The 72,089-nt window shown below is 37.4% G+C and overlaps 4 protein-coding genes, 1 non-coding gene and 1 pseudogene across 5 annotated transcripts; 4 read left to right on the top strand and 2 right to left on the bottom strand.

The window, feature by feature from the left end:
• The first annotated feature begins 14,047 nt into the window (after window positions 1-14,047).
• LOC116121092 lies at window positions 14,048-15,102 on the top strand. The gene is made up of 2 exons (XM_031407037.1): window positions 14,048-14,395; window positions 14,554-15,102. The coding sequence occupies exons 1-2, from the start codon at window positions 14,048-14,050 to the stop codon at window positions 15,100-15,102; spliced, it is 897 nt and encodes a 298-aa protein (XP_031262897.1).
• An 8,614-nt stretch (window positions 15,103-23,716) lies between these two features.
• On the top strand, window positions 23,717-25,121 carry LOC116121094. The gene is made up of 3 exons (XM_031407040.1): window positions 23,717-23,809; window positions 24,643-24,733; window positions 24,900-25,121. Exons 1-3 carry the CDS (start codon window positions 23,759-23,761, stop codon window positions 25,088-25,090), a joined length of 333 nt encoding a protein of 110 aa, XP_031262900.1. The 5' UTR covers window positions 23,717-23,758; the 3' UTR covers window positions 25,091-25,121.
• Window positions 25,088-44,287, top strand: LOC116121093 (helicase-like transcription factor CHR28). The gene is made up of 10 exons (XM_031407038.1): window positions 25,088-25,265; window positions 25,355-26,703; window positions 27,710-27,781; window positions 28,021-28,098; window positions 28,180-29,137; window positions 29,872-30,002; window positions 30,124-30,345; window positions 31,539-32,162; window positions 32,290-32,499; window positions 43,669-44,287. The coding sequence occupies exons 1-10, from the start codon at window positions 25,241-25,243 to the stop codon at window positions 43,771-43,773; spliced, it is 3,774 nt and encodes a 1,257-aa protein (XP_031262898.1). The 5' UTR covers window positions 25,088-25,240; the 3' UTR covers window positions 43,774-44,287.
• Window positions 34,056-34,127, top strand: TRNAQ-CUG. The gene has a single exon. It is a non-coding gene; the product is annotated as a tRNA-Gln (tRNA).
• Window positions 44,288-45,047: 760 nt separating the features above from the next.
• LOC116121096 lies at window positions 45,048-46,124 on the bottom strand (annotated as a pseudogene).
• Window positions 46,125-46,375: 251 nt separating this feature from the next.
• Window positions 46,376-47,503, bottom strand: LOC116121095 (caffeoylshikimate esterase-like). The gene has a single exon (XM_031407041.1). The coding sequence runs from the start codon at window positions 47,360-47,362 to the stop codon at window positions 46,412-46,414; it is 951 nt and encodes a 316-aa protein (XP_031262901.1). The 5' UTR covers window positions 47,363-47,503; the 3' UTR covers window positions 46,376-46,411.
• Window positions 47,504-72,089: the final 24,586 nt, after the last annotated feature.

A 72,089-nucleotide genomic window follows, 5' to 3' on the forward strand; every position in this document is an offset into this window, starting at 1 on the left:
AGCTCAAACGATTGTCTGACCCAACATAAGCTCGTCGAGATATAGCTCAACCCAACATAAGCTAGTTGCGACCAATCTCGACAATTGTTCAACCAGCTCATAGATAACCTCAGATCCCAGTATCTCGGAAGGGATCAGATCGACAACAATCTTGGTGCAATCTCAACGAGAATATAGGAGTTGCATTTTAATCTTAATTGTAATCCCTTTATTTTTGCTCTTTCCTTTGTACAAAATATGTATATAAACCCCTCCAACAATGAGAAATGGGTTAGCAAATTATTCTAGAAACACTATTGTAAGCTCTCACAGCAAATACAAAGAGCTGTGGACGTAGGCTCAAGAACATAACTTGCCGAACCACTTTAAAACTCTCCTGTGTCACTTTTATTATTGCTTTTCACATACATTGCTGGTTATTTTTAATCATGCACATATCAGTTTTGATTCTGTCAAGGTCAATCAGATCACTCTAGTTGGTGCAAAATCTTGTATCAACATTTTGGCGCTAGAAGGAGGGCCTCCGCCAAATCCCATAATTTCCAGCAAACAATTTTAGTGATCCATTCACCTGAAAATCTCAATAGCCCGTACCAGATCAAAGACCAACACAGGAAACCACGACAACATGGAAACCACCAATCAGAAGGTTCATCAAACCTTGCCTTCAAGTCGACCACCAATTTTGCTAGTACAGCAGGCCGCGAACCAGCAGGGGGTAGGGATGTCGAATCCCTAGAATGGGAAACTGGTGGAAATGATCAAAACAATGGTTTAACAAGTGGTACAACAGAACGTGGCTCTGTTAAACAACTAGTCCCCTAAGACCTTAACCAGCCACACTTCACCGATGTCACCCCGACTAGTCAGAATTCGGTCGGTGACCAATCTGGTTTGTTGACACTAAGGAACATTCAATAACCTCGGCATTGCTAGGCACATTCTACTCTTGAACGAGAATCCCATAGGCAAACTAACCTCAGGAGATGACCAGGCAAACAACCCATGGGTGAGGATGAAGTTAATGGTTGCCACAGGGATACTCAACCTGCTCGAAGATATCCCCAAAGTCAGCATGCCAGTTTTAACCCACGCCAAAGGCAGGCTCAAACCTCACAAGCTCGCAAGATGAGCCATGTTCGCCAGTCTGGCAATGACCAACGTTTCGGTTTTAACCAACGTCGCGAGCAATGCACTGATGAGCATGATAGCACCAACCAACCAAGCCATCATGACTCAACCTCGCACATCAATGTGCACAATGGAGGGGGCTCACAAGCAATAAATTTGTGAACTCATCTACTCGAGGTAAGGTTGAATAGAGCCAGCCAGAGTAATCCCTATAACAAAGACTTAGATCGGGTGTAAAAAATGCTCAACAATCTAAGAGCCTGCCAAAACAATGCGGTAGAAGAGATAGTGAGCTCTCCATTCACAGAGGAAGTTCACCAAGCCCCACTTCCCTAAGGATTTAGGGCGCCAAAAAGCAAATTCAATGGAAAAGGAGATCCTAGAGACCACCTTGACTTTTTCAACGACTTGATGGAGTTACACCAGGTCTATGACTTGACAAAGTGTCGTTGTTTCGCGGTCATATTGGTAAGAGATGCCAAGAGTGGTACAAAAGGCTCAAAGAGAACTCGATTAAATCTTGGCAATAGTTCTCCCCACTGTATTTACAGCAATTCCAAGCGAGAACAAAGTTCGCAATGTCGCTTAGCTATCTGAGCAATATTCGTCAGGAAAGAGACAAAACATTGACCTAGTATTTAACGAGGTTCTAGAATGAACAATCAAAGGTCGTGGATGCACCATAAGAGTCGATCCAGACTTTACTGATAGTAGGAATCAGGTCGCAGACGGAGCTATGGAAAGAGCTCTAAAGTAAAGGCCACGTGAGCCTAGAAAAATTCTACAAAATGGCTACTAAACATCAACGAGTGGAAAGCTCACTAGCAACCCTAGCTAGAAGCTTGCCACAAAAAGTAGGCGACAAGATCACCCAACAGATAAACGAATGGGCCAAAACCATAGTGATAGGGACCAGAACAGGTTCCAAAAAAGGTAGAAAACAGAAAATCTCAGAGAAAGGCAACCTTTTTCGCGATATGCAGAGTATACCCCCTCACTCAAGACATTGCTCATATATATGAAGTCTCCCGTGAGGCTAAGAAATTGCTTGCTCCAGAAAGGATAGGGGGGTTCCAGGCAGAAGAGATCGTCAGAAATGTTGTCGATATCACCGAGACATCATACACAACACCAATGAGTGTCAGGCTCTAAAGAATGCCATCGAAGATCTGATATGAAGGGGCCACCTAAAAGAATTTTTCAAGGAAGTGCCAGCTCGCGAAAATATAGGCGAGCAAAATAATCAGATCCAGTATACCTAGGCCAACAACAAAGTCCTAGTAGGCATAATCAATGGGGGTCCCGACATTGCAGGGAGCTCAAGACACTTCAAGACACTCTCGCGAGCAATATGCACGAGAGGCCAGGAAAGACTCGGTCCCTCGAGTAATGAGTTATGAATAGAAGTCGCCAAAGCGGCCTAGGCAAGAGAGCGAGGTGATGGGATTCACCATGGATGAGTGTGAAGAATCTCCTCATCACAATCATGATACAGTCATAATTGCGGTAAGGATCGACAACGCCCGAGTGCTCAAGGTAATGGTCGACAATGGCAGTGCAACGAACATCATCTTCTTAAGAGCTTTTCGAGAAATGAGGTTCACAGAGCGAGATTTAAGAGCATGTCCATCGTCGCTCTATGGATTCATTGGGGATAGCCTAGTCCCCAAAGGAACAATCGACCTGCTCGTGACCCTGGGCGCAGAACCCAAGATCAGGATAGTGATGGCAGAGCTCTTGGTGGTGGATTGCCTAACCACTTACAATGTCATTGTTGGAAGACCAATCCTGGATGATCTGAGTGCAGTCACCTCGGTACGTTGTCAATCAATGAGGTTCTAACTCCAGGCGAGGTCGCAATAATTAGGAGTTGTAGGAAAGAATCTCAAGAATTCTATAACCGGGCCATTCATGCTGCACTAAAATGGCTGCTTCTGAGAACTATGGTTATCGCTGAGTTTGAGACAAATCCCAGACCTTTGGAAGACACCATAGATCCTCGTATCCACAAAAAAAAGCACACAGCAGGGCCAACAGAAGAGCTACAAGAAGTATTTGTCAGCGAGGAAGACTGAACTCATGTGCTAAAAATTGGCAGTAGTCTAAGAGACAAATTGGCAAACAGTCTTGTGGGGTTCCTAAAGAAAAACCTCAACATGTTCGCTTAAGTACATGCAGACATGGTGGGGATCAGCCTTGAGGTAATGTGCCATAAATTAAATGTTGACCCAATAGCTTGATCAATTAGATAGAAGAGAAGATCTATGGATGCAGAGCGGTCCCGAGCACTCAAAGATGAAGTTGACAAGCTCCTAAATATCAACTTTATCAGGGAAGTGAAATACCTAGAGTGGCTCGCCAACACGGTCTTGGTGAAAAAGTCAAATGACAAGTGGCAGACTTGCATCGACTTCACGGATTTGAACAAGGTATGTCCCAAAAACAAGCCGCTACCCCGGATAGATCAATTAGTAGACGCAACAATCGGGAATACACTACTAAGCTTCATGGATGCCTACTTGGGATACAACCAAATCTCGATGTATCAGCCCAATGAAGAACATACATCATTTATTACTGACTGAGATATTTACTATTATAGGGTAATGCCATTTGGCTGAAGAATGCTGGAGCAACCTATCAGTGTTTGGTGAATAAAATGTTCACCGAGCAAGTTAGCAAGACAATAGAGGTGTACATCGATGACATGCTCGTCAAGTCAAAGGTCATTGAAAGCCACATTGAGCATCTGAGGGAAATGTTCAATATCCTTAGAAAATACAAAATGAGACTCAATCCTTTGAAGTGGTCTTTCGAAGTAAGCTCGGGAAAGTTTTTGGGATTCCTTGTTAATCGGCGGGGTGTCAAAGCCGACCCAGACATTTTTCAAGCTCTTCTAAACATAAAGAGCCTATCCAACATAAAACAGGTTCAAAGCTTGACAAGGCATGTGACCACACTTAGCAGGTTTGTATCCTGAGCTACAGACTGGTGCCTACCTTTCTTTGAAACCTTGAAAGGAAACAAGGGTTTCAAATGGACAGAGGAGTGCGAGAAAGCATTCCAAGAATTGAAGAAGCACTTAGGGCAGCCCTCTTTGCTGTCAAAGCCCATCCAAGGTGAACCCCTGCTTCTATATTTATCGGTATCTAAGTCTGCGATCAGCGCAACATTGGTACGCAAAGATGGGGGAATGCAATTGCCAGTATATTATGTGAGCAAGAGGTTGCTTGACGCTGAGACAAGATACCTCGAGATGGATAAGCTCGCTTATGTATTAGTCATCACCGCTTAGAAGTTGTAACCCTATTTCCAACCGCACTCCATACATGTGCTGATAAACTTTCCACTGAGAAAGATAATGTAGAAGCCCGAGGCATCGGGTAGATTGATTCAGTGGATCATGGAGATGAGTCAACATGGTATCAAGTATGTCCCAAGGATAGCAATTAAGGGGCAAGCTTTGGTAGACTTTATTTCAGAGTTCTCCTATCAACCCGAGTGAGAAATAAGCCTGCTAGAAGCGAGCACCTTGGAAGCAAGTGAACCAAAGAAACCAAAGTTTTATAGTTTATGTTAGTGGACCTTATACGTAGATGGGTCCTCAAATGAGAAGGGAGCAAAAGCTGGGCTCTTGTTAAAAAGTTCTAAAGGGAACCCGATCCGAGCTGTAGTCATATTCGAGTTTGTTGCCTCAAACAACGAGATAGAGTATGAAGCGATGCTCACGGGGATCCGTCTCACCAAAGAAATGTAGGCAAAGTCCATAAAGATCTACAGGGACTCTCAGCTCATGGTCTACCAGATTCCGAGGAATATCAAGCAAATGAGGATAGAATGGCATCCTATCTCTGATAAGTAAAATTTGGGCTCAAGACTTTCAAGTCTTTCTCTGTTCTTCAGATCCCAAGATAGAAGAATTCGATGGCTAACGCTCTAGCTCACCTAGCTTTAGCAATGAGTCAAGAAACACGTCAAATTTCTCCCAAGTCTCAGCATCCTCGCTTCACCAGAGTTAATCTTAATAACAGGGCAAAGGTACAACTGGATGGATGCAATAACTGCTTACCTAAGAGATGGGACAGTGCCCAAGGTAGAAGTGAAGCCAAGACACTATGAGCAAAGTCAGCTCGATAAACACTTATCAATGACAAATTATATAAGTGTGGGTATAATTCACCGCTCCTGCGGTGAGTCAATCACAAGGACGTAGAATATGTCTTGAGAGAAATCCACAAAGGCATTTGTGGGAACCAAGCAAGGGAAAATCTCTAGCATACAAGGTGCTTCACACGGGTTATTATTGACCAATAGTCTTTGACGATGCAACAGACTATGTGCGCAGATACAACAAATGCCAGAGATTTGCAGATCTTCCGCGAGCTCCACCCTAGGAGTTAACTACTCTAACAAGCCCCTGGCCATTTGTGATATGGGGAATTGATCTGATAGGCCCTTGGCCTCAAGGAAAATGGGGTGTTAAGTTCACAGTGGTCGCAATGGATTACTTCACCAAGTAGGTAGAAACCAAGCCTTTGGCCATCACCACTACGAACAAGCTAAAGGGTTTCGTCTCTAAAAACATCATTTGTAGATTCGGAATTCCCCACACTATAATAACTGACAATGGAAAGCAGTTCAATTGCAAAGATTTCAAATCTTTTTGCGAAAGGCTCGGGATCAAGAAACGTTTTGCCACTGTTTATCAACCTCAAGCCAACGGCCAAGTAGAGGCTGTAAACAAAGTAATCAAGCACACCATCAAAAAGAGCCTCGATGCCCTTAAAGGAAGATAAGTGGAGGAATTGCCCGAGGCTTTATGGTCTTACAAAACAACAGCCAGAAGCTCGATAGGAGAAACCCCGTTCTCACTTTCATACAGGTGTGAAGCAAGAGACAGGTCTTTAATGAAGAAACCAACGAAGATTTTCTCTGCCTGAGGCTAGATCTAATCGAAGCACATCGAGCCAAGTCTTAGCTAAGGCTCGCCTCTTATCAACAGCAAGCCAGGCAATACTTCAACTCCAAGGTCAAAAATAAGGACTTCAGAGTGGGCGACCTGATCTTTAGAAAGGTCGTCTAGGGTACATCAAACCCAAACTTGGGGGCGTTTAGGCCCAAAGGGGAAGGTCCTTTCAGGATCTCTCGAATGCTTGCACTAGGAATTTTCCACCTAGAACACCTTAATGGTGAAGCTGTGTTACGAGCATGGAACGCCGAGCATTTATAAAGGTATTACCACTAAGCAGCTTGGGTTTCAGTTATGTTTTTTTTTTTTTTTTTAATCCAATGTAAAGGTCTTCTACAGCCAAATTTCATTCAATAACAAAGAGGTATTATTCATAAACTCTATTTTGCTCATTGAATTTTACTTATTGTTATTTTGTTCATCATTTATTGTCTATTGATTCAAAATCGTGACCTACATGATCACATCCAAAACTCATAGTCGAGAGTTCGAAAAAGGCAACTTAGCTTCATAAGCCATGCCAAAATTTAACTAAATAAGGGAGAAATTCCCCGAATTGACAAAGTCAAACTCGAAGAACTTGGGTAAAACATGTTGAAGGAAAATCGATCATAAGCCGACAACCAAAAATCGAGGCAGACAACTAGTCTAAACTCATGGTTGTCGCACATAAAATTTTCTAATATATTTGAAAAGTTCCTCAAGAAGCGATCCATGCATAACTTAGAACTATTTTGTTCTCAAGGAAGTGAGCTACGCATAACTTGGAGCAAATTCTCATTTTTTTGTTAAGTTCGATGAGACAATTGAGATGACTATGCAGAAATGAAAACATTGCTCGACAGAAATGGGCAAAATAAATTGTTCACTAATTGCATTTAGTTTAGTTACAAACTAAACTAAAGAAAAAAAGGGAGAAAAAATCTAAGTAGTAGGATAGGGGAGATCATCGCCAATGGGGCAGAAGGATCGTTGAGAGCAAGAGTCTTGGCAGCCTCTTCAAGGGCAGGAGCCGGCACATCCTTTGGAGGCTTGACTGGGGGAAGGTCGACAACAATAAGTGGGAGTGTAGCTAGAGGAGGCAGATCTTTGACTTTTTGCTTAACATCAGCATCCTCCTCTCCCTCCTCAATCTCTTCCCCATCTTCACCATCGGACTCAGAGTTGTCCAAATAGACGTACTCCATGCCTTGGGCCTCAGTCTTCATCATGTGGGACCTCTTTCTGATAAGCCCTTGGAAGGAACGAAAAGTCAAATGAGGGATGGACTTCCTACAGCTTCTACATGAGGAAGACTGAAGTGTCCCAAGCACGACTCATAATGGCCGAGTTCAACTCCTAGATGTTGAGCTTGAATCTCTTAACCTCGGCCTCCTTACAATCTTCTACCTCCTTGGTCAGCTCGCGTAAAGCTGTTTCATACTTGAACTCCCAGTCTGAGGCAGCCTTCTGAGCCGAGGTAAGCTTGGAGTTCAACTTGTTGTCGGCACCCCGCTGTTGTGCCAAATTCTTCTTAGCCTCAGTCAGCTTTGCCTCAGCTTTCGCTTGAGTGGCCTCACTCACCTTGATTTTGTCAAGGAACTCCCTTTCCTTGACCATGAATGCCTTGACCTCTTCCTTGAGCCACTCAAGCTTGGCCTACTTCAAGTCCTTCTCCTTCTCTGCCACCTCGGCCTTAGCTAAGGCATCTAATCTGCCTATTTGAATTGCATGACAAGGTTGAATGTCCCAGAATGTGCAGGTGTGTCAACTTCAAGCTTGATTACAACCTTTATGCAGCAAGTATCTCTCCAAACTCAAAACATGAAAGTTGTAGATCTTTTTCTTAGCGTTCCATTGAATTTTGAATCATCTCAATCGAAGCTTGGATGAGAGAGTTATGCCCAGATTATGAAACAATGTCGAAACTATCCGAATTCACTTAATTAGTTCCATTTCACAATTAACGCCTCCATTTGCATCCTAAATCAAAATAGAATAACAATGAGTATATTTAGGTAGCAAATAAGTATAAAAGACTAGACATTAAAGGGGGGGGGGGGTAAATATGACATTTTGCATTCTCATCAATATTCTAGTACAAGTTAATGACTTAGTTTTCCCTACTGATTTCTATGTGCTTGATATGGGAAATGGAGATGAATCTGCTTATATTTTGTTAGGAAGACCATTCTTAAAGAGATCCAAGACTGAGATAGATATTCATTGTGGCACACTTACCATGGAATTTTATGGTCAAATGGTTAAGTTTAATATTTATGATGCCATGAGATATCCTGATGATGATGATGATAATCCTGTTTATTCTATTGATGTGATTGATTCTTTAGCACAGGAAGTCTTTGAACTTGATGGAAAAGATGGAATGGGAGTTGTCATTAGCAAGCATCTTGAGGAAGAGAATGAGGAGTTAGCTTTAAGTACTAATTTCCAGGAAACTGTTGCAGCGTTAAATGATTCTCCAAAGTTACAGTAGCAGTCAAGTAACATTCCTTATATTGCATTACCAATTTCTAATGAGTGGCCTTTACCCTCTGTTTTGCAGGCCCCCATTCCAAATTTGAAGCCTCTCCCTAGTTACCTCAAAAACGTGTTCCTTGGAGACAGAGGAACGTTACCGGTGATCATCTCAAGTAAACTCAGTGCATCGCAAGAAGAAAAGCCTTGAGTCGAGCCAACGACAATAAACAAAGGCGCTGCTTGGGAGGCAACCCAAGGGGAGTTTGTTTTCTTATTCTCGCATTTTAAATTTTGGTTATTTTTGCCTTTTCTTTGCATTTCATCTTACATTGGGGACAATGTCAGTTTTAAGTGCGGGGGAGGGGATTTAGGTTGTGTTTTAATTTGTTAAAAAAAAAAAAAAAAAGTTTTTGTTTTTAGGAAGGTTTATGCTTTAAGTCATGTCTTTGAACGTCTAGTGATGCATGAAATAGTAACTTGACTTTGTTGTTGAGCATATTCCTTGACTTAGGATGTTAGCAATCTTTCATAAAATAGAGTTAATCAGATTTGAATCTTTGAAGTTTGAAACAATATGTCTTGAAAAGTTGTGCAAACTTAGTGACGAAGCATGATTGAGGAGTGTATAACAACCCTAAGAAAAAAAAAAAAATTTGTTTCTCTTAAGCTAGTCCTAAATTTGGGTTTAAGCAAATAGGAAAAAGAAAAGAAAGGCATGTGGTGAGTCGAGATGGAGCGTAAAACGCACTCACTCATAAACACAACCATGCAATGAGATGGAGCATAAAATGCACTCATTCTTTTTCAAAACAGAAAAATAAATAAATAAATAATATCCCTAGTTTGCTACCTAGTTTGTAGTAGTAAAGAGAAACAGTTGAGGAAAAAGTTGTCGGCAGTGCAGGTGTGTCAACTTCAAGCTTGATTACAACCTTGATGAAGCGAGTATCTCTCCAAACTCAAAACATAAAGTTGTAGATCTCTTTCTTAGAGTTCCACAACATTTGAATCATCTCAATCGGAGCTCGGATGACAGAGTTATGCCCAGATTATGAAACAATGTCGAAACTGTCCGAATTCACTTAATTAGTTTCGTTTCGCAATTAACGCCTCCATTTGCATCCTAAATCAAAATAGAATAATAATGAGTATCTTTAGGCAGCAAATAAGTATAAAAGACTAGACATTAAGTGGGAGTAAATATGACATTTTGCATTCTCATCAGCATCTTCCTTTAGCTTCTCTGCCTCTTGCCACCCCAGGTAAGTACCCTCCAATGTGGGGTAACTTTCATCGAGGAGGATCTTGGTCGCCACACAAGCCTGAAAAGAAAGAAAAGTCAACGGGGAATAAGGAGAAGCACATAAAAAAGGAAGTAGGGTGAACTGTTAATACCTTGGCCACGTAGCTGCATGCCCAAGCAAGCTGCTCATGAGGATACACATCTCTAAGACCTGTGAAAGTCCGTAAGGTGACGATCTCCTAACCGTTGAGGCCCCAACACTGTGCTTAGGGAGTCCATTGACCATTGCATCAAACACAGCTCGATTTACCTCATCTGCCTTTTTGCCTCCTTGTAGAGGCGAGCTCAATTTACTTCCCATGGAAATGACAACCTCACCCATGGGAAAAGACTTTTTCTTAGCCAAGTCCTTGGTGTAGCTTTCTTCAGGCCACTAACTTACCCTACAACCTCTTTGCCCGAGCCACCTTGCTGCTCGATGACTTTTTATTTTCCTGAGCCCTCGTATGGCTTAGTCGATTTCTTCTTGCCAGAGCTTTCCTACTGCTCTGGCTCTTTCTTCTTGCTGGAGCCATCCTACTGCTCGAACATTTTCTGCTTCCTTGAGCCTCTAGCTAACTCGAGGGTTTTCTTCGTTGAGCCCTTTGAAAGCTTAGGAGCAACTTTCTCTCCGACTGCCCTGGAGGCAATCGCGGGCTTCTTGGCACTTGGGTCTTCCCAAAGCTCGCCACAACTATGCTTGAGGACTGAGCACGAGGCACCCTTCCTGAGCATCCTAACATTATTAACGGGCTACTTCTTCACCAGAACGATCGGCGATTTCTTAGCAACCCCAGGCACTACTATTTTCTTCTTTAGGCCCTTGGGTTTTTTCACCCACATATCTGCAAAAGGAGAAGCAAACGGTTAGCGACCTAACAGAGCAAGGGCAAAAAACAATGAGCAATCAAGTACTTTACCTTTTTCAAAAATGGTATTGAACTTGGCTTCGCTGGCGCAAAAGCCATACTCTCTCAGCCAAGGAAGTATAATAAGCTCGATAACATTGCGCCTGTTGTCGGAGAGATTGCTGAAACGTTGAAGTCACTCTAAGCTCGCTTTAGGAAGGAAGTTTTGCTCAACGTTTACTGCAAAGCAAAGGAATTTGGTTAGTTCGACGGTCGAGCTTGGAAGCACTCTTTTCATGCATAATGGTCAAAATCTTACTAGCTTATGGGGCAAAAATACCGATCTCCCCAACCTCATAGAAAATATACTAAAAGTCCTAGTATGGAACTTTCTTTGGGACATCGACCAAACCATGAAAATGTACTTTTCTTGTCTTAGAGAGATAGTATGTTTTGTCCTAACTCTTTTTCAGCCTATACAAATGGATGAGCTCTTCTACAGATAGCTTGCCCAAGTCAGCTACTTGGTATGCTATATACATGCCTACAATGATTATGTACAAGCTCGTCGACAATTGAAAGGGAACGACACCGAACTGTTCCAAAACATTGGTAACAAAGAAATGAGGAGGAATGGACATTCAGATCGCCACACAACCGACCGGGGATTTTTCATGGAGAAGCCTCCCAGAGCCCTTAGGGAAAGTTGAGGCGCATAAACTTTAATTATGCACTTAATATCCTCAACCCCAATCGAGGAACGTGGTTCCTTTTGGGGCCTATGAGCTGGAGATTTTTTCGGCGAAGGAGTATTTGCGAAAGCGCGGTCATAAGTGCCTGTAACATCGAGGTCCGAGCTCTATGTAACAACGTCCTCGAAAACCTCAAGGATTATGTCCCCAAGAACTATTGGCTGCTTGATGAGGACATGGTGAAAGCTCACTTCTGGGTACTTGAAAGAGAAGCGAACAAATGTCAAAGCTAAAAAATTTGGTGATTTATCCACACTTTGCTTTCAGTTTAGGCACTCAAGGTAGCTCGCGTCAAACAACAAACACAAGTGAGCTACCAGGATTCCAGCGGCCACCTCTGTAAACCCTCATTAAACCCAAAATCAACGGAAACACTAAAAAAACCCTAAAAAGTTTAATGTGGCCACGGAAATGGCCACCCTCAACCACAAAAGGTGTAAAAATAAATAAAGAAGGAGAAAGAAGCCTTACCAAAGCATAAAAGTGGAAGAAGCTCACCACGAAAGCATTGTGAAATCAAAAGAGCAGCGGCGGAGTAAGAGCAAAGAAATCTGGAAACATTTGCAAAGTGTGTGGGATTCTAACGAAGTTGCCTGCTTTTATAGTGGTTGCATGAGAGACAAAAGGGCGGGATTCTACCATAACTGTAGATCTACGATGAATCTTAGCCTTTCATTCATCGAGCAATCCTAGTCGTTGGACGTGGCCACGTGTCAATCATCTACGAAGGTCGATCAACTGTAAAATTTTCACAATCATAACCGTCGCCGCACGTCGCCTCAAGTCATCAACCTGCGACGAAAAATAATTGAGGAAGGCTGCCGCATATAATGCAACAGGACCGCATGGAAGTTACACATATGCCCTTCATTTCAAATTCCAAGTTTGTCAAGAATATCACAGCAGAGGAAAGGTCAAGTGTTGATTAAGTTGACTAGAGATGAGTTCGACTAATGAAGCTCAACCAAATCTGCATTTAGCGCACAACCAACGAAGTCCAAGTTTGACATCAAATTGAGCAATAGTCTTCGAAGCTCGAAACGAGCACCAAACACTAAGGGGTAGATGTTGTGTGTGATTTTTCCATCAAGCTCAGAATAGTGCAAGGTTATAGCCCGATCCAGAGTCAGTTCGGCTCAAACGATTGTTTGACCTAGCATAAGCTCCTCAAGATGTAGCTCGATCCAACATAAGCTAGTCGCGACCAATCTCAACAATTGTTCAACCAGCTCATAGATAACCTCAGATCTCGAATATCTTGGAAGGAATCAAATTGACAGCAATCTTAGTGCTCAATCATGAGAATATCGGAGTTGCATTTTAATCTTAATTGTAATCCCTTTATTTTTCACTCTTTCCTTTGTACAAAATCTGTAGATAAACCCCCTCCAACAATGAGAAAGGGGTTAGCAAATTATTCTAGGAACACTATTGTAAGCTCTCACAGCAAATACAAAGAATAGTGGATGTAGGCTTAAGAACTTAACTTGCCGAACCACTTTAAAACTCTCCTGTGTCACTTTTATTATTGCTTTTCACATACATTGCTAGTTATTTTTAATTACGTACACATTGGTTCCGATTTCGTCAAGGTCAATCGGATCACTCTGGTTGGTGCACAATCTTGTATCAGCACCGTACAAGAAAGAATGAGATAGCTATGATTGTCTTAGGAGTATGTTCACAGGATATGCAGTTCATATATGTTCTACCAGGATAGGAAGGGCTAACGCATGATGGTAGAGTTTTGATAAATGCATTAACTAGAAGAAATTGTCTTAGAGTAGCACAAGGTAACTATTATGAAGTATATACATTACATTAGGAATCTTAAAGTGAATTAGAATTTATATCTAAATAAAATTTAATTTTGTCATGATAGGATACTATTATTTGTGTGATGCTGGCTATACAAATTGTGAGGGTTTTCTTACTCGATATAGAGGTCAAAGATATCATCTTAATAAGTGGAGACAAGGAAGTCAGCCTGCAACTCCTCAAGAGTACTTTAACATGAAGCACTCTAGAGCTAGAAATGTAATTGAGAGGTGCTTTGGTGTATTAAAATTGAGGTGGACCATTTTGAGAGAACAATCGTGGTTTTCCGGTCAAGACAGTTGGCAGGATTGTATCTGCTTGTTGCATCCTTCATAATTTGATTAGACAAGAGATAAGTGTAGATCCAATCGATTCTATATATTTAGATGAAGACCATCCACAAGGGACTGCACTTCCGCATGAGTATATTAATTATGTTGAGTCCTCAAAGGAGTGGAATCAGTTTAGAGAAAACTTAGCAGTGCAAATGTTCAACAATTGGCAAAATAGTAGACTCAGGAATTAATTTTGCTATTTGGATACTTGAGATAACTTGGAATGTGCATGATTTAATGTACACACACACACACACACACACACACACACACACACACTATTATATATAGATTATTATATATATAGTATATATAGATATATATATATATATATATAAACTTGTTTACTTTTATCAGTTATTGATATATATTTTTATATGTTTAGTTTTCTCTTGTGGATTGTTTTAATTATTCATTTTTTTTCTTAAAGCATGTATATAGAAAATATTAGGATGGGCAAAAAGGAAGATGACACTAATTCACAAACTAGAAATTATAATGCAGGGGAACCTGAAGAAGATGCTCTTTTAGTTTGTGGGATGCTACATCTGGTAGATACTGGAAAGGTGGTAAATGGCACATTTAAAAATGGAGCTTTTCAAGATTTACACAAATACATGCAAGAAAGGTTACCTGAATTTTCCAAGAAGGCTAATCCTCATATTAAGTCAAGGCATAAATATGTTAAAAAACAATATCAAGCCATTTGTGAAATGCGAGGAGACAGTTGCTCAGGATTTGAATGGGATTCGAAACGATATTGTATCACTGCTGATGAAAGTGTTTTTGAAGAAGTTAAGGTAAACTCTCTTTATCTACACACACTCATTGCTTTCGATGTTTGAACTTTATATATATATATATATATATATATATAAAATCTTGGCTACATATTAATTATGAAGACAATTTTTATTGTCCTAATAATAATATTATATATATTTCTTTGATTGAACAGTTTCATCCTAATACCCATGGACTTATAAACAAGCCATTTCCCTATTTTGACCAACTTGCTCGAATATTTGGCAAAGATCAAGCAATTGGAGCGGCAGCGGATTCTCCTGCAAATGTTGTTGAAGAGCTTGAAAGAGAAGAACAAATGCAAGGATTACATTCTATGCATAATGTTTCCTCACACACCTTGTTAGATGATGAGAATGAGGAAATACAATCACAATTCATGACCAATGATTCACCAAATAACCATAAGGCAAGTCATGTTGCTTATTCTACATGCAACCAAAATGCAAACCAAGCTGGCCCATCTACTTGTCAACAACAACATGCCAAAAAGAAGCAAAAAACTTCTGATACCAAGATGCTCATGGAATCTTTTTCTTGTCAAATGTCTAAACTAAAAGGTGTCTTGAAGGGTGCAGGTGAGCATATCTCTAAACTTGCTGATTGTTTTCAACATAAACAAGATGCAGCTATGAGAAGGAAGAAGATATATGAGGAGCTGAAAAAGATTGATGACATTCTGAAATTCAAAGATTGGCTATGACAAGAAAGATAGTCAAATGCCCATTTGAAACTGATTTCTTCTTCAGCTGAGATGATGAAGTGTTCGAAGAAGACATATGTTTTGGCTTTTTTGATTCCAGATGCATGACTAGCAACTGATTATTTTGTAATGCTTAGTGCTTTATGACACTAATATGCTATGATGAAACTTGCTAATATTCCAGCAAGTTTCGTATGTTTTTGGACATGGTGCTAGTGCATTATATTGACACTAATTTTCTATATAGGTATGGTTAAGTTATATGTTTCAATATTAAATTATTCAACTATTGAAATTATCATGAATGAAGATAGTTGATAATATATTATATTAACTTGGAATTTTCTTTTTTTTTTTTTTTAACCAAATCACAAAAAATTATTTGTTATAATTGGACTTCTCTATCAAATATAACTTAACTTGTATTTAATTAGATGAAAGTTGAATTTTTGTTGGTTTTGGATATTTAGGGTAAAGTTGAAAATTATTTATCGAATCCATAGATTGTATTCATCTAACCAAACATGAGTGCATGGAAATTTGAATCAACAATCCATGGATTTTATATTTAAACCAAACAATGGAATTTATCAGATACATGGATTTTGAATCCATGGATTGTACAAAATCCATGGATTTTAAAATCCCTTAATCCAAACGAGGCCTTAAAGAATTCTTAACATTCCAATATTATTTTGCAACCACTGTTCCAAAATAAAAGAGAAACCGAGAGATTCGATTCAAAATCCTAGCCACTTTCACCATTTCTCCATCAAATCTAAACACCCAAACACTACATCTATCATTCCCAAACACTCCAACCATGAAATCAGTCCCCAAACACCATACAAATCACACCAAAAAATCAAAATCAAATCTTCCACGAACATTGGAATCTATTCACCTCTTCGGGTTTCCTCTTGTTGCCCTTTTTACATTTTTTGGGAGAATTTTCGTATTTTTACATTCATAAATCCTAGGTTAGAATAAATCTTTTTTATACTCAAAATTGAAGTCAAAAGACCAAATCTCGCAAACCTTGTAGATTTCCCATAAGCTATCAGATATGATCTTCGTTAGACCAAAACTTTGTTTTCCTTGAATTTTCTACATTTTCGAAATCTGATTTTTCTATCAAATTTTTTGGCTTCAATTTCATTATTCTGATCACTTGAAATGTTTCTTAAACATGCATGTTTTCACTAACAAGTTGGATGTTTAACTTTCTCACATTTTCTCCATAAAAGTTTCCCTTGGTCTTCTTTGTTTTGACTTGAGTCATGATAAGGCTTACAACGGGATGCTTTTTGAAGTGAGCTCTTGTAAGGAGGTGACGGGTTGGCCGAAGTCCAAGAAAAAGACCGTAGTGGTCCACCATTAGACCTAAGCCAATAGTGTATCTTTGTTATTCATTACCTATTTCGTTGTATGTGTTTCACTTTTTTGTTAACTTTTCAAAAATGCAAAAAGGCCACCAACACTAAATAACTAATCAAATGTAATAAATAACTAATAAAGGAAACTTTCTTATAAAATCTTACGACTTATAAAATCTTACGACTTATAATTCACTAGGTTTAACAGTCAATGTTTTCAAAGGAGAAGAGAGTTCTCTCATAGTCAACGTTTAAACACATTTCTAAATAACTAATAAAAAGTAATAAAATAAATATTTTTAAGTGGCTAATAAACCACCATGCTAAGTCCTTAGGGCAAATAATTAATTATATAAAAATACTATACTTTATGAATAAATAGTTGTATAAGCCAAAAATCGAATTAGAGCTTGCCATGCCCAATAACGAATAAAAACTACGTACAACCTAGTGCAATAGCCCAATTCTGATTAGGCCCATGCTTAAAACCATCTTGTTGAGAGACCATCTAACGGGATGACCCATTTTGTGAGAAGATCCATTCTATGGTTTGGCCTGTTCTACGAGCTTATCCACACCTCAAGTCAACCCTCTCCACTAGGCTACTCTACAAGGCCACCCTACAAACTGAACGAAATAGAGACAAAAAACAGGAACAAAATATAATAGTAAAACAAATCAAACAGTAAACAAAGAAAATAATACGCGCGATTTACCTTGATTCACCCAATGTGGGCTACGTCCAGCTGAGTCAATATTATTGCAATATGCCTCACCTCTCTCATTTACAATGAATAAATTGCTCTCTCACCGATAACAAGAGAAAAAATATGATTATATACTAGGTTTAAGAGACTAAACCTAGTTTTACATGGATTCCTATTCCTAAGCCCAACCCAATAAGAAATTAGTAACTTAAAAGAAATCCTACAGCGGGAGCCCCGAGTGTGTCTCCATTACCCATTAATGTTGAAGTAGTTGACAACTCCAACATTCTCCCACTTGGCGAATACTTCACACAATGAAGGCCTACCTCATCAACACACCATGTAAACTTTGCTAAGCTCACTGCCTTTGTAAGAAAATCTGCAGCATTAACAAGTGTATCAACTTTCTCTAACACCACCAATTTTTCCTCCACCTTTTGCCTGATGAAATGGTATTGTATGTCAATGTGTTTTGATCGCGAATGAAAGACAGGATTCTTGGCTAAGTAAATAGCCCCTTGATTGTCACACCCAATCTTCACAGCATCAAGCTTGAAACCAAGCTCTAAACTCAATCTTCGAAGCCATATAGCTTCCTTGCCAGCATGTGTCAATGCCATGTATTCTGCCTCAATCAATGACAAAGCCACAGTACTTTGCCTCTTACTCATCCAACAAACAATAGCACCAAATAAAGAGAATACATACCCACTTGTGGAACGCCTACTATCGAAATCACCTCCCCAATCAGCATCCACAAAGCCTATCACATCTAGCTCATCTCTAGTCGCCATGCCTTCGTAACATAATGATAAATCCGAGGTCCCACGAAGATATCTAAGAACCCTCTTTACAGCACTCCAATGCTCTTTACCAGGATTTAACATAAAGTGACTCAAAACTCCCACTGCTTGTGCAATATCGGGTCGCGTGCACACCATGGCATACATCAAACTACCTATAGCACTCGCATAAGGCACATGTGTCATTTCTTCAGCATCTCCCTCAGACTTAGGACATTGATCAGTAGACAATTTCACTCCCAAAGTCATAGGAGTCTTCACAGGTTTGCAATCTACCATGTTAAATTTCTTCAACACCTCTTCGATGTACTTTCTCTGCCCTAACCACAATTTACAACTCTGATGATCTCTAGTAATTTGCATACCCAAAATAAAATTTGCAGCCCTAAGATCCTTCATGTCAAATTGTGTAGCCAACAAACCTTTCACAGCATTTATCAACTCCTTGCTATTCCCTATCAGCAACATATCATCTACATATAAGGTTAAAATAACAAAGACATTTTCTAACCTTTTTAAATACACACAGTGATCCACGTTGCTGCGGCTAAAACCATGCTGAAGAACATAAGAGTCAAACTTTTGGTACCACATCCTTGGTGATTGTTTAAGCCCATACAGAGACTTCCTCAACCTACACACCAAGTCTTCCTTCCCTTTACATACAAACCCCTCAGGTTGCCTCATGTAAATTTCCTCCTCTAAATTCCATGTAAGAATGCCGTATTTACATCAAGTTGCTCAATTTCAAGATCATCCGCAGCAGCAATAGATAGAACATACCTAATGATGTTAACTTGGCCACAGGAGAGAAAATCTCACCATAATCAACACCCTCAATCTGCGAGAACCCTTTGCAACGAGTCTCGCCTTATACTTTGCAATTGTCCCATTGCCTGCAACTTTCTTTTGAACACCCACTTGCAACCAATTGCCTTTCTATCCTTAGGCAATTTACATAGGATCCATGTAATATTTGTCCAGTGACTGCATCTCATCATTCATCGCAAACTCCCACAGATTTGCATCTTCCATGGCTCTTGCTTCATGTACATTCCTAGGTTCATACCAATCACATTCAAAGCATGTAATCCACTCAAGGCACTAGAGAGAACGAACTAGTGCCTTTCTAACTCTTGTAGATCTCCTCAAAATTGATGGCGCCACAACTTCACATCAAAATCATCCTCAGAATCATCACAGAACCCTCATCGCCACACTATCAAGTTTATCTTCATGGTCAGATTCTGTAGACTCTAAATTTTCAATCTTGCAGCAACATTAGGAGTATTCCTCCTCTTGCTCTACTGTAGTCACATCAAACTGAATTTTCTTTGATGCTCAAGATCTTCAGGAGTTCCCACACGTTGTTTTAACTCTCTAAAGATACATCTCTGTGTGATAATGCTTCTACTCACAGGATTCCACAACTTGTATCCCTTGATGCCATCCTTGAACCCCACAACTTGCACTTCTCAGATTTACTATCAAGCTTTTCTTTCTCCTTTGGCACATGCACATATGCATCACAACCAAAAACTCGAATAAAAGATAGATTAGGTTTCTTACCATACAAGCTTCATATGGCGTCATGTCTTTAATAGAAGAAGTGGGAGACCGATTCTTCAAATAACAAGCCATCGCTGTAGCTTCAGCCAAAATTCAGACCCCAAATCTGTCGTATTCAGCATGCATCTAGTCTTCTCTAAAGTGACCGATTGAGACGTTCAGCCACTCCATTTTGCTGAGGTGTGTAAGGTGTAGTTTTCTACCTTGCAATTCCAGTGTTGCACAAAATTGCTCAAACTTACTAGAGCAAAACTCACCGCCATTATTAGTTCGCAAAGCTTTATCTTCTGTCAAACTGATTCTCAATAAGGCTTTAAATTCCCAAAATTTCCAAAGGCCTCAGACTTGTGCGCATGAAATAAAACCAACAGTATCTAGAAAAATCATCAATGAAAGATACATAATACCTGGATTTACCAACAGATTCCACTGAGGGGGCCAAAAACGTCACTATGAATTAACTCCAGTATTTTTGTTGCTCTCGTGCCTGTCGATTGAAAACTAACCGATTCTGCTTGCCTTGTAAACATTCCTCACAAAACCGAAAACTCATGGAACAGTTAGGAATACCTTTAGCCATTTTCTGAGTCACCAAAGTAGCAAAGCCGTCTCTCCAATGTGCCCTATTCGCTGATGCCACAATGTTGTAGAATCAATTTCTTTTTCAGCCTCCTTTTCCGAAACATAAACCACAAGGAGGAATTTCTTACAACTGATGCTTGCAGCTTGTATAGTATACAATGTCGAACTCCTCGTGCAATAACCATAGAGCCCCGAGTCATCTTACAGGATGTTCTGTCACAATTGAATACTATACCTGCGTCAGCCATTGTTCCAACAGAGAGCAGATTTCTACTCATACTAGGGATGTGCATCACTTCAGGGAGCGTCCTCACTTAACCATCATGCAACCTCGGCCTGATTTTTCCGGGCCAAATCTTCACAGCAGTATCATGTCCTAACAGAAGTTCCCATTGTATATCTCATACTCACAAAACCATCCTTGTTAGGTGTCATATGGAATGACGCACCAGTATCAACATACCAGACTGATGGTCTGATCCAGCCATACATGCAGCAGCCACAACATATCACCATTTGATTCCCGTTGTACGAAGTTTCAGCTTCCTTCCCCTTCACCGGTTTGTTTCTGCAGTCTTTCTTAAAATGTCAAATTCCTGACATCTCCAACACTTAATCTTACTTTTATCCTTGCTCTTAGATCTACCTCGCGACTTTCCCCTGTCGCCAGACATTATTAGAATTCCTATCAAGGTTTCGTCCCCTAGCAGTTAAAGCATCCCTAGACGAACCCTCTGAACCTCTTCGTTGCATATCAACAATGTAGAACATAAGATCCCACGACATCTGTGTCAATCCTCCACTACCAATCGCAACAATCAGGTTGTCCCACGTATCAGGCAGCGAGCATAACAGTTACCACTTTCTCGATTCGGTGAGTTGTACATCCACAGCCAGCAGTTGATTCACCAGAGTATTAAACTCATCCAGATGTGCAGCAAGAAAATCCCCATCATGCATATGGTGATTGTAGAGTTTCTTTCGACAGAACAGCACATTCACCAAGGACTTACTCAGAACATATTTTCCAGCTTCTGCCATAAACCATACCTAGCCGTATCCTGATCCTGATCCATCACATTCGTTAGAACAGAGTCCTCAAGACAGATGCGAATCAACTCTGGCTTTCCGATCCATCTTGTCCCATTCAGCAAGTGTGGCATGATCAATCGCTGATAATCTCCTTCAGCAGGTTTAGACCAAGCGTACATTGACAATGCAGTTCCAGAGTTTCACGTTGTAACAACAGCAGTCCCGACTGTCGGCCTATCATTCACAATTGCACCCCACAGGCCCTATCAATGAGTAGATCCTCTATCGCAGTTTCCAAAGCTCGAAGCGTTTGCCGTCGAACTTTCAATCTCAACCTTTGATCCCGTCATCTCTAAATCACGATCTAACAGAACCTTGCTCTGATACCAATTGAACGAAATAGAGACAAAAAACAGGAACAAAATATAATTGTAAAACAAATCAAACAGTAAACAAAGAAAATAATACGCACGATTTACCCTGGGTCACCCAATGTGGGCTACGTCAGCTGAGTCAATATTATTGCATATGCCTCACCTCTCCGTTTACAATGAATGAATGCTCTCTCACCCATAACAAGAGAAAAGTAGGCTTAGATACTAGGTTTAAGAGACTAAACCTAGTTTTACATGGATTCCTATTCCTAAGCCCAACCCAATAAGAAATTAGTAACTTAAAAGAAATCCTGCAGCGGTTATTTGTAAAATGGAAATTACGAGCAAGTCTCACTCATTTTATACCTAATTCCATGTTGACTAAAGTAATTTATAGAATTGTTTACTTTTAAATACAAAATATATATTATAAATTTCAGTTAAGATTTTTGCAAAATAATTTCTAATACTATCTTATAATATAGTTTCAAATGCAGAAAAGACTAAGATTAATAAAACTTTATTGCTATTTTGTATGTTAGATTATATATAAGTTACGTTTCTTGAAACAATAGATAAGAATTTTGAATTATTATAATCATATTCAAACCAAAAACTTACACATGATTTAATTTCTTATTTATTTATTTATTTGTTAGATAGGTCTCATTCTTATTTATTTATTTATTTGTTAGATAGGTCTCATACTATACGTTTAGAGTAATATGCGATATACATAACCATCAGAGCTTTTATCTGACTGGTAATTTTAAGATCCCAGAAGATTAGTTGAAGTTACGTGTAAGTTGATCGAAACACCATTGGTCATTAAAAAAAAAAAAAAAAAAAAAAAGTGATATATATTATTCCAAAAGTGAACTATTTATGAAGATATATATGTATTTTGTATGAGAGTTTTTATATTTATATACTTTTTAAATTATAAAATACTTTGAATTGATTAAAAGAGAGATATTATAAGTTTATTTTTTATATAACTGATTTCAAATCATTGAAAGTGTTTATTAAGAAAAAAATTTACAAAAGTTGGAAATTCCGTTATTTACGATAAAAAGGGATCCTAAGATTTTATAAAGAAGATAAAATTTAAATCCCATGTCCCAACTCCCAACACATGTTACATGCTAAGTCTTCAAATTAACGCTTCATAAAATAATTATATGAAACTGAAAAACCTTTTATAAACTCCGTTCACATGCGGTAATAGTCTCGAGCATAAGCATCGTCAACGACGTCGTGTGTAACTATGACTTTTAATCCCCCTTCCCTTCACTTGAGCAGCCTGGAAATTTCGGTGCAGGCCCAAGCGTTTCTCTTTCCCTTTCCAATCTCACTCGCACGGCATTTCGCGTGTATAACGCCCGCATAACAAAACAGAATTAGGCATCTAACCACTAATGAGACTAAAACAAGGAGCAGTGGTAGTAGCTTAAACCTTTTTTTAGAAGAATTGTCATCGCCCACGTCACGCTTCACGGGTCAGGCTTTCACATTATTTATTTATTATTATTTGAGGCGTTTATCTTACAAATTCTTTAATAATTAATATTTAGCATTTGAATTTATGGATAAGATTGTTCATTTAACGGTTTTTGGTAGTAGGTAATGTTATTTAGTATATATTTTATAATATTTTTTTAACAGAATCACAAAATAATACATATATTTTCTTTAATAAATCAAGCTTTTTATATACATAATTTATGATTTTATAAATTTATTTAAATTTTCACGTGAATCGATATAAGACATACGCGTTAAAATCGCGTGGAAATATTTACTGAAAAAACAAAAGAAAATCGTCCTTCTATTCACCTTCCCTCCCAGTTTATTTTAACAAAAAGAATCAGTCCTTAACCTGCGCATACCCGCTCCTTAACCAATCCCTATTTAAACGTGCGCCACCATTACAGCAAGAAAAAGTCCGCATCTCTTAAGGAGACATCCTTCTTCAAATTCTTTGAATTTGTTTTAGGATGCGATTCTGACTGTTTGGATCCGACTGCTAGATGATTCCAAACAGACAAGGTTTAAGAATCTGGAAGAAGGAAGGATTTTGGAGTAATTAGGGTTTCTTTCTTTAAAAGATTTTTTATTTTTATTTTTAAAATTTTGCGATGTTGATGGCGGAGAGCAGCATGTCGATTGACGATTACTTTGACAGTGACTTGGGTGAAGAATTGTCGATCGATATGGGGACTTTGTTAGATATTCTCGAAGAAAAGGAGCCTGATCGAGTGCAGGTAGGGTTTTTTCGATCGAAGATTTCGGATTTGGATCGGAACGATTCGTCTTGCGGTTTATAATCTGTAATTGAGTTTTTATATTTGTGTTGTTAGCTTCTTTTCTTAATCGAATTGTAGAAGACACCGAGTTTTTTAGTTGGCGTTAAACTTTAGTTAGCTGTTATTCTTTGTTTACCTGTGTACTTATTTTATTGGTCATCAATCTAGAGAAGAAAAGAAAAAGAGTTAGCAGGTTGCATAAGGAGTGATTAATAACCATTTTTTTTTTTTAATTACTTATGGTTATTGTTGCTATGAAGCAGTAAGAAGTATAAGAAGAAAAATTTAAAACTATTTATGAGTGGCTGTGATGTGGGTGAAGCTGAACTGGTCGCAGTTCTCGAAGAATGATTTTATTGGAATTTAGAATATAAAGATATAATCGGTCTGGTTTCCTGTTGACTTTGGCCTTAGATTTGTAGAACGTTCAGTGTGTACATAGCTCTTGAAACTCAGAGGTGAATTTTTGAAACTTGAGGTTATTGGAAGTTTTTTCCACTCCTGATACTGCCTCAGTTGAAGTAGTTCATGCTATTTTTTCAGTTGTGATGGATTTCTGGAATTATGTTTATCAATGGTAATTGATCTGGCCATGAGATATTGAAATAAAAAACTTGTAGTCAATGCTTATGTGGGATTTTAATCATTCTTAAATTAGTATGAATATCTCCTATCAGGCATGAGGGTTGAATGTTTTGTGTATCTCTACTGTTGTTACTTGAGTCAATTACTTTGCCAACTGTGTAAAGAGTATTCTTTCAGGATTCTGAACTTTAAGTATCAAATTGCAGAGTAGTCCAGAAGATTCATCACTAAAGAATTCATCACTAGAAGAGTCAGCCGTGGAGGACGGAAATCACAATAATTTGCAGCTTCAAAATGGTAAAAAGTTTATATGGGTGTTATTGTTTGTTTACTGCTTGTGACATATATCATAATATTCATTTGTTAGATGGTTAGTGAGATGTTGATGTGTATTTGAGATATTACAATAGATTGGGATGCAATATCTCATTTTAAATCCTCTTATTCTTGATTCATTGCTTAGGATACCAAGTTGATTTTATGGGTCCTGTTACATCTTACCCTTCATATAACTTGGAAGCTTCAGATGATCGAAAAGGGAGTTCAGGTGATTACCATAGCAAACTGCAACACACAGAACAAACCTGCTATCCTGTACAGACTTGCTCTGCTAGTCTTAATGACTGGTTCTCACCAACTTCAGGGACTTGCTGACCTGAAAGGGTTGGAATATCTCAATTTGAGACACCTGGTTGTAGTACGGCCTCTAGTTTCTCTGAAGGAGATGGAAACCATGTTTTTCATGATAGAGATAATAAGGGTTTTGATGTGCTGGACGGTGCAGCCAGAATTCAGTTTGGGCAGATGGGAAGTCAAATTGATTCCAAATGTATGTAAGCTCTTCATATTGTGCGTTCCAATGTTTGCTGTGGAAAATTCATTTATGCTTCAATTGCTGATTTCTGTGTTTTTTGACAGTTGTAGATGCTTCATACAGCCATACCTTGGAGAATTTGGATGTAAAATATGAATCTGGTGGTGATATGAGAGGAACTAGGTCAGGATCATTAGGAGTACTGGAAAATAATGTGTATTCATTTTGTGTTGTGCCCTTCAGGGATGCAGATGTGGCTTCACATAATGTGGCTTCAACTGATTCTACTATCTGTCATATTTCTGAAGTTATTAGCGATGTTGATGACCATTATTCAACTATGCAATATTACATGAGTCCAGATAATACATTTTTGGAAGATCCATCTAGTTTCAATTTCCTATCTTTGCCCAGTAATGAAGAAATTACAACTAACAAAAGCGATCTGGGGGAGTTTCCAACAGAGAGTGCTTGCTCAAGTAGTAGGATGACTATAAATGCTCAAGGGGGAACAAGTAATGGATCTCTATCAGAGTTATCATTGATTGATTGCTTTGATGTAAATGGACAGAATTTTAGATGTGAAGATAGTAATTATTTTTCACCAATCTACGGAAATTCTCTATCAGATATGGACAATAGAATTTTTGATGGCAAGGCATCTACCCAGTCACTTGGTTATTCTCATTCACATTTTTCTAGCAAGAGACAATCGGGTTGTGTCAAGGATGAAGGAAATGGTGAACTAATTGCCTCTAGAAGCACGATCAGTGGTTCTGTTGAACTGGTTGACGAAGTTGTCAGTAGAAATTCTTCTTACCATGACGGTGGCAATTTTTTTGATTACTCAAAACAGTTGTCTACTGGTGTAGCACCGACTTTGTCAAGTCAGAAGAATGTGGTTCATGCTAAGGAGGAGAAAGAAGGCATGATTATTGAATCTAAGAGAGCTCGACTTTGTCAAGAAACCATTAATGGAAGTTCTGCTAGACCTCTCATTGATGGTGGAGATTTGAATTTGCGTTTAAATTCCTCGGGCCAATATTTTCCAGGTGCTCAGGCATCTGTGCTAAACAAGAAACAGTTAAGTTGTTTTAAGGAAGAGAAGGAGGTTGAACTGATTAAACCTAGGAGTATGGGTTCCAATATTCCAAAAGTGAGCCCTGAGTCAATTCACAGTAATTCCTCTGATTGCAAATCTCTTGTTGATGATGACCTTGATATATGTATACTTGAAGATATCAGTCAACCTGCCCGCTCTAATCAATCTGTAGTACTTGGAAAGAGTTTTAATATGAATCAAGCTTCTTGTTCAAATGCATTTGGAAAGCCTGTTGTTACACCATACCACTCTAGTGATACTTTGAATTATACTGGAGTGCCTCAAACTGGATTTGGAGGTGTGAGGGTTAGGGCATGTGACGAGCGGTTAATTTTTCAAGCTGCACTGCAGGTTGGTATACTTTTTGGGGATTATTTTTGTGCTTGCTTTTTTGAGTTCAGGAATACATTGTTTACGTGGAATGTGTAAAGCTCATATTCCCTTTTTTTGTCTATTTTACAATTCGAATATATCTAGTGTAATAGTGGGTACTTATGTATGGTCTATATGAATTGGGTGCTTTTAATTTTGCTTCAAGTTTTGATGCCAGTCAATAATTCTATACAATGATACCTTCCTACATTGCTTTTGAAGTATGGAAGTGTCCCTTGTTTCTTTTGTACATATGCTTGTCCCTAAGTTAGATCATATTAAGAGTAATTGATAGTCAGCCTGATGATGCAAATAAGAAGAAAGCCAATTTCTCAATTGTACTTTTCTCTAGCTACTCCAATGATTCAGTCAGCACCTTCTGGTATTGAAGATATCATATTGATATTGTTACTGGCAAGCATAAATAGAGAGACATTGGTGGCATGCCTATTCACTTATAATTTTGAAATTTATACATTAAGGAAATTCCCTTGGGTATTTTCCATTGCTGCTTGGGTTTTTCTAAGTCATATTTGATACTTTGCAGTGAGATCTAATTGTTCTTTCAGAGCAAGAGACACGAGGGAGTTTACAGAGGGACTTATGTATTATTTGTTTTTCTTTTTCTTGATTTGTCTAAAAAAACTGGAGGCTGCTAGCTTTGACTAGCTGCATAGGAGCTTAGCATTTTTGATATATGTGAAGATGACATGTGAACAAAGGGACTTCTTTTATATTTAGGGCCTGGCTAAGTGGTAGAAACATTTTTAAGCAGTCAAGTGCTGCTTTTAACATCAAGTAATGAATATATTTTTCTTATTTATTTACAGTTCGTTCTAGGAAGTAATAAGTAGAATCCATTTTAATGCTCTAATGGTATTTATGATTTAATATTGTTGTTACCCTGTTTGAATTAAATTTAGTCTTGAAAATATAGTTTGTAGCTTATATGTTAATGAATCTAACGTTCTAAGATGCCTTGCAGGACCTTTCTCAGCCCAAATCTGAAGCTAGTCCACCTGATGGTGTTTTGGCAGTGTCTCTTTTGAGACATCAGGTTTGGAAAATTTCCTTTTTATCTATAAATTAAAATTTTGAATGTTGAAGCTAAGAATTCTACTTTGTTATTTTGAGTTTTCCTTTGACTTATGAATATTGAGAATAAAATAATAGGGAACCAATGTAACTGGCCTTTATTTAAAATCTTATATGTTAAAGTCTTTGGTATTTATGAATGGAAATTAGAATGTGGATTTCTTTATGGCTTTGTTGAATCCCTCTCTTTCTTGGGGACAGCGAATTGCTTTGTCATGGATGGTCCAAAAGGAGACATCTAGCTTGCATTGTTCAGGAGGAATTCTTGCAGATGATCAGGTTGGTTGTCTATATTTATTGCTAAGTTAGTGGACTATCATTGACTGAATTTGATTTGGGTTAATAAAATTGATATTGCAGGGACTGGGAAAAACAATATCAACAATTGCACTTATTCTTAAGGAAAGGCCTCCAACTTCTAAAGCAGAGAATGTTAGCAAATGTAAACTGGAAACTCTAAATTTGGATGATGATGACGACGACGACGACGAAGGTAATGAAGCTTATGAGCATGATGGAATAAAGAAAGAATCTGACTACTCTCCGGATGGAATAAAGAAAGAACCTGATTACTCTCCAGTTATGTCCAATGGAAGTACAGGAAAGAATTTAAACGCTCTGGGGCATGCTAGGGGAAGGCCAGCCGCTGGAACTCTTGTTGTTTGTCCAACGAGTGTATTGCGGCAATGGGCTGAGGAGTTGCGCAATAAGGTAACAAGCAAAGGAAGTCTCTCTATTCTGGTGTACCATGGAAGCAATCGAACTAAGGATCCGTCTGAGTTGGCCAAGTATGATGTTGTTATTACGACATATTCAATAGTTAGCATGGAGGTCCCAAAGCAGCCCCTTGTTGATAAAGAAGATTATGATGAGAAAATAAAGGCAGAAGTTGATGATGTTTCACCAATGTATTGGTCTGGCAAGAAATTAAAATACCCACCAAGTTCTGATAAAAAAGGTATGAAACGCAAGAAAGGAGTGGATGGTATGCTTCTTGAGATGGCTGCTGGACCTCTGGCAAAAGTGGGATGGTTTAGGGTTGTCTTGGATGAGGCCCAAAGCATAAAGAATCACAGAACTCAAGTTGCTAGGGCTTGCTGGGGTCTCCGTGCTAAACGTAGGTGGTGCTTGTCAGGGACTCCTATTCAGAATGCCATTGATGATCTTTATAGCTACTTCAGATTTCTCAGATATGACCCTTTTGCTGTCTACAAGTCATTTTGTGCTACAATAAAGGTCCCAATTTCTAAAAATCCGGTGAAAGGCTACAGGAAGCTGCAAGCTGTCTTGAAAACAATTATGCTACGTCGAACAAAAGGTAAGATTTAATACTTTGTATGCTGATTGTGTATCTGCCCTTAAAAGAAAAAGTGCATAGCTAATGCTATTGTTTTTGTGTGATTAAATGATCCTCCAAGTCCGAAGGGTGTAGTGTGTGTAGTGTTATGTTTAAACTGTCAGAGCTTTTGTATCTGTCGCTGATATTCTAAAATGTTTGAAGTCTTTATTTGTTATTCTCTGTTCTCTTGTCAGCCAGTGCTACAGCTACCAATTCTTTCTTGAAAGAGCATCTGTTTTTTTAGTCTTCAATTTTTCACTTTGGGGGTCTTGTTTATATTTTATGAGTCTTTCTTCAATGGTTCATTTTGTGTTTGACATAATTTTTTTTTGTTGGACAGTTAATCACTTATATATTGGTAAAATAACAGTGGAATTGGATTGAGAAAAGATTAGAACACAGGGTAAAGGGACTTATTGTGCCTGAATTATAGTTTAAGCTCTATGTATGGTTGTATCTCATTTTTATTTTTTATTTTTTTTATTAAACACTAATTTATTTTTATTTTATTTTTTCAAAAGACTGGTATCTGAAAATTTAGCATTTTGAAAGCTGTTTTGAGGACTGTTTATTTTTTACATGTTTGCTTGTTCAATTATCTTAACTAACGAGGGTTTCTTGTGTATCACTATTATGGAATTGCTGTGAGGCCTGCATTAATATGCAGATTACATTAAGTCTTAATGTCTCTTATGAGTTGTTATGTAATCTAGGCACTCTTCTTGATGGGGAGCCCATTATTAACTTGCCACCTAAAGTAATTGAGCTTAAACAAGTGGATTTTACGAAGGAGGAACGTGATTTCTACAACCAACTAGAGATTGATTCACGTGATCAGTTTAAGGTTTGATATTATTGTGAAAGTAGTTTGGGGATTTTGGATTTCTTCTCTATTTCATGTGGTCGATTATTTTCCTTTATTAAGCATGTTTAGCTGCTTTTGCTTATTTTATGTCTTCTGTCAGGAATATGCAGCTGCTGGAACTGTAAAGCAAAACTATGTTAACATTTTATTGATGCTCTTGCGCCTTCGTCAAGCTTGTGATCACCCTCTTCTTGTCAAGGGGTTTGATTCAAATTCATTGTGGAGATCCTCAGTTGAGATGGCTAAGAAACTTCCTCGGGAGAAACAAATGTGCCTTCTCAATTGTTTAGAAGCTTCTTTGGCAATTTGTGGCATCTGCAATGTAAGTGGTTACTCTTTTTGTATTTGGTTTCAGTATTTTAAATATATGAGGTCCATTTGCTTTGGTAGTGACTTATATTATTTGCATAGTTATACTCCTAGTTTTCAAGTTGTCATCTTGATCTTTGTAACTAATCTTTTATACCCCTTGCATTTATATGTTCCACTTCCTATCTGAATGGGGGCTTTGATTTTTCTTTTTTTTTTTTTTTTTCCTTCTGTACTGTTTACCACTTAATTACATCCTTTTATGTTTCCTTTTTGCTATTTCTGGTTGGTATTTTTTGAGCTTTTAATTTTTTATTTGTTTCATTTAAACTGTTTATATTTAGGAATGGCTCTGACTTCAAACTTAATAGAGCTAGTTTGTACTCTGGGTTGTCATGGATATGGTCAGTGGAGTTTTGATTGTGGAGGCTCTAGATTAGAATCATGGTCTGTATGCTGAATGTGGATTTTATGTTGCATTTGTGTTTATATCTATAAGATCCAATCCACAATGGAACAGTTTTACTGAAATGTATAGCAAAAATAGTTTGATTTGATATTAAGGTTTTTGATGAATTCTATCTACACAAAAGTATTGTGACCTGGTGAGTTTTATCACAGGGGAACAGAGTTTCAAGGTCTTATATGGTGTTTGTTCTTCATCACCATTTCCATGGGTTGTAGTATTAAATGCTGTATAGTCAGTGATATGGTTAAAATTGTGTGTTATACAAACCTCTTATGAAATCTGGTGGATGCTGTAGGAAAATCGTTTTCTGGATACGGTGTTTGATCTCATAAGTGATAAAATATAATTTTTTTCATATGGTCATATCTTATGATATTAGGGGCATGATTATACTTAGATGCAAGCATTGCACCTCATTGTACAATTTGCTTGGGTATGCCAGTTTTTATTTTATTTTATTTTTTCCGTATCATCAGCGACCTGGCATAATTTTAGTTGCTATTATAGGTGATTGAATGTCAGATAACTGAACTTTGTTATGTTGTTTCTTCTATTTATGGGGTTAGATTACTCTTATCCAATAAATTACCAATCCTGTTGTTATGAATACTTTACTTTCTTGTTTGCTAATATTCGTGGACGTGCAATTCTTTGTTAATTAATTTCAACTTAGTGTTTTGATGAAATGCAAATTGGTCTGGTTTTTTCTTCTGACACCTCTGCTGGTTTTTCTACAGGATCCCCCTGAAGATGCTGTTGTGTCAGTCTGTGGTCATGTTTTTTGTAATCAGTGCATCTGTGAACATCTTACTGGTGATGATAATCAGTGTCCCACAACAAATTGCAAAGTCCGGCTCAGTGTGTCTTCAGTTTTTTCTAAAGCAACATTAAACAATTCTCTCTCACAGCAGACTGGGCAGGACAGTTCCACTGATTTCTCTGGTTCTGATTTGGTTAAGGCACAAGAACCTTGTTCTGACAGTTTCTCATCATCCAAAATCAAGGCTGCTCTTGAGGTCCTGCAGTCACTGGGTAAACCGAGGGAACCTGCACTATCAAATAGTTCTTTACAGAATTCTTTTGATGATAGCACGTGGTGCCTGGAAGATTCACATAACATTCGTGCAGGAGATTCACTTAACAATGTTCCTGATGAAAAAAGATTGGATGCAGAGAAAGATTTAAAGGATTCTATTAAGGTAGTTGGAGAGAAAGCAATTGTGTTTTCACAGTGGACAAAAATGTTGGATTTGCTTGAAGCTTGTCTTAAAGATTCTTCGATCCAGTACAGAAGACTTGATGGAACAATGTCTGTCGTTGCCAGAGACAAAGCTGTAAAGGATTTTAACACCCTCCCAGAGGTTTGTAATTTTGAAATTCTATATATTCCGTCTTGGCAATGAATCATTCAGAGAATCAGAGTGCTTTATTGGCTTACTTTGGTGCTTAGAGTGGATTTACTAAAATATTTGATGCTTTTGGATGTAGGTGTCTGTCATGATTATGTCTTTGAAAGCTGCTAGTCTAGGATTGAACATGGTTGCTGCTTGCCATGTTCTGCTCTTGGATCTATGGTGGAACCCAACAACTGAAGATCAAGCAATTGATAGAGCACATCGTATTGGACAGACTCGTCCAGTTACGGTATTGCGGTTAACAGTGAAAAATACAGTTGAAGATCGTATTTTGGCTCTCCAGGTATGCTTTTTTTATTTTTTTATTTTTTTTTATTTTGTTGATAAGGTTAGATCATTATGTTGTCTGTTTTAAATAATTAGAGAGAATATATAGACATAGGCATGATCATGCCCGAAAAGCTGGATTCAGGTATTAGATGAATGCTTGATGCCTTGATTTGACATTCTTGATTCCCGAAAAGGTATGGATTCAGTTATTAGATGAAATACTTGATGCCTTGATTTGACATTCTTGAGTTAGTTGTTGGTTTGATTGGTTAAAATGAGATATGTTGTAAAACAAGTTAAAAGCAATTTGTGATTCCAATCATATTTCAAAATGTTGTTCAGGCAGTTGTGATTCCAATCATATTTCAAAATGTTGTCCGGGAAGCTGAGCATATATTGTTTATAATTGACATGGCTTGCATAACAAACTGAAGTATGATATGTTGTGATTGTTTCTTTTGCTGTTGACAGAATCCTGAAAATTTGTTTCTTTGTTTAATAGATATAAATTCTTGTTTCGAAAATTTTGTTTACAAAGAATTCTTGGTTCTATTGCAGCGAAAGAAGAGAGAGATGGTTGCATCAGCATTGGAGAGGATGAAGCTGTGTCAACAACTCGCCTTACAGTGGATGCCTTAATTACTTGTTTATGGTGTGATTGAGTTAACCAGGTTTGGCAATACCTTTTTGCTAACCCATATACAGTTCTATAGGTTCTTGTTCGGAATCTGCAGTTGTTACAGTGGCACTCCTTAGTGAATCAACATAGCCTCACTAAGGTTTCTGAAAGAAAGTAGTAGGGGAAGGAAGCCACTTTATAGAAGGTTATGCCATAGTCATGAAAAGATTCACATGATTCTTTTTCTTGTCTTAATTTTTTTTTTTTTTTTTTTTTTCTAACAATTGATCTTTCTCCTCTTCTTACCTCCCATCACTTTGTATAGTATGTGAAGGTCAATAGTAGTATATAGTTAGTAAAATTACAGATGGATATTCTTTCTTTAAAATGTAAATGATATAGGGTTTTTGTTGCTCCCTTTCTGGTACAGAAATGACCAAATTTAGACCTTTGGTAAAAATTGGTTATATTAGTGCATTATTGATACTTTGTAGTTTTTATCTGAGAGTTGAATGACAGTAGTTCTTTTGTTATGTTAACTTGTCCTTGCTACTATAAGTATTGTCATTTTTTGTATCCTTCTCATTTCCAAGGTTTGGTGTTAAAGTTTTCTCTTTTTAAGATGCCGTTATGGATGGAGGGATGGGTTCATCTTTTGGATAGTTACTGGAACCATCTGGATCTGGTTAAATATAGCAATAATGACATTACAGCGAAACAATGCTGCGATAGTTGTCTGGTTGAATTCAATTATCTCTATTTTTTTTCTGTGGTTACGGCCTGGCTAAAATGCATCTGTTACGTTCTGTACTAAAACTAAGATAGAAATAGCTTTGGTCTCTACTGAAACATAGTACCAAACAATGCCTTGTTTCGCATGCTGGTCCTATGCCAAAATAACCACATGTTCAGCCTGTGAAAATAAGTGCTGTTGATACTACAACCAGGGAGGTCCCATGGTCTAGTGGTTAGGACATTGGACTCTGAATCAAGTAAACTGAGTTCAAATCTCGGTGGGACCTCTAATATATTTTTTTTTTTTCCAATTTCATTGCCTGTAATTTTTTCTTCCTGTTTCTTTGAATGCAAAGTTTTGAATATCTAAATTCGTAAGCACACAATCAAAAAGAGGAAATTTTTGGATTCATATTCAACAGCCATAGAGGTACAGCCGTACAGGTACCTTCTCACTGAGTTTCAATCGATCAATTAACAAAGTTAGATATTTAACATCAAAATTCACAGATTTTTTTTTTTTTTTTATTTTTAATTCCCCAATCACAACCACACAGATAAGTAACAATTCTAGAACAAAGCAGACGCTCATAATCAAGCCGCAACAATTCATCACCAACTCAATGAACTCATTAAGCTCTTTCTTCGCACCTCCCATTCAACCAAGACAAAATCACGCCGAACATTTCAACATTCTCATCTGTCTCACCAAACAGCAACGAGTGCATCATCCCATCATAACTTTATCGTTTTGTCTTCACTCTTTGCCTCTTCAGACAAAGCTCTACTCACACTCGGATCAGTCACAACATCAGCACTTCCATGTAACACAATGAGGGAATACTCACATCACACAATCTTCCACTCAAATAATCAGTAACCCTCAGTAGTTCAAGAACAGTGCCCAATCTTGGTTTCCCCCTTATACCTCAAAGGATTACTATTCGCTATAACTTTTTCTCTTCCACCTTAACAGACTTGTACATAAGATCTTCAGTAGGCACAATCGCTAAAGTAGGTAAATTTTTCCAAGAAAAGTGAGGATTTGAGGTATGGGCCATCTGGGTTTTACTTTGTCAGAAATTTTACACATGGGTGCAACCAAAATTGCTCCATCAAAACCTTCAGGATCAGCGAAATGGATCAAAAGACAAATAGCACCACCCATTGATTCTCCATATAAAAACGAGGTAACCCATTAAGGAAGGATCTTGTTTAACAGAGTTAAAGAAAGACAAACAATCTTGAACAACAAGATCAACATTTGGTACATAAGCCCTTATACCTTGAGATCTGCCATGGCCTTCAATGTCAAGAGCAAACAAGCGAAACCCATCTGGGCAAGCAAATTGATGTGGCTTGAAAATCCAGCTCAGTGTCATTGCCGTATCCATGGACCATACAGAGGAGGCCGCGTGGAGGGTGTTGGTGGGTAACCATGATCGGGTAAAGAGATAATAAGCCTCTTGGTGAAGTGAAGTATGAGCTTGTTGATTGTATTCCTTGTCGACGGTAATATTCTTCCTCGGGAGTGCTGCCCCAGTAGTGGGGAAGCGCTTGGAAATCCTCCATTATGGCAGTGAGCGAGAGATTGGGTTTGCTCTCCAAGCGTTTGATGGAATGGATTAGGAATGTGATGGAGTTTCGTGTGAACTGTAGAATTGGGGTTGGGAACGACTTTTGGCTGCTTTCGGACGTGAAGATGCCTTGCTTTTCTGTTTAAAAGGAAGGATAATTAATGAGCCCCCTATGGGCTCAAAAATAATTGAGAACCCATATGTAGGTAATATCACTCACATCCTTGAGGTTTGACGAAGTCATCACATCTCCCACTCATGCCAATTAACAAATGTCAAAACTTAATTGAATAGGAAAAATGTTTGATTACCTTCAATTAAAAAAAAAACTACATTTTGGGTGCGTTGTGGTTCGGGTGATAAGATAATCCTGTAATCTTTGTTTAATTTTCAAGATTCCCTCGTTTGTTTGTCAAGTAATATAATATTACAGTAAATTTATTACAAATAGTGGTTACTATTGGTAATATTGGGGGTAATCAGATTACCTTTCCAGGGGTGTTTAATGTTAGATTACCGGGGTAATCATAATTTTTACCCTATTTGCCCTTAATATTTTATCATTCCGGACACATTTGCCCTCATATGTCTACCAAATAAATTACGCAGACCCCCTACATTTGAGACTTAGCTAAAACACCCCCGTCACAAAAGTTTAAAAATTAACAAAATACCCCTAATCATCCAAGACCACCGCTGGCCACCGGCGAAAGTCATCATATCGGCACAAGACCGGTAGGATCTGCCGGTCGTGTGCCGATAAGGACATTTTCGACCATGGATTTGTGATCCATGGCTGGAAACGACCAGTCTGGCCGTGAAACGCCATAGTATCTGGCCGTGAAAGGCCAGATCTTTGGCAGTGAAACGGTCGCCGTTTCACGGCCAAAGTTGGGCCTTTTCAGGGCCAATCTATGGCGTTTCACGGCCACATCTTTGGCCGTGAAATGGCCATATTAAACGGCCAAATCTAGTCGTGAAACGACCGTATTCACGGCCAGATCTGGCCGGATTAGGCCTGATCGGCGTACGACCAGTTAGATCCAGCTGGTCGTGCGCCATTACAGCGGCTTCCGGTGGTGGTGGTGGTGGTGGTGGCTACCGGCGGTGGTTTGGGGTGAGTGGGAGTGACTTTGCTACAAATTAAAGTTGTATATGGTTGGGGTGTTTTGGTAAAATTTCAAATATAGGGGGGTTAAAAGAAACAATTTAAAAAATAATAGAATAAAATAATAATAAAAATAATATTATATTATTATTTTAAAATGAGGGCAATTTAGTAATCTATATAACATACCCACTCATTTATCATCGCAACCAAACATATTGTTATAACATACCCATCAATTTATTCCAATCGACCAAACACATTTCTCTAAAGATTCCCTAGTAATCTATCTTTCCAGTAATACAACATTCCTCAATAATATAACATTCCCTGAACCAAATGCTACCTTGAAGTAATGAAAGATTACAGTAAACTTTTAATGTCAATAGTGGTTACTGTAGGTAAAAATGAAGGTAAGTTGATTACTGTCTAGGACGGTGTTATTTTTTCATTATCGGAGTAATCAATTGTTCATATGAATTTTACCCTTAATTAATAAACGTTTTGGACACAAATGCCTTCATATGTCTACTAAATAACAATTAGCCCAAATGTGCGAAATGACTTATTTAACCTCATATATTATTTTTTTTAGATAGAAATACCCTCACTATTTGCATGGATAATACCTAAAATACCCCTAGCCACCTAAGACAATTGTCGGCCTTTGGTGCAGTCGCTGGAAGTTGTCGGAACGGCGCACGACCAGTCGAATCTGGCTAGCCGTGTGCTGATCAAGCCGTTTTCGGTCAGATTGAAGGTCGAAAATGGCTAGATGGCCATGGATCTGGCCGAAAATGACCAAATTCGTGGCTGTAAAGGGCCACAGATTTGGCCGTTAATGGCCAGAATGGATCTGGCTTTCCGGCTAGATCCATGGCTATATGACCGTTTTCGGCCTTCCAGCCAGATCGACGCATGGTTGGCCAAATCTAGTGGTTGTGCGCAGTCCTGACGACTATCGACGGCGACTGATGGTGGTGGTTGGCAGCCAACAATCGTTTTGGGTGGGTGGTTGGCTGTTTTTATTTTTTTTTTATTTTAAACTTTTGTTGTTGGGGTGTTTTAGAATGTAGGGGGTTAAAAAAATATTCTAAATAATAATAATATTAACAAGGAAGGGCAATTTAGTAAAAACTTCTTGATAATATTTTATTCTTCCCAATCAAACATATTAATTATTTATGCTCACCAATTTAACCAAACTTATTAGTATAACATTCCTTCATTAATCTTCAAGGTAATTTATCTCAATAGTAATCCTATTTTTTCAATGATAAAGAATTCCATGAAACAAATGCACCCTAAATAGATTGAAAGGTAACAAATATGGTGTCAACAATGAAGGCTTCGTTTGGTTCGTTTTTGGGAATACTATTATTAGTATTCCCAAAAAAGTTAAATAGTGAAATGTCATTATTCCCAAAATATTATTCTATATTTTTCAATTTCTTTTAAATCTCCTAAATTTATTAATTTAACTAAACACCCTCAAATATTTTTTTTTTAAATTGCAAAAATACTCCGGCCACCCTCCGGCGATGGTGGCCGGCTATTCGTATTTAATGGGTGGTTGCGGGTGTTTTTGTTAACTTTTAATATTTTATTATAGGGGTGTTTAGTAAATAAACAAACATAGAAGATTTTTTTGTTAATTTCCTAATCCTACATCGTAATACCCGCCCAATTTAACTTTTTTTTAAAAGATTATTTTAAAAACTATCAGAATAATGAACCAAACGGAGCCTAACTATCACTCAATACTTTTAGCTGTTCAGTAGTTTTCAAGGTAATTTATTTTTCTATTAATATAATATTTCCAGTAATACAATATTCTCTGAACCAAATGCACTGGATTATCATAAAAACTCAAGTTTGATAATCTCAAGGGACATTAACCAAGGATAAGTTAGATATGTTTGGCATGTCATAATGGGTTGAATTAATTTGTTCGATTTGGATTTGACTGGATAAAAAATAGTTAATCTCAAGCAATATTAACCAAGGATAAGGTAGCTGTGTTTGGCATGTCATAATGAGTTGAATTAATCTGTTGGATTTGGATTTGATCGGATAAAAAGTAGTTTGGTACGGTGGTTGAATTAATACTATGAGACAAGCCCATATAATAATAATAATAATAATAATAATAATAATAATAATAAGTCTAATTTTACCAATACCCTAATTTTGAGATAATTTAAATGATATTGTTGTAATATATAAATATTTAATATGATATTTAATTAATAAATAAATTTACACTTTTAATTTAAAATAATAATTGAACTTTTATTGTTTTTTTTTTTAAATAAATAAACGATGATTAATTAATTAATTATAATTTAATAAAAGCAAAATAGATATATAATAAATATTTAATATACATTCATGCATGCACTACACCAAAGGGATATTCTATGACGGTGTGACTCTCCCCACACTATTTGGGGACCATTATTTTATAAATTCATTAATTATTTTTTGAGAATAGTGAAAATAATTTAGAAAAAGTTCTTGTACAATACGGCGAAACAAAGTATAGTCGTTTTATTTCTCCCTGTAACTCTCGTTTTATTTCTCCCTGTAACTCTTAGGCATAGTGTTATTTCTTTATGAGGCGTTTCATTGAATCCTTTGCATGCATGTAAAGGGAATCTTGGACAAGTTTGATGTTAATCTTGGTGTGTTTTATTCAAAATTTTGGTGGCTTAGAAGAGAGGTAGAAGTGTAGCCAAATTAGAGTTGATGTGTGCATATAAATTGTTTGATGAAATGTCAAAGAGAAATACATGTATGAGTATGATTAATTGTTATCTTGAGATGAGTTTGTAGATGGTAGAGAAGGATATGTTCACATTTCATATTGCATTATTGCATCCAAACATGTGAATTTAGAAAGAATAATAAGCATGAGCCCATCTACATGCATACATACTCATAAAAGCATTAAAGAGCATTAATGAACATTAAAGTTAAAGAACAAATAGAAAGAAATGAGAAATATTAAAGAAGTTCAAATCTGAATTTTTATTTAAAGAAGTGTAAAAAGATAAAAGAAGAGTAGGTTGTTGCAATAGGGAACCGTGAGTGACATAGCCCCGCATGCACGCCACCTTCAGTGAGCAGCCTCAGAATCAAAAAGAAGAATTGTATAGTCCGTTAGAAGTGCATGTGGATGCGGACTGTACCCAGAATTAGAGAATACACTCACACGACCAGGGTTCCAAATCCATGCCTCAACCGAGTCCGATCGGCAAGAAAGAAAGAAAAGAAAAGAAAGAATAGAAAGAAAGAATAGAAAGAAAAGAATAGAAAGAAAAAAAGAATAGAAAGAAAGAAAGAAAGAATAGAAAGAAAAGAATAGAAAGAAAGAACGAATAGAAAGAAAGACTAGAAAAGAAAAGAAAGACTAGAAAAGAAAAGAAAAAATAGAAAGAAAGGAAGCATAGAAAGAAATACAGAGAAAAGAAACAAAAAACAGAATAAGAAAAATAGAAAAACAGAAAAGAAAATGCACATCCTATGCATTTGTGCATTTGCATCATACCTATGCATGATACCATGCCTACTATCACGAGTAGTGAGAAATTAGAAATTGAGAAAAAACATAGAAAGAATAGAGAAGAATAGAGAAGTGTGATGTAAGGAAAGAAAATCAGAATATGAGCAACGAAGAGAGAAGAGGAGCATAGCGGGTTTACTTACTGAGCCATTAGTGCTCACCCAGTTGTTTTCAATGTTTTTGCAAGTAGTAGGTGAGATGCGGTCGTTTGGAATGTCAAGAAGCAGAAGGGTTTGGCAACACTGTCTAGTTGTTATTTTGTGACCGTATTATATTATGTAAAGATTTGTTTATAAAGAAAAATTAGATATAGGCCCATTATTCTATACTCATCTACATGTATATTTTCTTACACAACCGAGTTAAAGAAAGACAAACAATCTTGAACAACAAGATCAACATTTGGTACATAAGCCTTATACCTTGAGATCTGCCATGGCCTTCAATGTCAAGAGCAAACAGCGAAACCCATCTGGGCAAGCAAGATTGATGTGGCTTGAAAAGTCCAGCTCATGTCATTGCCGTATCCATGGACCATACAGAGGAGGCCGCGTGGAGGGTGTTGGTGGGTAACCATGATCGGGTAAAGAGAGATAAGCCTCTTGGTGAAGTGAAGTATGAGCTTGTTGATTTGATTCCTGTCGACGGTATATTCTTCCTCGGGAGTGCTGCCCCAGTAGTGGGGAAGCGCTTGGAAATCCTCCATTAATGGCGAGTGAGCGAGAGAATTGGGTTTTGCTCTCCAAGCGTTTGATGGAATGGGATTAGGAATGTGATGGAGTTTCGTGGGAACGTAGAATTGGGGTTGGGAACGACTTTTTGGCTGCGTTCGGACGTGAAGATGCCTTGCTTTTCTGTTTAAAAGGAAGGATAATAAGCCTCCCTATGGCTCAAAAAATAATGAGAACCCTATATGTATGGTAAAATATCACTCCACATCCTTGAGGTTGACGAAGTCATCACATCTCCCACTCATGCCAATAACAAATGTCAAAACTTAATTGAATAGGAAAAATGTTTGATTACCTTCAATTAAAAAAAAAAACTACATTTTGGGTGCGTTTGGTTCGGGGTGAAATAAGTAAATCCTGAATCTTTGTTTAATTTTCAAGATTCCCTCGTTGGTTGTCAAGTAATAAATATACAGTAATATTTATTACAAATAGTGGTTACTATTGGTAATATTGGGGGTAATCAGATTACCTTTCCAGGGGGTGTTAATGTTAGATTACGGGGTAATCATAATTTTTACCCTATTTTGCCCTTAATATTTTACTTCCGGACACATTTGCCCCTATGTTACCAAATAAAAATTACGCAGACCCCCTACATTTGAGAACAGCTAAAACACCCCCGTCACAAAAAAGTTTAAAAATTAACAAATACCCCTAATCACCAAGACCACCGCTGGCCACCGGCGAAAGTCATCATATCGGCACAAGAACGGTAGGATCTTGCCGGTCGTGTGCCGATAAGGACATTTTGACCATGGATTTGTGATCATGGCTGGAAACGACCAGATCTCGCGTGAAACGCCATAGATCTGGCCGTGAAAAGGCCAGATCTTTGGCAGTGAAACGGTCGCCGTTCACGGCCAAAGATTTGGCCTTTTCAGGCCAGATCTATGGCGTTTCACGGCCACATCTTTGGCCGTGAAAGGCCATATTAACGGCCAAATCTAGTCGTGAAACGACCGTATTCACGGCCAGATCTGGCCGGATTAGGCCTGATCGGCGTACGACCAGTTAGATCAGCTGGTCGTGCGCCATTACAGCGGCTTCCGGTGGTGGTGGTGGTGGTGGTGGCTACCGGCGGTGGGTTGGGGTGAGTGGGAGTGACTTTGCTACAAATTAAAGTTGTATATGGTTGGGGTGTTTTGGTAAAATTTCAATATAGGGGGGTTAAAAGAAACAATTTAAAAATAATAGAATAAAATATAATAAAAAAATATAATATATTTTAAAATGAGGGCAATTTAGTAATCATAAACATACCCACTCATTATCATCGCAACCAAACATATGTTATAACATAACCATCAATTTATTCCAATCGACCAAACACATTTCTCTAAAGATTCCCTAGTAATCTATCTTTCCAGTAAACAACATTCCTCAATAATATAACATTCCTGAACCAAATGCTACCGAAGTAATGAAAGATTACAGTAAACTTTTAATGTCAATAGTGTGACTGTAGGTAAAAATGAAGGTAAGTTGATTACTGTCTAGGACGGTGTTATTTTTTCATTATCGGAGTAATCAATTGTCATATGAATTTTACCCTTAATTAATAAAGTTTGGACACAAATGCCTTCATATGTCTACTAAATAACAATTAGCCCAAATGTGCGAAATGACTTATTTAACCTCATATATTTTTTTTTTAGATAGAAATACCCTCACTATTTGCATGGATAATACCTAAAATACCCCTAGCCACTAAGACAATTGTCGGCCTTTGGTGGCAGTCGCTGGAAGTTGTCGGAACGGGCACGACCAGTCGAATCTGGCTAGCCGGTGCTGATCAAGCCGTTTCGGTCAGATTGAAGGTCGAAAATGGCTAGATGGCCATGGATCTGGCCGAAAATGACCAAATTCGTGGCTGTAAAGGGCCACAGATTTGGCCGTTAATGGCCAGAATGGATCTGGCTTTCCGGCTAGATCCATGGCTATATGACCGTTTTCGGCTTCCAGCCAGATCGACGCATGGTTGGCCAAATTAGTGGTTGTGCGCAGTCCTGACGACTATCGACGGCGACGATGGTGGTGGTTGGCAGCCAACAATCGTTTTGGGGGTGGGGTTGGCTGTTTTTATTTTTTTTTATTTAAACTTTTGTTGTGGGGTGTTTAGAATGTAGGGGGTTAAAAAAATATTCTAAATAATAATATATAACAAGGAAGGGCAATTTAGTAAAAACTTCTTGATATATTTTATTCTTCCCAATCAAACATATTAATTATTATGCTCACCAATTTAACCAAACTTATTAGTATAACACCTCATTAATCTTCAAGGTTTATCTCAATAGTAATCCTATTTTTCATGATAAAGAATTCCATGAACAAATGCACCCTAATAGATGAAAGGTAACAAATAGGTGTCAACAATGAAGGCTTCGTTTGGTTCGTTTTTGGAATACTATTATTAGTATCCCAAAAAGTTAAATAGTGAAAGTCATTAGTATATTAGATGAAATACTTGATGCCTTGATTTGACATTCTTGAGTTAGTTGTTGGTTTGATTGGTTAAAATGAGATATGTTGTAAAACAAGTTAAAAGCAATTTGTGATTCCAATCATATTTCCAAATGTTGTTCGGGCAGTTGTGATTCCAATCATATTTCAAAATGTTGTTCGGGCAGTTGTGATTCCAATCATATTTCAAAATGTTGTCTGGGAAGCTGAGCATATATTGTATATAATTGACATGGCTTGCATAACAAACTGAAGTATGATATGTTGTGATTGTTTCTTTTGCTGTTGACAGAATCCTGAAAATTTGTTTCTTTTGTTTAATAGATATAAATTCTTGTTTCGAAAATTTTGTTTACAAAGAAATTCTTGGTTCTATTGCAGCGAAAGAAGAGAGAGATGGTTGCATCAGCATTTGGAGAGGATGAAGCTGGTGGTCAACAGACTCGCCTTACAGTGGATGACTTAAATTACTTGTTTATGGTGTGATTAGGAGTTAACCAGGTTTGGCAGATACCATTTTGCTAACCCATATACAGTTCTATAGGTTCTTGTTCGGAATCTGCAGTTGTTACAGTGGCAGCTCCTTAGTGAATCAACATAGCCTCACTAAGGTTTCTGAAAGAAAAGTAGTAGGGGAAGGAAGCACTTTAGGAAGCACTTTATAGAAGGTTATGCCAATAGTCATGAAAAGATTCACATGATTCTTTTTCTTGTCTTAATTTTTTTTGTTTTTTTCCTAACAATTGATCTTTCTCCCTCTTCTTACCTCCCATCACTTTGTATAGTATGTGAAGGTCAATAGTAGTATATAGTTAGTAAAATTACAGATGGATATTCTTTCTTTTAAAGTGTAAATGATATAGGGTTTCTTTCTTTTCCTTTGTTTTTAGTTTTTCAATATATTTTTGTTGTTGCTCCCTTTCTGTTACAGAAATGACCAAATTTAGACCTTTGGTAAAAATTGGTTATATTAGTGCATTATTGTTTACTTTTTAGTTTTTATCTGAGAGTTGAATGACAGTAGTTCTTTTGTTATGTTAAACTTGTCCTTGCTACTATTAAGTATTGTCATTTTTTGTATCCTTTCAATTTCCACGGTTTGGTGTTAAAGTTATCTTTATTAAGATGCCAGTTATGGATGGAGGGGATTTGGGTTCATCTTTTGGATAGATTACTGGAACCATCTGGATCTGGTTAAATATAGCAAATAATGACATTACAGCGAAACAATGCTGCGATAGTTGTCTTGGTTGAATTCAATTATCTCTATTTGTTTTCTGTGGTTACGGCCTGGCTAAAATGCATCTGTTACGTTCTGTACTAAAACATAAGATAAGAAATAGCTTTGGTCTCTACTGAAACATAATACCAAACAATGCCTTGTTTCGCATGCTGGTCCTATGCCAAAATAACCACATGTTGTGGCCTGTGAAAATAAGTGCTGTTGCTACAACCAAGGAAGCCCCATGGTCTAGTGGTTAGGACATTGGACTCTGAATCAAGTAAACTGAGTTCAAATCTCGGTGGGACCTCTATATATATTTTTTTTTTTCCAATTTCATTGCCTGTAAGTTTTCTTCCTGTTTCTTTGAATGCAAAGAATTTTGAATATCTAAATTCGTAAGCAACACAATCAGAAAAGAGGAAATTTTTGGATTCATATTCAACAGCCATAGAGGTACAGCCGTACAGGTACCTTCTCACTGAGTTTCAATCGATCAATATAACAAAGTTAGATATTTAACATCAAAATTCGCAGATTTTTTTTTTTTTTCATATTTTAATTCCCCAATCACAACCACACAGATAAGTAAACAATTCTAGAACAAAGCAGACAGCTCAATAATCAAGCCGCAACAATTCATCACCAACTCAATGAACTCATTAAGCTCTTTCTTCGCACCTCCCATTCAACCAAGACAAAATATCACGCCGAACAATTTCAACATTCTCATCTGTCTCACCAAACAGCAACGAGTGCATCATCCCATCATAAATCTTTATCGTTTTGTCTTCACTCTTTGCCTCTTCAGACAAAGCTCTACTCACACTCGGATCAGTCACAACATCAGCACTTCCATGTAACACAATGAAGGGAATACTCACATCACACAATCTTCCACTCAAATAATCAGTAACCCTCAGTAGTTCAAGAACAGTGCCCAATCTTGGTTTCCCCCTATACCTCAAAGGATTACTATTCGCTATAACTTTTTTCTCTTCCACCTTAACAGACTTGTACATAAGATCTTCAGTAGGCACAATCGCTAAAGTAGGTAAAATTTTTCCAAGAAAAGTGAGGATTTGAGGTATGGGCCATCTGGGTTTTACTTTGTCAGAAATTTTACACATGGGTGCAACCAAAATTGCTCCATCAAAACCTTAAGGATCAACGAAATGGATCAAAAGACAAATAGCACCACCCATTGATTCTCCATATAAAAAACGAGATAACCCATTAAAGGAAGGATCTTGTTTAACAGAGTTAAAGAAAGACAAACAATCTTGAACAACAAGATCAACATTTGGTACATAAGCCCTTATACCTTGAGATCTGCCATGGCCTTCAATGTCAAGAGCAAAACAAGCGAAACCCATCTGGGCAAGCAAGATTGATGTGGCTTGAAAAGTCCAGCTCATGTCATTGCCGTATCCATGGACCATACAGAGGAGGCCGCGTGGAGGGGTGTTGGTGGGTAACCATGATCGGGTAAAGAGAGATAAGCCTCTTGGTGAAGTGAAGTATGAGCTTGTTGATTTGATTCCTTGTCGACGGTAATATTCTTCCTCGGGAGTGCTGCCCCAGTAGTGGGGAAGCGCTTGGAAATCCTCCATTAATGGCGAGTGAGCGAGAGAATTGGGTTTTGCTCTCCAAGCGTTTGATGGAATGGGATTAGGAATGTGATGGAGTTTCGTGTGAACTGTAGAATTGGGGTTGGGAACGACTTTTTGGCTGCGTTCGGACGTGAAGATGCCTTGCTTTTCTGTTTAAAAGGAAGGATAATTATTAAGTCTCCCTATATGTATGGTAAAAATATCACTTACGTCCCTTGAGGTTTTACCAAATCATCACATCTCCCANATAATCAAGCCGCAACAATTCATCACCAACTCAATGAACTCATTAAGCTCTTTCTTCGCACCTCCCATTCAACCAAGACAAAATATCACGCCGAACAATTTCAACATTCTCATCTGTCTCACCAAACAGCAACGAGTGCATCATCCCATCATAAATCTTTATCGTCTTGTCTTCACTCTTTGCCTCTTCATACAAAGCTCTACTCACACTCGGATCAGTCACAACATCAGCACTTCCATGTAACACAATGAAGGGAATACTCACATCACACAATCTTCCACTCAAATAATCAGTAACCCTCAGTAGTTCAAGAACAGTACCCAATCTTGGTTTCCCCCTATACCTAAAAGGATTACTATTCGCTATAACTTTTTTCTCTTCCACCTTAACAGACTTGTACATAAGATCTTCAGTAGGCACAATCGCTAAAGTAGGTAAAAATTTTCCAAGAAAAGTGAGGATTTGAGGTATGGGCCATCTGGGTTTTACTTTGTCAGAAATTTTACACATGGGTGCAACCAAAATTGCTCCATCAAAACCTTCAGGATCAGCGAAATGGATCAAAAGACAAATAGCACCACCCATTGATTCTCCATATAAAAAACGAGTTAACCCATTAAAGGAAGGATCTTGTTTAACAGAGTTAAAGAAAGACAAACAATCTTGAACAACAAGATCAACATTTGGTACATAAGCCCTTATACCTTGAGATCTGCCATGGCCTTCAATGTCAAGAGCAAAACAAGCGAAACCCATCTGGGCAAGAAAGATTGATGTGGCTTGAAAAGTCCAGCTCATGTCATTGCCGTATCCATGGACCATACAGAGGAGGCCGCGTGGAGGGGTGTTGGTGGGTAACCATGATCGGGTAAACAGAGATAAGCCTCTTGGTGAAGTGAAATATGAGCTTGTTGATTTGATTCCTTGTTGACGGTAATATTCTTCCTCGGGAGTGCTGCCCCAGTAGTGGGGAAGCGCTTGGAAATCCTCCATTAATGGCGAGTGAGCGAGACAATTGGGTTTTGCTCTCCAAGCGTTCGATGGAATGGGATTAGGAATGTGATGGAGTTTCGTGTGAACTGTAGAATTGGGGTTGGGAACGACTTTTTGGCTGCGTTCGGAATTGAAGATGCCTTGCTTTTCTGTTTAAAAGGAAGGATAATTATTAAGTCTCCCTATATGTATGGTAAAAATATCACTTACGTCCCTTGAGGTTTTACCAAATCATCACATCTCCCACTCATGCCAATTAAAAAATGTCAAAACTTAATTGAATAGGAAAAATGTTTGATTACCTATCAATTAAAAACAAAAAAAAAAAAAAAAAACTACATTTGAAGTAATGAAAGATTACAATAAACTTTTAATGCCAATAGTGATTATTGTAGGTAAAAATAAAGGTAATTTGATTACTGTCTAGGACGGTGTTATTTTTTCATTATCGGAGTAATCAATTGTTCATACCAATTTTACCCTTAATTAATAAACATTTTGGACACAAATGCCCTCATATGTCTACTAAATAATAATTAGCCCAAATGTGCGAAATAACTTCTTTAACTTCATATATAATTTTTTTAGATAGAAATACACTCACTATTTACATTGATAATACCTAAAATACCCCTAGCCACCCAAGACAACTGTCGGTCGTTGGTGCAGTCACTGGAAGTTGTCGGAACTGCTCACGACCAGCCGAATCTGGCTGGCTGTGTGCTGATCAAGCCATTTTCGGCCAGATCAAAGGTCGAAAATGGCTAGATGGCCATGGATCTGGCCGAAAACGACCAAATCCATGGCTATAAAGGGCCACAGATTTGGTCGTTAATGGCCAGAATGGATCTAGCTTTCCGGCTAGATCCATGGCTATTTGACCGTTTTCAGCCTTCCAGCCAAATCGATGCACGGTCGGTCAGATCTAGTGGTTGTGCGTCGTCCTGACGACTGTTGATGGTGACCGACGATGGTGGTTGGCAGCTGACAGTCGTTTTGGTTGGTTGGTTGTATTTTGTTAAATTTTAAACTTTTGTTGTTGGGGTGTTTTAGCTAAATTCTCAAATGTAGGGGTTTAAAAAAATATTCTAAATAATAATAATATTAACAAGGGCAATTTAGTAAAAACTTCTCGATAATATTTTATTCTTCCCAATCAAACATATTAATTATTTATGCTCAACAATTTAACCAAACTTATTAGTATAACATTCCTTCATTAATCAAGGTAATTTATTTCAATAGTAATCCTATTTTTTCAAGGATAAAGAATTCCGTGAAACAAACGCACCCTAAATAGATTGAAAGGTAACAAATATGGTGTCAACAATTAACTATCAGTCAATACTTTTAGCTGTTCAGTAGTCTTCAAAGTAATATATTTTTCTATTAATATAACATTTCCAGTAATATAATATTCTCTGAACCAAACCCACCAACGCATCGGATTTTCATAAAAACTCAAGTTTGATAATCTCAAGGGATATTAACCAAGGATAACTTAGATGTGTTTGGCATGTCATAATGAGTTGAATTAATTTGCTGGATTTGGATTTGGATTTGACTGGATAAAAAATAGTTAATCTCAAGCAATATTAACCAAGGATAGTGTTATTTCTTTCTGAGGCGTTTCATTGAATCCTTTGCATGCATGTGAAGCAATGTTTTAAAACCCAACTCGGGGTGAAACCCAGCAAAGTTTTCGGGTCCCGGGTTGACCGGTTGACAAAAAATTTTAAAACTCAACAAATACACCCCTGAAAATTACCTTCAAATCCTACATGTTTGAACTTTCTCAAACACACCCCAACTGAAAATCGATTGGCGACTGATTGGCAACAACGACACCCCAGATGCAACCCCAATCTTCCCCTGAGCCTATTTCCATTAAAATCTACCCAAGATCTGACCGAAATAGGTTCGATTTTGGCAAGATCTCACCGACGTTGGCGTAGGTATTCCAGGCCAGATCTCATCCACGCCGGCGCCTACAAACCTCCCCATCACTCAGGAATTACTCCCAACCAAAACCCACCTCACCCCACCCCTGTTAGCCTAGCCAATCGCCAGAAAAGTCCCATTGTTGCCACTGCCAAGTTTCTTCGATTTCCGGTTGATTTACTCACCGGAAATCAACGACGCCACCACCATTGTATTCACCGGACCTTAGTCTTCAAAAGCCCTAACCTTTTGACCATCGATTGTTTGCCGATCATCCTCTCAAGTCTTAGGGTTTGGGGGTGAATCGAAAAAGTTAAACCCGACCCGTTGAAGCTGTCGGGTCCTGGTTAAACCGGTTCAACCGGTCGGGCCGGGCCGGGTTTTAAAACAATGATGTGAAGGGAGTTGAGTTTTCATAGTGTTATTTATAATAATGATTAAATAAACTAACAAACAATTCGCTCATTGTAAATACAATTCCTAAACCCCAAGGCCTCGTTTGAGAGAATCCATCAATCCAAGCTCTTCCTTAGGCCGAAGTGACAGCCTTACTGTAGGTTGTCGTCGCCTGGGGATGGTGTAGGTGGGTTAGTGTTGAACATGATTCTCCAAATTTTGATTAATAAAGGCATTTTGGTAATTTTAGGGTCTACGATTGGGTAACACTCCCACTCAAAACCTAATGGTGAAAGGAAAGAATGCACTAACAAAAACCTCTAATAAAAATCTTTATTACTTGAATGAATCTATCAGGAGCAAAACCTTGAGCAAATATGCTTGAAAACAATAATCAAATTCACAAGGAACCATTGTTTTAAAACCCGGCCTGGCCTGGTAGGTTGAACTGGTTTAACCAGGACCCGGCAGCTTCAACAGGTCGGGTTTAACATTTTCGATTCACCCCCAAACCCTAAGATTTGGGAGGATGATCGGTGAACAATCAACAGTCAGAAGGTTAGGGCTTTTGAAGACTAAGGTCCGGTGAATACAATGGTGGTGGCGTCGTTGATTTTCGGTGAGTAAATCGATCAAAAATCGAAGAAACTTGGCAGCGGCAACAATGGGGCTTTTCCGGCTATTGGCTAGGCTAATGGGGGTGGGGTGGGGTGAGGTGGGTTTTGGTCGGGAGGAATAGGGGAGTAATTCCTGAGTGATGGGGAGGTTTGTAGGCGCCGACGTGGATGAGATCTGGCCTGGAATACCCACGCCGGTGTCGGTGAGATCTAGCCGAAATCGAACCTATTTCGGCCAGATCTTGGGTAGATTTTAATGAAAATAGGCTCAGGGGAAGACTGGGGTTGCATCTGGGGTGTCACTGTTGCCGATCAGTCGCCAGTCGATTTTCAGTTGGGGTGTGTTTGAGAAAGTTCAAACATGTAGGACTTGAAGGTAATTTTCAGGGGTGTATTTGTTGAGTTTTAAAATTTTTTGTCAACCGGTCAACCCAGGACCCAAAAACTTTGCCGGGTTTCACCCCGGGTTGGGTTTTAAAACATTGCAAGGAAAACAAGCAATTTACGTGAAAAAATCTCTTCAATCTGGAGACTAAAAAACAATGGGATCTAACGATCCACTTAAATCCACTATAATAAGAAGTGTTTAGAACAACCACAATCCACTAAAAATATTCCACACAAATTTAGAGTTCTATCATAACTCAAACTCTTTGATTTGATTGTCTTTCTAGAGGCAAAACTCCACAAAAATGGAAATTGACTGTTGGATGTGAAGATCTTGCAATCCAAAACAATGCTTAGAAATTTGAGCAAAAACGGAGCAAGATTCACTGTTGGATCGTCACTGGAATAACCTGGTGTGGCTATCTATCTCTCATGTTTGTTGCTTTTGTTTTTGTGAATAGTACCCTATTTTCTCACTATTCACCCACTCCAAAAATGAGTGACCACCTGCTGATGTTGCTCTCTCTCTCTCTCTCTCTCTCTCTCTCTCTCTTCCTTTTCAATTTTATTTTGGGCTTTCGGGTTTTAGGCCATCCTCCACATGAGGAAACTCGAGTTCAACAAATCTCCCCTTTTCTCGACTATGTGGGGCTATGTGGGGGAATGGACCATACCGGCGATAGTCGACAAACTTCAATCTTCTTTCTTGCTAAAGCCTTTGTCAACATATCCAAGCCACTATCATTTGTATGATTTTTCTCAAGTTCAAACGAGCCATCGTAAAGAGTATCCCTTATCCAATGATACCTAACATCAATATGTTTAGATATTGAATGGAATGTAGAATTCTTCACAAGATGAATATCACTTTGGTTGTCACAAAACAAAACATACCTTTGTTGCTTAAAACAAAGCTCTCTCATGAACTTCTTCATCCATAGCAACTCCTTGCAAGCTTTTGTTGTCGTGATAAATTCTACTCCTGTCATAGAAAGTGCAACACACTTTTGCAATCTTGACTGCCAAGAAACAACTCCACTAGCAAAGGTAATCAGATAACCAGAAGTAGACTTAAGATAATTCATGTCTTTAGCCATGTTAGCACTTGTGTAGCCAACCAAAATTGGTTTACCACTTCCAAAGCAAAGTTTTAACTTGCAAGTGACTCAAAGATACCTAATAATCCTCTTCACTCCATTCTAGCGCTCTTTCCCCGAACTTGATAGAAATATGCTAACAACTCCAACTGCATAAGCTATATCTGGTCTCGTACACACCATTGCATACATCAAGCTTCCTACAACTGAAGCATAAGGAACTCTTTCCATTCTCTCATTTTGACTATCTGTAGAAGAGCTTTGCTTTGCCATATCATTTCTTGCCACAACTATATCTTGATGCTATGGAAGATGAGATACAGTCATTGTATGACAATTTGGCTTTGTATCGTGGTTGTGAAGTATGTTCTTCTTGTTTCACTCTATAGACCCACTTGTTTTTCAAGGCTCTCTTACCCTTAGGCAACTTTACCAACTCAAAGGTGTGATTGTCATACAATGACTGTATCTCATCTTCCATAGCATCAACCCAATATGCCTTGTTTTCATCTTCCATTGCTTATGCCTAACATTAGGGCTCTCCCTCATCAGTCAATAACACATACTCATCTACAGAATATTGTGTGGAAGGACGTCGGTCTCTAGTAGACCTTGACAGCGTGTCCTTAACACTAAAAAATTAATATACCTTACTCCTAATTATTAACCAGTATATAGCATGAGTAAGGGTTGATCCCACAAGGAAGTAGTTGAATCTAAATTCCAATTGTTTAAAATTAAATCCTAGAACTTTCATGAAAAATAAATTCCTAAATTAAATTGACCTAAATAACCAAAATATAAACTGGGGGCTTTGTAAGATCAAAGAAACTAATTAATTATCAAAACAAAATTACGAATGAAAATCAATATAATAACAACTTCAGTTCTCAGTTCAATCTCACCCTCACAATCAATGTATACTCTCAATTGCAACGCAATTTTACCCTTTCATGGAAGTATCAACCCTAAGCAGTAAAAGCTCTACTACCCAAAATTCCCCTTAATTCTAACTAATGAAACATGCTCTTCAGCAGTCTCTAACTATTAGACAACCTAGAACAAGCTCTCTTGATTTAATGTAATGGTTGCTTTAAGTTCCAACGAAATAGGTTAATCTAAGCAACAATTTTACAAGCTCAAATTATTTAACTTAGGTTTTGTTATTCAAGTAATAAAATGGAAAGTTTATCCACAATCTTTTATTACTAATCACTACTGTGTGGTTAGGAGCATATCGATTACATAATACAATCCCTAATTGTAGCAATTAATATCAATGCAATCAATCTACCAGGCCTGAAGTAAATTAAGCGAATCAAATATCATGTTCCATTAAAACAGAATAACATTAATCAAATTTATCAATTGTACCATCAATATGTGTTAGAAATTGAAATCCGCTCGAATTGAATTGAATTTTTTTAGCCAAACATCTTAAACTGAGAACAAGTGTTTTTGAATAAATCTCTTTGTATGTGTTTTTCTCTTTAAAAATCTAATGCTCTATTTATAGCCCTTTTGTTAAAATGAAGCACAAAAACACTGTCGCTTTTTTTTTTTTTTTTTTTGGTTTCTTGCTTGATCAAATCCTGAGCGTTGCTTCTTCTTGTGATCTAATGGTGGCCATCAAATCTTTTGGTCAAACAGTATGTAAACATATTCTCGCTAGTTTGCAAGTGGATTTTTCAACTCCTTTTGTGAACTATTTTCTTTGCTCGATTTTTTCACTTTTAGTCTCGAATCTTGTAATTCTTTATGCGATCAAGTGTATCATTAAGTGAAGATTGTGTTTCCTTCAAGGGTAGAAAACCAGGTGTTTGTTTTCTCTTAGATCTAGAGTTAAAGTGAGATATTTGAGTGGTTAGTGTGAATTGAGAGTTCGTGGTTGTTGGTGTTCTTATAATCTGTAAGATTGAACGATTAGTGTAGTGCGCTCCTCTATTATAGAGCTCAACATGGATGTAGTCTATCCAATCTTGAATAGGTCGTTTATATTGTGTGTGTGTGTGTGTGTGTGTGTGTGTGTGTGTGTGTGTGTGTGTGTGTGTGTGTGTGTGTGTGCAGATTCTTGATTGTGTGTTTTGGTAAGAATCAAATTGATAATAGGGCTCATATCATAGAAGTGGTTGTTTGGTTAAAAACAACTTTAATTCCTCAGCAAGTGCACGGGTTCCTATTGCAGTACAGTGCACAAGTAAGGGTCGATCCCACAGAGAGTTGAGCTATCAATTAATCTAAATACTGTGTAAAAACAACTAAAATAGTGAAATCAAGTGAGATAATAAAAATATCGAACAATTCAATAAAATCTAAATTAACTAAAAGTCAAATAAAAATACTAAAAATACTAAAATGACAACTAAGGTAAAAACAATATCTAAACAAGTGATTAACAATAAGAAATGGTCTAGTGTATCCAATTTCACCATAATTATCCTACTTTATATTATTAATCTAACCGATGTTTATCGATCCAAATCTTAGGGTTGATACTTACCAAGGTAAGGTCGTGTTGTAATGCCCACATCGAGGTACGTAGCGTTACTTATGCCCTAATACCCTTAGTTGAATTTTGTTAAAGTTATCTTGAACAAGTGTGAAGAAAATTCCCTAAAATTCCATTAGGGGTAAAATAGTCTTTTCACTCATAATTAGTTGAAAAAATGGGGAGTGAAAAGAAGTAGAATAACATGGAGAATGCAATAAAAATGAGGGCATTATGGTAATTGACTAAGGGACATAGATGGAATTTCATAGAAAGTGCAAGGGTAAAATGGGAAACTATAAGTAATATTTTGTTATATTAAGAGTTAAAGAATGAAACCCTAACCATTTCTTCTCATCCATTCACGCCACCTTCCACCCAAATTCTCTCAAATTTCTTCAATCATTTTTCAAGGAAATTCATAGATCTTGGTTTATTTTTAGTGGAATTTCAATCCCAAGCATCCTTAGGTAAGATCCTTACACTAAGATATGAGATTTAATTTTTAAAGTGTTGAATTATTGTGATTTGTGTTCATAGGATTTAAGAGAAAGAGAGTTGGATCAAGGAGGACTACTAAAGTGTTGGATTGCTCACATCTAAGGTAAGTAAATCCAACCCTAGTCATGATTGGAGTAATATTGTGTAGAGAATTTCTTTTATGCATGTATGTGCTTATATATGAAGAATTGTTGATGGATGGATGTTGAATGATGGTTAGAATTTATCCATGAGAAGTAGTCTTTGTATACTTGATGTTTGATGAGAGTTTAGATGAATTATGGAAGAATTGGAGTAGAATTTATGGAGTGTGAATCCTGGACAGGTTTGACGTTAATCTTAGTGTGTTTTATTCAAAATTTTGGTGGCTTAGAAGAGAGGTAAAAGTGTAGCCAAATTAGAGTTGATGTGTGCATATAAATTGTTTGATGAAATGTCAAAGAGAAATACATGTATGAGTATGATTAATTGTTATCTTGAGATGAGCTTGTAGATGGTAGAGAAAGAAATGTTCACAATCCATATTGCATTATTGCATCCAAACATGTGAATTTAGAAAGAATAATAAGCATGAGCCCATCTACATGCATACATACTCATAAAAGCATTAAAGAGCATTAATGAACATTAAAGTTAAAGAACAAATAGAAAGAAAATAGAAATATTAAAGAAGTTCAAATCTGAATTTTTATTTAAAGAAGTGTAAAAGGATAAAAGAAGAGAAGGTTGTTGCGATGGGGAACCCGTGAGTGACATAGCCCCGCATGCATGGCGCCTTTAGTGAGCGGCCTTAGAATCGCATGTGGATGAGGACTCTCCCCAAAATTAGAGAATACACTCACATGGCTAGGGGTCCAAATCCATGCCTCAACCGAGTCCGATCGGCAAGAAAGAAAGAAAAGAAAAAAAAAGAAAAGAAAGAAAGAAAGAAAGAATAGAAACAAAAGAATAGAAAGAAAGAAAGAATAGAAACAAAAGAATAGAAAGAAAGAAAGAATAGAAAAGAAAGAAAAGAGTAGAAAGAAAGAAAAGAATAGAAAGAAAGAAAGGAAGCACAGAAAGAAATACAGAAAAAAGAAACAGAAAGCAGAATAAGAAAAATAGAAAAACAGAAAAGAAAATGCACATCCTATGCATTTGTGCATTTGCATCATACCTATGCATGATACCATGCCTACTATCATGAGTAGTGAGAAATTAGAAATTGAGAAAAAACAGAGAAAGAACGGAGAAGAATAGAGAAGTGTGATGTAAGGAAAGAAATTCAGAATATGAGCAACGGAGAGAGAAGAGAAGCATAGCAGGTTTACTTACTGAGCCATTAGTGCTCACCCCATTGTTTTTAATGTTTTTGCAGGTAGTAGGTGAGATGCGGTCGCTTGGAATGTCAAGAAGCAGAAGGGTTTGACAACACCGTCAAGTTGTTGTTTTGTGACTGTATTATATTATGTAAAGATTTGTTTATAAAGAAAAATTAGATATGGGCCTATTATTCTATATTCATCTACATGTATATTTTCTTACATATATATATATATATATATATATATAGTGAGTTTTACTATTATTTTACGAGTATACTAGCTAGAGAGAGAGCATTGCACGTGTAGTGGCTAACCAGATCAACCTAGTTTTTTCATAATCCAAACTAGCTAGTGGCGTGTAGCCTAGTCTAAATCACAAAAACCCATTATGCATAAAAGTATCAAAATGAACTCAAACCAACTTACATTTGTTGAGGGCATTGCATGGACGTAAATCAATCGTTCATCAGAGCAATCTTAGATTAGCTAGTTGCGTGTAGCCTAACCCCAACTCATATAGTCAATCAATCAACTATTAAACACAATCAAAGATCAAGAGATATTCAAGATTAAGCTAGTGGCGTGTAGCCTAACCTTGACTCATACAACCATTCAACCATGAATCAAAGGCAATCATGCAATAATAGTGATTAATCAACTCAATAAACATAAATGAATGAAACTAAGATACCATTGGATCAATTAAACATTCGATTAAACAATAAACATAAAGTAGTCTAATTAGATTACATTGGATACACTAGGAAAGAGTTTAGCTACTCATAAATACAATAAACAAACCTTGATCTTACCCATACACATTTGGATGCAAAATCCACTCAAGATGATCAAGGATTTTCCTTACACAATCAATCACTTTCTCCCAAGCCTCTAAGATTGAAAAAGTGTTCTCTAAAACCTAATATATTTGAAAAACAGGGTAAAGTTGCCTTTATATAGTTTTTAGGAAAAATGACATAATTGTAAATAATGGTCGCCCAAATTAGGGTTGAAAATGCAGAGTTTTTTTTTTTTTTTTTTTTTCCAAATATCGCGATTTGTGCCGCGACTCACTTAAATTGCGCTGCAGCACAATTTGGATTTCGTCGACTTTATGTTGCGGCTAAAAAAAGTATGCTGTAGCTCAATTTCTATTTCATTGTCTTCATGCTGCGACTGAGAAAAGTGCGCTAAGGCACAGATGCGGACTTTCACTTTTTTTTTCTACTCACCTTGATTTATCTGCACTCAACGGTTCTAGGATGTCCGAACATCAACAGAAGCACAAATAATCCATCTTTTTGCACATGAACACCTGAAAATAGAACAAAACCCGTGATTTTGGGAGATAACAAAACAAGTAAGAAAACTCATCCTAAATAATGTGTTAAAACTTGAATTTCTTACAATTTCACCCCAAATCACAAAATAAATCCACATTTTCAACACTCAACAGTGGTATCAAAGCCTTATGAGTTGTGTTAAGTGAATTTAGAATCTAGGATTTCTTGATCTGACAGTTTTGTGATTTCTAGGGTTTGTCAAAATTTTAAGGTTCATGATTTGTCCACTTCTTGATTTTCACAAGTTTAGTTTAATTTCGTGAGTTTGGTTATCAATCTGTTTGAAATTAGAAATCAGTTTTGATTTCTAGGGTTCTCTTTTCCTTTAAGTTCAAACGTGAGCACTACATGCATGGAGATTTCCCAGTATGATAGGAAAATTGATTTCAATAGTTGGAAGAAGATGATGAAAGCATTGCTTTCACACAATAAAGTAGCTACTGCGCTGGAGAAAGATGTCATGAAATGGCTAGAAGAAAAGTTGAAGAAGAAGTCAGAAGTCGATGAGGAGGCTTACAATCTCATCATGATGAATCTTTCTAAGAATGTCTTGAGGAAAGTGGATGGTTTGGAAACTCCAATCGCTTTGTGGGGTAAACTCGAAATATGCTTTACAATCTGTTCCTAATCTTTCTTTCTTGAAAAGTGCTTTGTTTTCATATAAGATGGATAGTTCTAAGTCTATAGAAAGATAACCTTGATGAATTCCAGAAAATGACACTAATTTTGAAAGGCACAGATCAAGAATTAAGAGATACTAGTTTAGCTATGATACTTCTTAATTCGTTTCCTAAGGAATATCAAGTTGTTAAAAATGCTTTACAATATACTGACACTGTTCCTAGTGTTGATTTAATTGTTGCTGGGTTAAAATGGGGAGAGTTAGAGTTGAAAGTCCAAAAAAGAAATGGAAACAATATGTTTGTAAAAGGTAGGGTGGATTCTGGTCTGTTAGGAAAAGAGTAAGGAAAAGGTTCATAGTATAACTAGGTTTCAAGAATAAAAAGAAAGGAAAGGGAAATAGTAAACCTAAGGGGGAAACAAGAAAATGTTTCCATTGTAATAAAACTAAACATCTTAAGAAGAGCTGTTATGAATGGATCAAAAAACAGAAACAAGCTATTACTAAGAGTAATTTGGTTTGTACCAGTGATAGTATTAAGTTCTTTTAAGCCCTTACTATGTCTAATTCTGCCAGTGTTAAAAAATGAGTATTAGATTTGGGGTGTTCTTTTCATATGAGTCCTAATAAAGACTGGTTTCAAGACTTTAAAAAGAATGAGCATGAACTGTGTTTATAGGTAATAATCATTCTTGTAAGGTTCAGGGATTGGTAACATAACCATTACATTGAACGATGGTAAGATAACAATGTTAAAAAAGTTCAGGTATATACCTGAAGTGAAAAGAAATTTGATCTCCTTTGGAACTCTTGATGAGTCAGGTTGTTGTTATAAGACTTAGAATGGATGCATCATAATATACAAAAATAACAGTATACTTCTTAAAGGAATAAAAAGAAATGGATTATATATATTGTGTGGTCATTACTATCCTAATATCTTAAATTCTGCACTTGTTTCTACTATCATTTTTGTAACAGAGAAGTGGCATTTGAGAATGGGCCATATGAGCCAAAAGGGAATGAATATTCTCAGTCAACAGGGCTTATTTGGTAATGATTTTATTTCAGCTCTTGAATTTTGTGAAACTTGTATCATGGGTAAACAACATATATCTGGTTTCCCAAAAGGAACTCATCTAGTTACTAATTGTCTTGAGTATCTACATGCTGAGTTATGGGGACCTAAAAAGGTTAGGTCACATAGGGGGAATATCTACTTCTTGTCCATTGTAGATGACTATAGTAGGAAAGTCTAGGTGTTTCTTCTTAAGTCTAAGGCCTTAACCAAGTTTAAAAACTGGAAGCTTTTGGTGGAAAACCAAACTGACAAGAGGGTTAAGGCACATAGAACTGACAATGGCCTAGAGTTTTGCAACCCTGAATTTGACAAATATTGTAGTGACCAAGGAATACTTGGGCATAGGATGGTTAGAAAAACCCCTCAGCAAAATATTTTTGCTGAGAGGATGAATAAGACTTTGTTAGAAAAAACCCAGATAACTTTTATTCACTTTAGGATTACCTAAAACATTTTGGGGTGAAGCTTTAACCACTACAGCTTATTTAGTTAATAGAAGCCCCTCTATTGCCATAGAGTTTAAATGTCCAGAGGAAAAATGGTCAGGTAGAAAGCCTAATCTGAGTCATCTAAGGGTGTTTGGGTGTGTTACTTATGCACAGACAAGTGATGGGAAATCAGAGCCTAGGTCTATAAGATGTGTATTCTTGGGATATCAAGAAGGAACCAAAGGTTATAGGTTGTGGGAAAAGGATGTACAAGGGGTTAGAATCATAATTAGTAGAGATGTAGTTTTCAATGAAAATGTATTTCCTTGCAAATCTACTAACATTAATGCAGGCACCTCCAAAAGTGATCTTTCAGATTTTAAACAAACTGATACACTCAAATTAAGGTGGAGCCAGTAAGACACCAGATTGAGTTGGTTAATCCCAATGAAGAAACTAAACCACGAGATGAGCCAATGATAACTGATAATCACCAAGGTGTTGAAGATGAAGGAGTAGAGAATGTTGAGAGGTCTCAACATTGTGAACTCTCACAGTATCAATTGGCAAGAGATAGAGCCAAGAGAGAAATTAGGCCCCCTACTAATGCGTTGTTACTATAACATGCAATATAGTAAGTGTACTAATTGCACAAAGTAATAAAGTGATGAGTGAGTATCGTTCCCATGAGGATTGGTTGCTAAGCACTGATTTTTCTATTTGTTTTCAAGTTGGAGAAACCGAAAGTGTTGGATTTATGGGAGAATCTAAAGCTAAACTGAAAGCAAAATCTACTATGTAATTCAAGAACTAATTAATGAAAGCAAGATTAAAGCAAGAGTAATATCAATTAAAGCAAATAGTTAGGGTTTTGACTTCGTTAGGACTCTATGAATTAATTCTACGAATTATGCCACTTCCACACTCATATGCACGGATTATAAATCGAATTCCCTAAGTTGTAAAACATACCTTCTCACGCTATGAATTCCTACTTTTCCCTATTAAGCTTCCGCACCCAACAAATTGAAGATTAATAGATCTAAGTTCATTAAGCTAATGGAATCCTAGATTGATTTCATTGATTCTCAAACCTATCTCTAGCATTCAATAAAACAATGGTGATTACCCAAGAAGCTCAACACGATTCATTTCTCAATCTCATTATGTTCAACAAATAAGATCAATAAAAATCAGAATAATCACACAATCCATGCAATAGAATGTAAAAGGAACAATAATCTATTTATTAACCATAGAAATCCGAATTACATCAAAACCCTAACCCAAAGTGAGTTAGTTCATAACGAAATTAACACAAATCGCAAGAAAAACAATAAATACAGTAGTCAACATTTTGAAACAAAGAGAAAAGAGTAAAGATCTCCCCTGATTGATGAATCCACAAGGTTAAATCTCAAATCTTCTCTTTCTTTCTCCCAAAATGTCAAAGCTGCTCTCAACCCAGACGAAAACCAGACAAACCCCTCTCAAAATGGCAAGGTTTTTCTTAAATAGTTCGCCTAAAAACCTAAAAACTTTCCTAAAATAAAACTGTGTGTTTTGAAGAAAACTAAAAATCGCAGACTTCGCCGCGGCAACGAACTCCCGAGAGTTTATCACAGCGGTGAACCTTGCTGAACAATTCTAAAATTACAGAATTGCCCTCCACTTGCTTCCTTGCTTGAATCTTCGATCTTCGATGCTTTCCAATGGGAACAAGCTTCATAGTGCTTCAAATCCGCTTCAGAACTTCTCATAATTCTGAGATTTGCTCGCTTCTGGGTCCAAGAACTTGATTTGCTCATTGTTTGCTCAAAGTGCACGTTTTGGCCTGAAACATAAAACATGTGAAATTAAGTTGCAATTCAGGCAAAACGACATAAGAAGTATCCAAAATCCGGCCAAAAAGCCTAAATAAAACAGTATAATCCTCGGATTATCAAATACCCCCAAACTAAAGACATGCTCATCCCCGACCATCAGGTACAAAACGCAACAAAAAGAAAAACACAAACAAACAAAAACACAAAACAACAAAATTGAAAATGAAATGAGAAAACTTAAAATAAAAAATCACACACAAAGAACTGCCTAGAATTTATAGAAGTCTCAAAAATTGTTGAAAAATTATTACTGGAAAATACTCAACACTCCAAGAAGTTATAAGTTGCATTGACTATCTTTCTCTATTGGTCCCCCAAGTAGGTGATCCCTACTTCAGTGCACATCCCAACTTCTCGGATTATTTTATGCAGAAATGCAAAGTTTATCAAATGGCGGCAGCTCCATAAGCCTAAGTATCGAACTACTCTCCACTAATGAGGATTAGACATCACTAAGGATCAAAAGGTCTTTATAGGCTTGTAACGTTAGGCTTGGTTGGTGGGCTCCAAAGAAAAGGAAAAGATAGACAAAGCAAGAGAACTCGGTTTCCTTCAAGCGAACACTACGACTTACATCAACTTCCACTTTCTTTCTCAACCACCACTCAAGATGTCAACCATTTTATAACCCTCAAACATGTGCACCTCTTATTTTTTCTTTTGAAATGAAATTCTCAAATTCTAAATTTTTTTTTTAAAAGCAACAATAATCTTATTGAGGTTAATTACCCATTTTATTCTTCTTGCCCTTCTCATGATCCCCAAACTAATCTTTTAGTTCATTAGCATCTCACACAACTCTCCAAGCTCTTTGTGTTTGCATTAGTTTCAAAATTCTCTTAAGGGTTGTGAAACCTGTTTAGGGTGAAGGGTTTTATTGGTTGTACAAGAAAACAAATTAGGACAACGATGATTTCATAAGGCACAAATGGGTGACTATGGATAAATTTTCATGGTCGGCTGGAAACGCTCAAACGTTTCGAAAAAAAAATGCCTAAATCACTTCCTCAATAATGTCCATTCCTAGAATTTCACCTCAAGCACTTCTGAACTAGGTTCTAGAGTCCACCAACATTACCAAGACTTCACCTAGCCACATAAAATGAATCTAAGCATGTTGAAATAATGAAAATGGTGGTTGAACCACTCAACAAACCTCAAGCTAAATCAAGTCAACAAACCTAAACGTGAAGCAATGTTTAACATTTCTCAACAATAAAATCCCAACAATCCTATTCTCATCATAGACTTATGCAATTCATCATTGGCGCAACAAAACAAAACATGAAAACACTAAACACAAATCAAAATTATTTCAAAATTTTCCTACCTCCAAACTAACAATGACATTGTCCCCAATGTCACATTATGCACTGGTGTGCTGTCGTAGGCAACCAAGATTAAAAACCTTCCTAACCTAACTACTGAACTGTAAATAGGGTAAGCAAGGGTTGATCCCACGAAGAGTGTCTAGCCGAATTTTTGATGATGTGAATAAGGCTAGGGGGTTTTGAGTAAAATAGAAAAAAATCTTAGCAAAAATAAAAACAAAAACAATTCAAATCGAAATCAATTAATATAACGAAACTTGGTCTCAGTCAACATCTACCATCGGAATCTTACAACTGATCATTGATGCAAAATTAAATCAATTCTTACTTTGAATATTCACCGTTGGAACTATTTTCCTATCTCTCCTTAATTGTAATTAATTAGGAAACAAGCGATCTTAATTAATCTTACCATTAAACAACCCTAGACAAGCGCTAAAGATTTAATCTAATGGCAGCCTTAAGAATTAGAGAAATCGATGAAGCTAAACAACACAAACACAAGCGGTTGTATTTAATTTAGTTGAATGTTCTTCTTAAGATTACTAATTCCTGACGCAGCAAATTATTAACCCTAATTGCTTCACAAGTTAGAGGGATCAAACAATTACGGATTTGATATCAAACTTAGCAGTAGATTGCAACAAATAATACACTAGTAGGCCTCCTAGTAATTAAATGCATCAATCATGAAGATATGCACAGAATAACATTCAATACTCAAACACGAAAATTGAACACTAAAATAAAATAGATTAGATCTCACAGTTGGTTGATTCCGAGGTCTCTGTTTCAAACGACCAAGTTACAAAAGTTTTAGCCGCTCATGGCCATAATCAAAAACTCAAAAAGAAACAAAAATTCCAGAGAAGAGAAGAGAGAGGCGTGGTCCCCCTCAAAAACCCTAATCTAATCCTTTTAACAAAAATCCAGTTCAAGTATTTGAATCCCACTCAATCTCCTAAAATATTCTAATATCCTAAAATCATTTATCCTAATCTGATTCTAATTAATTGAAAATAAGATAAAGTTCTAAAATAAAATAGGAAAGTGGTGATTCTGAGCTGTAACTTGTGTGCCACATGTCCTCAAATCTTCCAATAATAAATTGCCTAATTGATTTGCATAACAAGGCAGAATGCTAAAGGACGTGCAGTGCAGATGCGTCAACTTCAAGCTCGATTACAACCTTGATTCAGTGAGTATATCTCCAAACCAAAAACATGAAAGTTGTAGATATATTTCTTAGATTTCCACAGCATTTTGAATCATCTCAATCGGAGTTCGGATGAGAGAGTTATGCACAGATTATGAAACAATGTCGAAACTGTCCGAATTCACTTAATTAATTCCGTTTTGCAATTAATGCCTCCATTTGCTTCCTAAATCAAAATAGCATAATAATCAGTACATTTTAGGCAACAAATAAGTATAAAATACTAGACATTAAGGGGGTAAATATGACATTTTGCATTCTCATCAAATTCCCCCACACTTAGCTTTTGCACATCCTCGGGCAAACTAATTCAAACAAACACTATACTCAAGTCATATCCAAAACACCATCATCTCAAGTCATATCAAGAACACCATCATGATACATAAGCAACAATGTTTAATCCATGCATATTCATACCTAACCTAGGAAGCAGCAAAATAAAATAAAACAGAGTTAATGACATTCATCTCTCTTCATCATCTTCCACAATTACTCTTAATCAGTCAATGCAAACAAGGAACTAATCACAACCAATTCATGTACAACTCCCCTCTCAACTTTTCCTCAATTGTTTCTCTTTACTACTACAAACTGGGTAGCAAACTAAGGACACAATTTTTTTTTCTTTTTTTTTTTCTTTCTGTTTTGAAAAAGAATGAGTGCATTTTATGCTCCATCTCATTTCATGGTTGTGTTTATGAGTGAGTGCGTTTTACGCTCCATCTCGACTCACCACATACCTTTCTTTTCTTTTTCCTATTTGCTTAAACCCAAATTTAGGACTAGCTTAAGAGAAACAATTTTTTTCTAAGGGTGCTATACAATCCTCAATCATGCTTCATCACTAAGTTTACACAACTTTCAGACAGATTGTTTCAAAATACAAAGATTCAAATATGATTAACTCTATTTTATGAAATATTGCTAACATCCAAGTCAAGGAATATGCTTAACAACAAGTTAGTTACTATTTCATCATCACTAGACGTTCAAAGACATGACTTAAAGCATAAACCTTCCTAAAAAAAATGCAGGGAAATTTCATTTAAGGTGTACGTGGCGTTGTTATACCAGAGGTTGCCAAGAATGCTAGGCAGTTTTTAAGGCGGGTTCTGGTTTCCAGCCGGTATACCCTTAAACTAGGCAGAATTCGTTTTTTTTTTTTTTTTTAAACGTAACTTAAAACACAACCTAAACAAAACCTAAATCCCCTCCCCCACGCTTAAAACTAACATTGTCCCCAATGGAAGATGAAATGCAAAGAAAAGGCAAAAATACCAAAATTTAAAATGCAAGAATACGAAAACAAACTCCCCTTAGGTTGCCTCCCAAGCAACGCCTTTGTTTATTGTCGTTGGCTCGACTCAAGGCTTTTCTTCTTGCGATGCACTGAGTAACATTCTTCCGTCTCCAAGGAACACGTACTTGAGGTAACTAGGGAGAGGCTTCAAATCTGGAACGAGGGCCTACAAAACAGAAGGTAAAGACCTCTCGTTAGAAATTGGTAAGCAATATAAGGAACGTTACTTGACTGCTGCTGTAACTTTGGAGAATCATTCAATGTTGTAACAGTTTCCTGCAAATCAGTATCAAAGCTAACTCCTCATCCTCTTCCTCAAGATGCTTACAATGGCAACTCCCAATCCATCTTCATCATGTTCAACCACTTCCTGTGCTAAAGAATCAACCACATCAATAGAAAAAACATGATCATCATCATCATCATCATCATCAGGATGTTCATGGCATCAAAATATTAAACTTGACAAGTTGACCATCAAATTCCATGGTAAGTATGCCACTATGAACATCTATCTTAGTCTTGGATGTTTTTAAGAACGGTCTTCCTAACAAAATAGGAGCAGATTGATCTCCATTTTCCAATCAAGCACATGAAATCAGTAGGGAAAAACAGTTATTAACTTGTACCAAAACCCCTCAACTACACCCTTAGGATAAGCATTAGATCCCAACTAATTGAATTACAACACAGTTTTATTCAAAGGTCCAAGTTTAAAGAAGCATAAATAGAGTATGGCATGACATTTATAGAAGTCCTAAGTCTATCATGGCTTTCAAACCTAGTGTTACCTATCGTACAGGGATAGTAAACATACCTGGATCCTGCACTTCGCCGGAAGTTTTCTCTGAATCACTGTAGAAACATTTCTCCCACTCTCACCTTTTCACACCCCTTAGTTCTGTTTCCTCTTAAGTGTGCACAATTCTTTCAAGAATTTAGCATAATGAGGTACTTGTTTAATACCATCTAAGAGTGGAATATTTACCTCGCATCTATGAAAAGGCTTCATATATATCTCTATTTTGCTCATTTCTTCTAGATTCTGCTAAAGCTTGAGGAAAAGGTGGTACGGTTTATAATCGGACAGAGGTGGAATCTTACGCTTAGGAACACCATCGTCGTTGGAACGTTGCTGTCTACAGCTGCATCTTTCTCTTTTCTTCCTTCGACGATGCAGGGGCTGCCTTTATTAGAATCTCAACCTCTTTACCACTTCTCAAAACGATCGCACTTACATTTTCTCTTGGATTAACCATCGTTTGAAAAGGTAATTTCCCTGAACTTTGTGCCTCCACCTTGCTGATTGCGGTTGCCATCTACCATCTGATTCTCCAAACTTTGAACACTGGCCCTCGTCTCCTGTTGAAAATGCAAAGTATTAGTGGCAAGAGACTTAACAATATCTTCTAAAGACATACCAGAATTAGAAGTTTGGCCTGGTTGTTGTCTAGGGGAATATGGTTGCTGGTACTGCTGGTAATTTGGGCGGTTTTGATGGTGGGTTGATTCACTTGTGGATTCCCATAGCACGATTAGGGTGATCCCTCCATCCAAGGTTATATGTGCTCGATAAGGATCATACTTCCTTTGCGGTTGTCCAAGAAAACCACCTACTACATTCACTTGCTAACAGGCTCTCTTGAAGAGTTGGGCACACAATCAGTTGAATGCCCTACTACCAAACAAATCCTGCAAGCCTTCACTGTTTGCATATTACCTACAGCCATTTGACGAACAGAGAAGTTAGACTTGAGATTTGTTGTTCAAGGGAAGAAATATTTACTATTATCACGCCTAGATGGAAGGTCAAGCCTATGCCAAACTGTTGAGAATTGGCCGCCATATTTGCAATCAAGTTTCTCGCGACCTTAAGAGTCTTATCCACCGAAGCTCTCCACTTGCAGCATCCATCATGCTCTATCAGTGTATGTGAGGCCTCATAGAAATAATGAGAAGTAGCTGCTCACTAATCTGATGATGGGGGCAGCTTGCACGCAATTTCTTAAAGCATTCCCAGTATTCATGTAGGGACCCTCCGTTGTGGTCCTTACACACAAATTTCTTTCCGGATGTTGGCTACCCTCGAAGCTGGGAAATATTCTCCAGAATAATCTCTTCATCTCGTTCCATGTGGTTATAGTTCGGAGGGTAGATAATAAGCCAATCCTTAGCCGAATCCTTCAAAGAAATGGAAAAGCTCTTAATTTGATTTGCTCCTCGGTCACTCCCGTAGGTTTCATACTCGTGCAAACCACATGAAGCTCTTTAGATGCTTATGAGGATCTTCACCTGCAAGGCCATGAAAAGTGGGCAAGAGATGTATTAGTCCAGATTTTAATTCAAATGTATCAGTAGCATCTAAAACAAGAAACGTTATGCATAAGGTGCTCGATTCAAATCAGGAGCAGCAATCTTTCAAAGTCCGATTTCCAGCCATGAGGTCCTCCTCTTCTAAATCAAAATTGCTTTTCTCAGAATCTGTCCGAGCTTCCTTCCTTAACCTACGCAAAGTGCTCTCAATTTGGATCGAATGTTAAATCACCAAGATGAGAGGACCTGGTCATACAACAAAAAACCTCATAAGAATAGAATAAATGACAAAAAATGAAAACTAACATAAAATTTAAAAAATAAAATAAAATAAAATGGCCAGAAACACGAAAACGCCAAAAACCCATAAAACATTCGAATTTGCCTCAAGAGGGTGGGGCTAGAGATTTCTAGTTTTGTCAAATGTTGTTCTTCGAAACAGGTACTTGCAGCACCTCCTAACTCAACCAAATATTCCTTATGAATAGTACTACTGTTCATCTAGAACAATACACTGTTCACGGTTTCTATTTTTTTTTTTCTGCAAAATAAAAAAAATAACACTAACGTAATAAAAACTCACAAAAACAAAAAAAATTAACTAGAATCACTCCCCAGCAACGGCGCCAAAATCTGGTGTGCTATTGTAGGCAACAAGATTAAAAACCTTCCTAACCTAACTACTAAACTATAAATAGGGTAAGCAAGGGTCGACTCACGAAGAGTGTTAGTCGAATTTTTGATGATGTGAATAAGGCTGGGGGGTTTTGAGTAAAACAGAAAACAATCTTAGCAAAAATAAAAAACAAAAACAATCAAATCGAAATCAATTAATATAACGAAACTTGGTCTTAGTCGACATCTACATCGGAATCTTACAACTGATCATTGATGCAAAATTAAATCAATTCTTACTTTGAATATTCACCATTGGAACTATTTTCCTATCTCTCCTTAATTGTAATTAATTAGGAACAAGCGATCTTAATTAATCTTACCATTAACACCCTAGACAAACGCTAAAGATTTAATCTATAAGGCGCCTTAAGAATTAGAGAAATCGATGAAGCTAAACAACACAAACACAAGCGGTTGTATTTAATTTAGTTGAATGTTCTTCTTAAGATTACTAATTCCTGACGCAGGAAATTCTTAACCCTAATTGCTTCACAAGTTAGAGGGATCAAACAATTACGGATTTGATATCAAACTTAGCAGTAGATTGCAACAAATAATATACTAGTAGGCCTCCTAGTAATTAAATGCATCAATCATGAAGATATGCATAGAATAACATTCAATACTCAAACACGAAAATTGAACACTAAAATAAAATAGATTAGATCTCATAGTTGGTTGATTACGAGGTCTCCGTTTCCGACGACCAAGTTACAAAAGTTTTAGCCGCTCGTGGCCATAATCAAAAACTCAAAAAGAAAGAAAAATTTCAGAGAAGAGAAGAGAGAGGCGTGGTCCCCCTCAAAAACCCTAATCTGATCCTTTTAACAAAAATCCAGTTCAAGTATTTGAATCCCACTCAATCTCCTAAAATATTCTAATATCCTAAAATCATTTATCCTAATCTGATTCTAATTAATTGAAAATAAGATAAAGTCCTAAAATAAAATAGGAAAGTGGTGATTCTGAGCTGTAACTTGCGTGCCACATGTCCTCAAATCTTCCAATAATAAACTGCCCAATTGATTTGCATAACAAGGCAGAATGCTAGAGGACATCCAGTGCAGATGCGTCAACTTCAAGCTCGATTACAACCTTGATGCAGTGAGTATATCTCCAAACTCAAAACATGAAAGTTGTAGATATATTTCTTATATTTCCACATCATTTTGAATCATATCAATCGGAGTTCGGATGAGAGAGTTATGCCCAGATTACAAAATAATGTTGAAATTGTCCGAATTCACTTAATTAGTTCCGTTTTGCAATTAACGCCTCCATTTGCTTCCTAAATCAAAATAGCATAATAATCAGTACATTTTAGGCAACAAATAAGTATAAAATACTAGACATTAAGGGGGTAAATATGACATTTTGCATTCTCATCATGCACAAATTAGGAATAGAAAAACAGAGTTGAAAAAGGTACGAGATAGTTCCCTGATTAATCCGTGAAGTTGGAGTTTCATTCAATAGCATGCACACCCGTTCCTTAGCTTTCTCATCACCCTAATTTGTAAAACAATTGAAATTCTATGGTGTCCACTGTGTTAGAAAATTTCATTGACTAATTTGAAATTATTACAACCTAATCTCGCCTTTACAACTATTAGGAAGTTCAAACAAAAATTAACAATCTAAAACAAAAAGAAAATTAGGTTAAAAGTACAAAATAAAAGACAATGACAATTAAAACAAAAAATAAACTACAAAATAGGTGCTCAGGTTTCATCCTTCGGCCTCCTCCTCTCCTTTGGGGTCGTCATCTTCTGTGTCGGAGCCCATCCATTCCTTGGAATCCCAGTCTTCCCATTGGAAGCTCAAAGTATCAATGTCTAGCTTGGTGCAGCAGCTGTGCTGCATATTATACAGCATTCGGGTCTGCTCTGCTAGCCAACCTTGACGTCGTTCCATCCATTTCATCTTACCCAAAATCTGCTGCAGTAGTTCCTTTGTTGTGGATGTTGAACTGGATGATGTGGCAGTGCCTTCTGTGGTTCTCTGTCCTTTTGTTTTGGATTTGGGTTCTTCACTAGGTGAACGCTCAAGATGCTTGTTAAAGTAGTTGGTGTCAAGGACTGGGGTAGGATGGATAAGTGGTTCATTATCTGCCTTCTCGACTCCCGCTTGAGTGCACAGCTCAGTGATGAGATGTGGGAAGGGGAAGCTCCCTTACCCTGGTTTGGTTGCATTCTGTATACTCATCATGATAATGTTCCCCATATCCATTTTCTTTTCGATGGCAATGGAATAAAGTAACAATGCCTTCTCAAAAGTCACTATACTATAATAAGTCTCCGACATCATCCTCGCACACACAAAGTACTGCCACAACCTAGCCATGGGTATCAAATTAGTTCCCTTAATGCTTTTCCTTCCCTTCTTCGAAATCTCCTAAGGGGTATCCGACTTTGCTATTACCTTAAGAATCTCATCCTCCTTAAACTGTCTCTTCTTAAATTCCAGATACTCATCACGGTCAATTGGAGGTAGACTGTAGAAATCATTGATCACCTTTGCATCGATTGGCATATTAATACCCCTCACAAATACATGCCTAGGATTACACTCAAGAAAGTTGGCATAAAACTCTATCACTATCGGTTCTATGGCTAAATGTTCAGGGTCACTCATGAATCTGTCCCACTTTCTCCCTCGACTCCACTCTTTTGCATGGACAGTGGCCAATCCACGCTCAGCAATAAACTCCTTATCTTTTCTTTTGATTGCTCTTTCATACCGTTGCCAAGCCTTTTCACTAACAAACCTATTGTCTACTTGTTTCCCTTTTCCCTTACCCTTGAAGCTATTTTGATTGGCATGTTCAGTTTTAACTGTGAATACCCAAATGTACCCACAAACTAAGGATTCAACCAGACAATTCAACACTAAGTACCCTTACTACTAACCACAATCTCTCCTGCAAAAACTCCAAGTTTTGAAATATTGCACCTAGACCCCCAAACTCACTATTCTTCCAAACTCAACAAAACACTCCCAAATCGAAAACCCAACTTCTTCAACACAATACAAAGCCAAATCTACACTCCTTTAATCAATATCAAATCACAAACTTCACCAAAAATCCACAACTCAACACATTCAAACAATATTTCAGACTTAAAGCACTACAATCAAAATTGAGCAATTTAGATGTGGGAGAACTTGAAATCTTACCAAACACAAGATGATTGCACCATTGATTTCACCAATCTCAGTCCAAATTGCAAGATCCCCAATTTTTGAAAACCAAGGGTTTCCAAAAATTTCTTCAAATTTTCGCAACAATCTTTGCTAAAATGAGTTGCTTTAGTGTTTGTGAGGGTTAAGGAGTGAGGTATAGGGATGGGAATTCACTAGAGAAGCTCTGGATTGAAGGTGGAAGTGTTTGGCTCTTGGATGCGTTTTGAAGTTTTTCGTGAAAAATGAAGAGTCGCGTGGGTTTTTATATAAAACAGTTTTCGCCACGGCGAAGTTGAAAAATTCTAGAGAAAACGTCGCCACGGCGAAAATTCCTTAGCACGATTCCGCAATACCTTCTATGCTGCGGCGAAGAAAGTTATTTTGCAGCGGCGAAAAATTTCGGAGAAAACAACGCCCTGGCGAAGAACTTGTTTCGCCAGGGGGAAGTCTAGACTTTTCAACTTCCATTTTGTGCAAAGTGTACATTGCCGTGGTGAAAACTGGAAAATTCCCTTTTTCGCCTTAATTTGATAATTCACCTGAAACACCCAAAAACACACAAAACTTCAATTATTCTAAACCATAAAACAACTAAACAAATTCAAAAGCAAT

This window comes from Pistacia vera, unplaced genomic scaffold, assembly GCF_008641045.1.
Source record: "Pistacia vera cultivar Batoury unplaced genomic scaffold, PisVer_v2 Contig964, whole genome shotgun sequence".
Taxonomy (NCBI): domain Eukaryota; kingdom Viridiplantae; phylum Streptophyta; class Magnoliopsida; order Sapindales; family Anacardiaceae; genus Pistacia; species Pistacia vera.

Coding starts and splice junctions, on each gene's coding strand:
- LOC116121094 (XM_031407040.1), top strand. CDS start 23,759: ATGGGGACTTTGTTAGATATTCTCGAAGAAAAGGAGCCTGATCGAGTG. Junction 23,810..24,642: donor AGGAGCCTGATCGAGTGCAG/GTAGGGTTTTTT, acceptor ATCAAATTGCAG/AGTAGTCCAGAAGATTCATC. Junction 24,734..24,899: donor TAATTTGCAGCTTCAAAATG/GTAAAAAGTTTA, acceptor TTCATTGCTTAG/GATACCAAGTTGATTTTATG.
- LOC116121092 (XM_031407037.1), top strand. CDS start 14,048: ATGGGCAAAAAGGAAGATGACACTAATTCACAAACTAGAAATTATAAT. Junction 14,396..14,553: donor GTGTTTTTGAAGAAGTTAAG/GTAAACTCTCTT, acceptor TTGATTGAACAG/TTTCATCCTAATACCCATGG.
- LOC116121093 (XM_031407038.1), top strand. CDS start 25,241: ATGGGAAGTCAAATTGATTCCAAAT. Junction 26,704..27,709: donor TTTTTCAAGCTGCACTGCAG/GTTGGTATACTT, acceptor GATGCCTTGCAG/GACCTTTCTCAGCCCAAATC. Junction 30,003..30,123: donor ATTCACGTGATCAGTTTAAG/GTTTGATATTAT, acceptor GTCTTCTGTCAG/GAATATGCAGCTGCTGGAAC.
- LOC116121095 (XM_031407041.1), bottom strand. CDS start 47,362: ATGGAGGATTTCCAAGCGCTTCCCCACTACTGGGGCAGCACTCCCGAG.